We start from the raw sequence: 51,430 nt of genomic DNA, 5'->3' as shown, positions 1-51,430 counted from the left end.
ATCTCAATACTGACGTGTGTGTCAATAATGACATCTGACGTGTGTTTTTTCCATTGTCTTAGAATTTAAACAATGTTTGAAGAATTGAGCTTCCTTAAAAGTGCACAAAAAGAACCCCCAATCTCTTTCAGGTGGTTTCTTGAGTTCTCTTTACCCCAGCTAATGTTTCTCCTTATATTTCGTACAAAGCGAAATTGAAAGGCTTGAAGGCGCACATCACAACTCATGAACATTGTTACACTCTTAATCTGGTTCCATATAAGTTCCAGTTAAAAAGGGTGATCCATATATTTTATGTGGATCCGAACGAAAGAATAACTGGAACAAGGCATATAGGTGGATCTTATCTGGAACCGTCAGCTTGTTTTCTTTATGTTCGTGGTTTTTATCTGGAACAGAAGAAATGGGGTCATGCGATGTCGGCGGTTCCGGTTACTGTTCCACTTATGTCCCAGTAAACGGTTGGGGAGAGTGCGTTTGTATATTTTTTGCTCGTGTCTTGTTCCACATAACTCGTGCACGGCAGTGAAGTATAGACTCTTTCATGCATCAACTGGAACAATAAACCGCATATATATTAGGTACTTCTTGACCCAAGATTCACGTGCTCGTTTAATATACACGCGCACACCGCACATAAAATATAATGAACTTCGCCGACATCTATGAAACTGCCTTGCAGCAGTTAACTTTCATAATACGGCTAAGCTGTAGTTTTAGTGATGTCCTTTGACAGAAAACGAAATCCCACTTTTTTGTCAACGCCATACAAAGCATTAAAAATGTCGAGAGGAGGATATCTTAGGCAAAAGAAGAAATTGCAGGAACCCATTTCCAGGTGTTCTGCGGCACCGAAACCGCTTTCGTGAACATCGTATTTTTCTAATTTGAGGTGTCAAGTACAAAATCACCAGTGACTTCAATTTGAGAGGGACTAAACGTCTTCCCTTTCTCCATATGCCGTTCGGGAAAAGCCATAGCTGCTATAGCGCTGAAGAATTCGTGGTGCTTTTGAGAACATCTTCATTAGAAATACTTGTTAAGGCCATTACATTTTATGCATTTGCTTTACAAAGCTTCGCAGAAACGGCAGTTTTTGTTCAACACTCAGTCATCATCTCGCTGTGCTGTAGTACGCGCTCAATGGTACTTAGTCCACGTTACTTATGTTGTGATGGGGTACATACACAATGGTAACCGACTGCGTCACATTTTACACCACACACATAATGCTATGCATGCAGTTATATGCTTAGAAATTCGTTTTTGTATTTTGTCTCGTCCCGGATAGTAATTTTCACAAGCAAAAACGAAAGACTCTTTGCAGGAGGAGAATGACACAAAACTCGGAGAACTAAATCTACCCCGCGGCATCTGCCTAACATTCTATATATTTATACTGAAATGGCATTCTTATTTCAAATTATGCATTGCAGTATCGCGAAAATTCGCAGTGTTACCCTAATTTTGTTACTTGCCGTAGTAATTCAAGTTCACCGAATGACCTGCCTTCTCCTGCTGGTCCCCCCGTTGCTCTTTTCCTGCACTATTGGTGTTCATGAAGAAAAACTGCTGGAAAACGGGCAGATGTATTATTACTCGCTAATTAGCGAGTAATCACACTGGATTCACTGTGCGGAAGTAGTTTTCTATAACATGGGTATCAAAGAGCGTCGCAGTATATATTGTTGGTATTGGAAAGACTTGTTGTCAAGAGAACGCAGTCAATAAAGAAGCGTCGTTTTGTTTTCACTGCAAAGAACGAAATAAAGCTATCATCAAAGTGTATGCACACATACCGGACGCGCTCACGGCCCGCGGAGAGAAACAACTTTATCCCAACTAACGTGTTATTTTGGCCAACATCTGAGCTCTTTGTTCCAGCCTCAGTGCCGCGTAGACGTCCGCTTAGAGGCCTACTCCCATTTTCCGAAGCAAATATAAGCGATCAAGGGTGCCGAGCTTGTGATCTCTTCCGAGGACTGGTCACTGGCCACGGCGTGCATCGCCAAAGGCACGGAGGAAGAAAAAGTTGGCCGAAACGATTACGAAACGACCGCCACTTCAGTGTGGCATGCCGTGCGCATGCGTTGACAGCATGGAGGAAAGCCTCCATGGAGGAAAGAATACAAGGCAGCGCCGCTTGCGTTGATGCATGGTATAGTGGGACGGCAACGGGTACAACGACGATGAGGGAAAAACGGGACTGCGTGAACAATTTTAACGACAGCAGCGCCCCTACGTCTCAACGTTTACGGAAGCTAGTTTTTTGTTCGTCCGCATGCAGCGCCACCAGTGGCCTTCTCTAGCCGTTTTCTCGATTGCTCGCGTTATGCGCCTGATGTACTAAATGAACTGTCGGTCAGACTGGCGGGAACGGTTGCCAGTTTGGTTGTGGCGTGAAACTGCGGATTTCTTCATGTCCTCGGGCTGTATTTACTGTTCGACGAAGTGAAGTTTTGCCGGGAGGCGCAAAAAAGGTGAGTGCTGCTTATTTATGTTCTGGTAACGGTTGTTGTTCTTTGACTTGTTCATCACTGCGTCCGATAAACGTGCCGCTCCGCTGCCTGTTCGATGCGAGAAACGTTTGCTGCCGTTGTTCACTATAGCTTGTGTGTTTGTGGGTCGGAGTCGGCTTGACATTTCTGACTCCGTCGGTTAGCTAGTGCTATTTAGAAAGTGGCTGGTGCGCGCATTTCTCGAGTCTGCATGTCCCCTTATAGTGTGGTGTTGCTTAGTTGTATATTGACGGTTGCTGTACCTGTCAGCGGTACTGAATCTTCTCGTGTTAGTCGCACGCTATTGTCTCACGCGCACACACTACACAACATGTTTGTCGGAGCGGTCTGTCTTTAGACTTCTCGGTATTTTCAAACTTCCGTGTTAATTGCGTTGTGTTGGTCTTCTGAGAGCCATACATTTACTGTGCTAATCACGCTATTCCGCCTAATGTTGATGTGCGTTCAAGGCGTTGGCGGCAGCACTGCTTTTTATCTGTGCTGTGTGTGTAGTTGTTCCTTGTTTCTTCCAATGCCTTCGATGAATTCAGATGGTCTATTTACACTAGTCAACGTTACTTGGCTCCCTGACGTGTCGTGAAATGCAAGGGAAAGTGATTGTCTGAGCAGTAGCGTAGTAACAAAACGTTCCTTTTGTGGAGGGGAAGGCAGGTGGAAACACGCAGAAAGTGGGGTGCCGTTTCTATGCTGTCAATGTCAGTGGTAACCTGAGACCTGAGAATAATTACCCATAAAACTCACGTGTGGACTATTAGAAGTTTTAACGTCACAAAGTAAGTTTAAAAATAATCCATTCCTGCCATTTTATGCTATCAATGTCAGTGGAAGCTCGAGAGTTGGAATAATTTTCAAAACGCTCGGCTGCAAAGTTGTTGCATCATGATGTGCACCAAACATTAATCCATTTCTGTTCTCCTTTGAACGTAGAAAATATACTGCAAAAGCACATTGCTAAATTCTGTATTCATACTCTATGACCTGTTCAGAAAGAGTATATGGCTGACTGTTGACACATTTGGCCCTCCACTGGTAGGTTGTGACAAATGTTTTTGTTCCTCTGCAAAAAAAAAAAATGAAAACAAATTATTTCCTTTCTTTACATGCTCCGGCGAAGTCATGGTTGTGGCATTCACTGGCTGAAGGCATCTTTGGCATGCTGAAGGGTCGTCGGGGAGAGTGTGGCGGAATATGAATGCCCTGTGGAGCTCATAAGCCACAAAAGAGTACTTTTTGAGTCGTCCATATTGTGCAGATATTCACCAGTTCGCATAGACCAAGGACAGGTGAGCTTAAAGTATGTTCAAATATTTTCATATCTCAAATTGTTTAGCAAGAAAAGATTATCAGGGCTTCCGCTGTAAAAAAGACATTCTACTTTCGTGGAACGAATCAGACATTGTTCAATATTTTCTCGTGCTCCCTGGGTAAAGCAAGGCATAAATTTATTCTCTGATATTTTTGTACTGTTTATTTTCTAGGCAATAGGGCGAAGATATACCTAAAACAGCTGTACAAGGAATGCATATGGCCATTTTAATTGTATTTGGACCCCTTCTTGGAAGTGTATCATCAGAAGGCAACACATTAAAGCTCTTGCACGGGATGAAATCATTGCATTCTACAAGTAAGTACGCACTGCCATTTTTGGGTCTTTCATGGCGCGTTTTTAGGTAGTTTCTTTGTAACTAATAGTTTGAAACTTCTTTTCAGTGAGAGCTTGGCCTGTGGCTCAAGGTGACAGTAGGAGCTTTTCGGAACACGTCAGCGAAACGTTCCTGGAAGTGCACATTGAGACGGCCCTGGCAGAAACACCCGGGTCTTAATGTTGGTTGGGTAAGCTGGCATTTTGTTTTTGCGAGACTCAATTTCTGGGTCTGTTCGTCCTAATAGAATCTCACTGTTAAGAAGTTATCGTGAACGCCAATATTGGCCATTGTGTTCACATTCCGCCTACTACGGATGCTCCAACAGTGGCCAAAAAAAAACACTATTTTGTATTTTAGTTTTGTAAATATTTCGCTTTTACACCTTGAGAGTTGTTGCTGTGATTTGCCAGCACCACGGACACGCCCAACGTGGTTGCTGCTACAATAGGGTGGCAACTGACGATTTAAATTTCCCGCTTTTAAAGGGGCACTGACACAAAAATTTTGCATCTTGTTTTTTTTTGTTGCGATAAGTAGCTAGTGACCTACTTATAACCTGTACAAACCTCATTTGCTTCAGCTTGCGACGGTTGTTTAATTAGAGGCATTTTCAATGCGGCCAGTCGCAGTTTCGGTTTCAGCGATTTCCGCGAAACTATGGATTTTGTGGATTTTGTGTGAACAAAGCTGACCACGTGACCGTCGGAGGGATATCACAGAGCAGAGCCGCCGTAGCACTGTCGAATCCGCATCGACGGCAGTTTCTGCGAATGCCCCCACGTAGTGATCTCGTGAGGCGCTTAATTAAAATGCGAACGTGGATGTGACGAAGGCGCTGCGAGTGCAAATGCTACCGCGGCTAAAGAACGACACGCCACGCTCGAGACGGTGGGTGGCAAGACGCGCGCTGGGAGCAGCCGGCCGGTCTGCCTACAGGTCCGCCTACAGATGTGTTCGGCTTAGCACTGCGGCGGATATTCGAGTGCCGCTCTTTTAAGCGGTGCAGATGACAATTTTTAATGCAACCCGCCATCGCATCATTACTCATGTAAGCCACCATGGTCGGGACTTGGGGACAATTTCGTGCAGCGGTAACAAGCTATCACTCCAGCTACCTGCGCCGGCCTGGGCCACTTCGCGGCCGTGGCCGCCGCCTGCACAGCGACCGTGCGGCTAGCTCAGTGGGCTTTTCGTGCCTCCGGCGCGTTTTCGCATCCAATGGTAATAAACAGTAATAGAAACAGAGTGCCTGGAATCACTGTAGAACTTTGGCCGCGGCCAGCTGCCCGATGAGCTGACGAAATCACGGCGCCTCCGCCGCCAACGATCGGGTCGTTCGTTCTCGAGAGCAGAAGCTCCGCCCTCCGGCCCTCCGATTGGAGCGGCGAGCCCGGCGAGCCGGCGAAAAAAGCCGGCAGTGCGGAAGCGGCAACCACAAACTCGTGATGTGTTGGATGTTGTTTATTTACACAATATCCTCGGGATGTCGATTGCGCGTGGTCCTCTGCTGGCTGCTCGGTTGCGTTTCGCACACTTTAAAATTGATTTTAAATATGTTCTAGGCTGTATTCGCCGCTGATATTTTGCAGATGATGTATATGTGTTCCCACCAATCTATCTCCGAAGTTATCTCGCCTTCAAAATTTTGTGTCAGTGCCCCTTTAATACGCCCGTAGCACCAATAATAATACTCCCAAATACAGGCGTAGCATGAGTAATGCTTGCATTGGATTTTGACAGGGGGTTAAAGGGTAATTTTTTTAAGGGAATTGTTTAGAGCACAGAAAGTGACGTCTGCAAGAAAATGTGCTATAGTTGCGATTTATAAGAAAATTGTGCAACAGCCTAGTTCAGCATTAGTCAACTCAACTTCTGCCTGATACCACTACGAACCATGGAGGTAATACATATCCAGAGGGAAATATTTTAGGTGGAAGTAATTCCACAAAAACATTTCTGCCACAGTGGGATATTTATGATTTCCTATGACTGGCCATTTATTTCTTTGTGGTAGAAACATCGTTTAGCTGTAAGTTATAATAAGCCAGCCTCACTACAGCATTCTAGGAAGCACATTATACAGTATAGAGAACATTTTTTGTAGAGAGAAGGTGTGTAAAATATAATGCCGAAAGGTGATTACAGTAATTAATATTTGATTATAAACGAAACCTCTCAAGGATAAAAAAACCTTATATTCAGGATACCGAGGCAGCAAAGTTGGATACTTTCCAGAATCAGGGCAATTTCATTCATTGTCTGTGGTGATATTGTTTGGCGCACTTTCACCTTTAACAGCACTCCCAGAAAAAACTCAAGAATTCAGTGATTTTAAATCAATTACTGTGTTATGAAAGGGCCTAAGCAACTCGCTCATTTAAAGCAACCATGTAACAAAATTTTCTTGTTTCCTTGAAGGTACATGACGTGAGCAGTAAGTCTTTTCGAGGCCCGGTTATTCTGAGAGAAGGGACTGGCGGCATCAATATTGCCCGCAAGAAACACATCACGGATTCGCCGCCTGCATTGTCACTTCAAGATGTGGTCATCCTCTTCGCCGCATATGCCATCTTTTTCATCGTGTCATCATGTTCATATGGTTGTGTGCCTTTGGAGAGTTCTTGGGACTTTTGCAGTGAGTTCTTGGAAAGCATGAGAAGTTTGACAGTGGCCTGCTGTCATTTAAGTTGGAGTCTCTGTTGAAATACTTGAAGTGTTCAGCTCTACTTGGGATTTTAAGTTATTGGTAGAGGTTAAAGTATCTCTTGAAAGGCATGAAGGAGGTCAGATAGAAGGCATGAAGGGGGTGAGGTCAGATGAAGAGGTTTAAGTTACTGGCACATGCAAGTTTCATGTCAAATGAACACTGAAGTCGTACCTTATTTTTTATTATTGGCACAATGCGCAGGCTGCCTTTGAATCTATAGTGGGTGATAATGTATTTCATGGCACCTCATTGTAACGTCCTTATTATGCAAGTGTAGCTCATCAGATTTTTTTCCATGGCAGTGCTGCTGCTGATGCAAAAGTGACAGTGATTATTTACGCAGATGGCTTCCGCCTTCATTGATAAATTTTAGTACCGGATGTGAGCTTACACCCATGACCTAGAAGAATTGAAAATGTGCGTATTTGGCTTGAACAAGTTTTCTTCTTTTTGAACAAACCTGCATTTCTTGCTTGGCAGAAGCAGGGCTTTGGTCACAATTACACTGATAGCAAGACGGGGGGGGTTATGGTTTATAGCACGCAGCTGTGAATTTCACCTAAGGTAAAATGTTGAGGCTGGAAAAAATGATTTCAAGTCTGCTTTGTAAAACTGGTCACCTGTATGATTCAACGCTGGCTTGTTTGCTTCTTAAGGATGTCTGACTTGTTCCCGCTTGAATTGATGACGTATATAATTAGTCTGCTTGTTACATTTTAATATGTGTAGCATGCTTCCAGCTACCTGGTTTGCAAAATTATATAAGATTCACGCTGGCTTTTGTGAGACTTCTTGGGATGAATTTTTTTAAACAACTACACATTGTTTGGGCAAGTAACGTGCCTTAAGTCAAAGGCCTTTTCAGGACGCTCATAAAGTCTATTTTGCCAACAAATAGCTTGATGTTACACTTACGTCTGGTGTCAAGAAACTACTATCTTTAATAATCATGTTTTAATGGTGGCATACTGCCACATATGACCTCTCGTGTCAAAATGTTTTATCGTTAATCTTGGCTCGAACGTTGTTTTCCTAAGTTCTTGCACTGCAGTGTTGTAGGTTTGTGATAATAAAACCGTGTATGGCTTGTTTTTAGGCCTTTCCCTACAATTTAATAGCAAACTGCATTTTCCCAAACAGTTATGCGTAAACATAGTATGGCAAGCGCAATGAGTCATTCCGCCTTTAAATTACCTTGGTTTATCTCATAAGACAGCATATTTGATGCTCACTGTTGTATAATGTCTGTGTCAGTGCCGCGGTAGACGCACACGTCTGTTTATTTGTGAAGCAGTTGCCCCTAATACCGTCTTTATTAACCATGCTTTTGAGTAAAGGTGAATATGTGAAAATGCCACTTGGAGCCTAGTGTTATCGTTATGGTATTTATTCCTTGTACGTTGGTCATTTTCTGTGCAATTCAAAATAGACAGCTATTCAAATCTGAAATGTATCATACTAACACCCAATAAAGTTGTATAATATGTTGAAAAGCAGTGTATGAGTCATAATAGTTGGTTGCGTGCGTATTTTAATGCAAGTATATTGTTTCTTTTACATGCAGCTGAAACTCACAACAGGATTCTGCGGGTGAAGCCAAAGACTGTGTGCCGCTCTAGGAGCCTCAGACCAACTTTTATATAGAACTGTGCTCCGATAGGCAACTGTTGGGAACTGTCAGGGACCACACTGCTGCGGGGGTTTCTGCTTTCCAATTTTTGGTATCACTGCGGGTCATATATCAAGGCTGTGTTAAAATGGTGCTTGCGGTTTCCTGCTCATACCAATGCATCCGCCAGCCTGGCATATGACCTCGGTGTATACCGACAGGAAAGCAGAAATATTGGAAAAGTGGAGTCCCATAGACAGCTTCCCAATGTCTATAGGAACACCGTTTTATATAAACAGCTGGCCTGAAGGTACCTGGAACGGCGCACCGGATAAATTCCATAATCATTTTACATGGATCAATGTTCCAGTAACTTGAACTACCCTTTTATTTGGAACAGTGATCCGCATACGTTTATTTGGAACACCGATCCACATAATTTAGTTGCAAACATATGTGGTGCACTGTTCCACTTAATTTTCAGGATATGTGGAACACAGTTCCAAATATATAACTGGAACTTTTTTGCAAAAAAGTTCCAGTTACTAAGTGGATCTTACATAGAACCAGATTAAGAGTGTACCTATGCAACAAAAACATACAATCGTTCTTTTTAGTAGTAATAATACCTGCTGGGTTTATTGAAACAAACAGTTAGGTTTACTGAAAATTACAAAAAAATGTATGTATAGCCTTCCACTAATCACAAGAAGGAAAACCACTGAAACACTATTGGTGAATACTCATAGGTTGTATTCAATGGTGTGGCGCGCATTCCGCAACCATGTGTGCGCGACGCCATGCCGGTGCCGGCAGGTCTCCGTTGCTAAGGCGATGTTGCATGCACGCGCGAGCGCAGCGCAGGCGGCCACGACTCCTCGACGTCTTCACGGTTCCCGCTGCGCAGCTTGCTTTTAACAGTGATGCTGTTTAGGCTGGTGGTTAGACAGGCGAACGTGTGCTGGAAAATCTCTCCTTGCGATGTCGTAATCACGCGCCAGCTTTGCCTGGCGGCTCTCGGGCAGGACTCGTGTCTCCACAGGTCGGAAACGCGATACAGCTGGTACAAGCACGGCTTTTGAAACGCGTCGCGGGGTGTCTCGCGCTAGCCCTTGATGTGATGAGTGGGGCCGTTTTGACGGTGCATACAAAAGAAGTAATGCCATAACGACCGAAGCCAAAGGGCCCAGAAGCGATAACTTTAATCAACTTATTTAGCGTCGCACACGCCCGACCACACAAGATAAACGGTGGCCACAAAACTTGTTCAAAAATTTTGAGCAAACTCTCGTCCCGCTCCGCCCTCCGCTACTCTTGCAGCTTAAACGCAACGCCCGTGTTAACGCGCACATGGGGTTTACTTTAATGACCGAGTGTTTTTTGCTCTTTAGGGGCTAACGACGACACAACGCAGGAAACTTGGCCGAGTCTCCAAGAATAACCAAGCATAAACCTAGCCGAACCAAGAAAAAGATAGGTGCGCCTCCAGCTTCGCTGCTTGCCCATTCTCAGTTGCAAATAGTGCGGAGCTGCTCCAAGTTTTAGATGCGACGCTGAGAGCATCTCTTGTCGGCGGCCCTGTCCTTCCTGCGTGCGCCCGTCGTCGTCGTCGTCGGCGTCGTCGTCCGCACTCTCCTCCGCTCACCCCTCTCCTCTCCGATAGCGAACACTCTCTCGCGAGGGGCATTGGATTGGATTCGATTGGCTTGGCTTGGCTTGGCTGGGATCGGATTGGATTTGGATTGGATTGGATTAAAGTGGATTGTGTTGGATTGTGTTTCGTCACAGCCGCGGCAGACGCACTGGCGCCGGCGCGTGCCCAGGTGAGAGCGAAAACTCTCTCAACATCTGCGGGTGTGCGGCCCAGCGCGCTCTCACTCCGCCGGTGGGCGGCGCTGCGCGCGGTGCTGCGCATGTGCAGTACTCTCTCTGCGGTCTCCTCTCATTCGGTCGACGGTTGCTCTCCGCTTGCGCTTGAACCCCCTCAGCGTCGCATCAGACCAGGGTTCCCGCGAGGGGAGGTGGGCGTAATTTTTTAACACTAGAGGTGTTTAAGCTTTTAGTTGCGCCGTGGAGCGTTACCAGAGAACTCAGCCCAACCGAGCGCACGTGAGCGTGCGCCTCGTGGGGAGCGCCAGGCGTCGCTCTACCTTCCAGAACAATCTGCCCAGCGTTCGTGGTGTGAGCTCCCGCAGGCTGTTCTTCTCGCCAGTTCACGTGCTTTCGCACCAGAAGTGGGAAGCACAGACGCTGAGTACGCGCTACAGTCACCGAGTTCGTGAAGCCGCATGACGCGGGTTCTAGCGCGTGCTAACGCGGTTCACATCGGAAGAGATGCAAAAGCCTGCAGTGTAAAAAAATTTCTCCGGTTTACGGAACGACCCGGATATAATAAATTGCCAAACACATTCAGTAATTTCGAAAACGGACAGTTTCAAAATTGCGGAAAATCCATAACTCGACTCCTTGACCTCTATTACGGCTTTTCTGATGGGGGCGAAAAGCGAAAACGCCCGTGTGTACCGAACTGACCAGCCTGAACCAATGCGCGCAAACACTTCAAGAAATACCACGTTCCTACTTCCTGCCGCCATCCAGGGCTTCCTCTCTGTCCCTGCGGGCATGCGCAAGCCTCTGTCCCAAGACAGAGGAATCCCGAGAGCTGTGTCACCGGTATGCGCACCTATCGGAAAGCACCTAGTTTTCCCCTCAGGGTTTGCCGTTCACATCGTTGTGTTCGAGTTCAGTAGCTTGTCTATGTCCACAATATTTCTTTGTCCCCTCTTTGTGTACCTTGTCAGTGTTGCTTCGGGCTTTTCTGTTGATGTGCATCATTTTCCCTGTAGTTTTTTTCTTCCATACTCACATTTATTTATTTATTGCGTTGTCAGGCTTCCTCCACCCCCCTACTGGCGGGCTAGCAGGCGCACCAGGGTAAACGAGCCATCTTTCTATATAGCAGTGCACACCACTGGGTGGGCACACTCTTCGTGCAAATAAAACTGACAATGAGTATCCGAAGCAGACGATGCACCCAATGCGCTGGACCTAATCTGGCAACAACATTCCCATAGTGCGCGCATGCCGCCTGGTGATGCCGGTACTTTCCTAGTTCATGACTTTATTAACGAGCAGATTGAAATGCCGCTGTAATATTGCGAATACGATTCACAGCGATCGTACGATCGGAACAGCGTGGTATAGGTCATGAAGTACTTAATTCTGCAAGCAGACTTGTAACAACAGTACAAGATTTTTAAAAGCGTCGGTCAAATGGCCAAGAGGCGGTCACCAAACGTTACCTTGGAAAGAAGCTGGAGTTCTTATAAATTTAAATTTAGGTGCTTTCGTGCGCACTTATGCTTCCCTCTGTAAAGATAGAGTAAAGCAGTTGATTTTTGCTTATTTTACCTCTGCTCAGGGGCAAACGGCCGAAGCAACGAACCAAAGCTAACGAAGCAGAAGAAATAAAATACAGTGCACCATGCCATCTTTACAGCTCACCTATGTCTTAGCAGCAACCGTGCAATATCGGCAGCTACAACAGTGACAAAACAGAAAATCCGATATTTAGACTGTTTCTCGCCTTGGTGCACGATGGCATTTGCATTTTCGGTGCTGCTCGGAAGTTGTGGGGTAGGATACTGCAGATAAGCGGTCTTGGCGGAAGTAAAACACATTTCTGGCAGAACGAAAGACACGCTGCAAAACTTTCTTTCTAGCGCATTCTCACCAAATGTCACTTTGTTTATCGTAGGATACAGTTCATAGGGCAGCGAGCACTAATTTTCGTCAGAAACAAACTTCATACAGGTAGATATGAGCCTTTCTTGCGTACACATTTTATTCAGCAGCAACGAAGGAACCCAATTAGTATGGAAATTAAGAAGAGTGACATTCAAATCGATTATCTTCTCACATTTAAGGCAAGAGAGGCTGTTTGGAACAGCCGCCACAAAACAAGAAGGAGCTTAATAGCTATGAAAACTTGAAACTTAGATTATCTGTACAGAAACGTGTTAAGCTTACAGGTTATTTTCTGTTGTTCATACACGCATCTAAGGTACAAAACGAAAAATAGGCAGCAAATGTAAAAAGCCAGACAAAAGTATAGCAGAGCAGTTGTTCGGCTCATTTTGAAGCCGGCAGGTCTGTTTTTGTCCGTGGTTGCTTCCAGGATCCTGCAACGCTTGAAATCCTACAAAATGAAGAATGAACAAATAGGGTGTAATTAGCATTTTCTTGTAGCCCGCTATCAGCTCTCAACAAAATGCGTTACTGTTACGCCAATGTTGATCCACAGCCAACTGCAGGCATTCGGCATATTCAAAGTGACTTTGTTCAGGACAACTACGGCGCCTTTGCAGTCCCCCTTGTGTCAGTGTTCCTGCCTTCACGCAACAGAAGCGGCATACATTTTAAGGTGAAATTCCTAACTATGTGTGAGAAACAGGCGCATTGTGAGGAAAAGGCTGAAGTTGAGGTCTTAACAGGTGCGAGTTTGGGAACACGCGCCAGGGATTGTGTGCAAAGAATGGAAAACAGCAGTATGGAAGGAGGATTGGAGTATAGCTCTGAAACAGGGTGAATGAACACGCCCGAAGAAAGATAAAGAGCACACCAAAGAAAAGTAGATAGCTGATGCACCTGCAATTCTAGCCTCCCTTGAAGATGAAGGTACCGACCAGAACAAAAAGTGGATGTTCCTGGCGATGGCAAAAAAGTGCAATGACCTTCAGAGGGCTACTGCTGCCCAAGGGGCAGGTCAAGTGGGAACGAGAACGGCCAAAGAGTTTACAGAATTCAACAGCAGTTTAACAGATGCAACTAACTTCCTGCAATCACATTACTAAAACTTCCAAGCATCCTTGGACATTTTGTTAGATTCCATGTTGCCAATCTTGCAAGCACCAGATTTTAGGCTGCATATTATATATATATATATATACATTTAAGCTAAACTCAAACAAAGTGTATTTTTAGTCCCTAATCCAATAGAGGATGTTGAAAGAAGCAACAGTCGCACTTTTTTCGGTAGAGGTGCAAGGCGTGCTGTTTGGCTGACAATAAACTACCATAGCTTAACCGAACTCAGCAAAATGGTCCATTTAGTAAACGCAATAAATAACAAAAATTACCCACTGGACTAGCTGACTGACGTGACTACGTTATGATGCATTGCGTAGGAGCCCACTACGCTCTGTTTTAACAGCACTTTTAAACCACTGAAAATAGTGTGGTATTTAAACCTCACTGTTCCAAGCCCCTTTGACCACTGCAGTCTTTTGCGCCACTAACGATGCTTACTAAGAACAGTGTGATGACGAACTTTGGCGTGTTTGCAGACACCAGATTACTGCATAAATGTTTCGCAAGTTGTCTCTACCAGTGATCACCCATTGCCACTACAATGGCACAGTGCCTAATAATTGTTGCTGATTTTAAGTGCGTAAGTGCGATCCCGGCCGTTTAAGCTTTTCTGATTGATGCGAAAAGCAGAAACATCCGTTTCTCGAGAGTTTGGAATAATTTTGACCACCTGAGGTCTTTAAAACGTGCCAAACCCCTGCACTACTGCGGACCGCAAAATACAGGTGTAGCGTCAGCACGTGAAACGCCATAATCAAAATCATCGTCTGCTGCTCGTACCAAGCTTCGCTCTGGTACTTTGATCTGAGCAAGATTTTGGCTTTTCTGTATAATTTCCAAGATAACTCCTCGTCTGAACCAAAGACAAAAAACCCTAAGGGGAAAAAATTCATGATCAAATAAAAAATAAAGTGCAGTAAAACTACAAAAGAGAATAAAGAGGTTCAGAAAGGTAAAAGTCGACAAATGAATAAAGAAGGGAAAAAAAGCATGTTTTAAGGGGCACATTGCATCGTATTGAATCTAGTTAAAACTATACACGGGGAGCATAGGTATGCTTGCATCTGTGCACCTATCTTGTTTGGCTTGAAAATTTTTCAACGAGCGAACCTCTTTAGCAAGTCGTAATTTTCTGTCTTCGCAGTTAAAAACATCAAGAATATGTCGAGCGTGCGCACGTGAGCGCTGGCCTCGGGGCAACCACCCGGCAGTTTAGGAAACCAAGAAAATGACTAGCGCTCGTGTGTGCGTGCCTCGGGACGACCGCCCAGCGTCCACTACGAGAAATTGCGGCGACCGCCAGGCAGATAACAAAATGAAGAAAATGCCGAACGTTCGTGTGTGCTTGCATCGCGCACGTTTGCAAAACAAGAATGCCAATTCGGGAGATTGGCCAAGATTGGCCGAAAAACTTCAGCGTTCGCCGTAATTGTGGGAACACTTCCTCGAAACAAGAGAGGTCATAGCGTACGCCACTCCGAGGTTACGTCCAATGATTATTACTCCTAAAAATGTGGCAAGCTCACACTTATAGCAAGAATGATGGAGTAAAGGTTGTTGCGGCTACGAAGAAGCAAATCGGCTGTAATCATGGACTTGAACCGTTGTGATTGCATAGCTTCGCTACCTTCGAGTCTTACGTGGTTGGTCGGAGCTTCCTTCATTTTTGAACTGAAAGGCACCATGTCATGTGGTGGTGCAGCTCGTTAATTCTAACATTTTACCGTGCACGTAACGTCACCAGGCAACGTCCCAATCCGAGATCGCACACTACGTGACCTTTGAAGAAAAGATGCTAGCAGCGCACCTGGTTCAGGAGTATAATACGGTAATCAGTTAGAAACACATCTCTTATTTCCACTCATCTTTAGAAACTATGTAGTTTGTTGAACTTTCTACAGTACAGTAACAGTCTCCATAGTCCAATTAGTGGCGTGGCACAAGCCTCAACAGACGGATAATGTGCAGGCCTTTGGAACTACTTGTTGGTGCAGCACAAAACAAGCCCGTCCCAACAAGTAATTTCAAACGTAACCACTTTGATCCCACTACCCTAATTGAAACTGACATAGGGCACTGAAATATTGCCAGTCTAGAGCCATCATATACAACTTCACGGCGCTGGCAACCACGCTTGCGTGAAAGTCAAAAGAAGTTAAAAAAGGCCACCAGTCATTATGGACAAGCAGAACTTTCAGAGCATAAAAGTATTCCCTTCCACAGAAATGTACTGCATTGGTTAGATCAGCTGCTGCGTCTATGAACGAATGTGTAAACGCTTGTTGCTGAAGGGTTCACTTGAACAGCCCAGTGATTATGGGTGTCTTCATTTCTGCATTTGGAGCCATTGTCTGCCAATATTTCCGCTAAAAACTTGACAAGCACTTGGGAAGTAAAAAACACTTAGGCACTTGTGGCACTCCTTGTTCCCTATTCCAAATGAATTAGCTACTTTTAATTACAGCTTTCACCGGATGCATCTGGCTGTGCCCAGCAGTTCTGGTATTACGACATATTTGCTTGACTGTGTTTCTCTGAGACCCGAAAATCGTACTGCCTAATATCTGACGGGTAACTGCTTACTGCCCACCGTTGTGTTTGGCCGTTGGTAATTTTTACAAGGGCCCAAAGTTTTATATTTTCGCAAACTACAATCTGTAAATGAAAACGATGACCAGATAGACCTTTGTATCACAGTCAATACTAAAACAGACTCTAAATACACCAGTGCCACTGTGTCACGTTACAGTGCTTCTGCCTTTTCGTATATTAATACATTTTCCAAATATACTTTCAGTGTTAAACCTTTATGTAAACAATCCGAATATTTCCTTTTTCTTAGTTAGCAAGACTGCTTTTTGATACTGTAGGCTTGTAGGTTTTCAGATAATAGGTGTCACAATGTACGTCATTATAAATTGACAGCTGACGAATAAAATAAAAAACAGCAGACACTAATCCTGTTGTAAAACACAAAATAATATTTTGACAGGTTCGAATACATATACGTACGTACATTTGCAATTGAAGAATTCATCACCAGGCAAATTCACTTCCAATCTTGATAGCTGCCATCAAAAAAGAGTGATTCAAAATGATAATGGTTAAAAACTGAAAAACGGCTAGTAATCATTGATCTGCAAAGATGGAATAATAAAAACTTGGCGCGAGTGTGCAGGGTCTCGGCTCATTTGCCATTCCGTGGTGTCCTTGATGCAACTTATAGTAAACATGAAAACAAAGTTCATTCGAAATATATTAGCGGAGTTTGTTGTGCGGCACACGTTACTCCTCAACATGGGCAGCTGAAATGGTTGCAGTAGGCGAGATTATAAGCACAAGATGCGTCGTGAAAATTTGGCTTTAACAGGAGCCATCAGAAACAGCTCATTTATGTTAACTAAAAACCTTAGAAATACCAACTAAAATATTTTAAAATATCAGAAGGACCATGCCAATTTTAGCAAAACCACGGACAAATTCGTCTTGTGACAAAGAAAATACCTGATGTTTACCGAAGGCAGGAAGTATAAATGCAGTAACAGATTGTGCCCTCATTCTCTTATACTCATAGTCCCAGCACTTTTTTCAGTGCCTTCTTAAACATGGCAACTACTTACACCCTGATCCCCTTGTATTGAATAAAGGGCCCCTGCTATCCGTTCCATATCGTATTACATTCTGGGAATTTTGAAGTACGCGAGATCAGTGCTTGTGTTAAATTTTTCTATTCAGCCACGTCCGTTCACCAGCAGCATTTTGTTTATGACACATTGATAGGTGCAGCTCCGTGTAAACACGTCCGCAAATTTGGGAAGCTTCACGAAGCTTCGCGTCATGGCGGACGCGTTTGCACGGAGCTGCGCGAAGTTCGAAAATTTTGCCCGAGAATTTGCAATGTAAGTTCTAATCTTTCGCACTCCTCTTTTAAAACTTTCTAGAGCACCTCAATACTAAATTTGAATCTCATAGCACAAATAATTGTACAGATATCAACGTCTCTTTTTTGGCGTGGAGGTGGCCTCGTTATGTTAGGTGTCAAGGCAAGTAAAACACACCTAGCTAACATCCGTGACAGGGTGGCACCTTAAACACCATACTCGCGTTCTCGCGGAGCTGTTCCGGTAGTTTGGAAAGTTAAAGCAGCTTGCTAGGAGCATTTTTGATAACTTTACAGCCAAAAGCAAATATGTCAACAAACGACAGTTGCCATAGCCCCACCTGGCGATGCCGCCGGTGCACATCACACAATAAGCTAGTAATTCACCCGCTGGTGCCCTTAAATAGTTGGAATAGATTAAAACGGGCTTCCGCTACATCGGACAGGCACTTAGAAACAAGAATAGTCAGAATAATAACGCCAAATCGAAACACGATATAAACAAACTGCGGTAACCGCAAGCCTAACCGGCACTGCCGACGGAGTTAGGTTTCAAATAAAAAAACAAAATATTAGCTAGGCACGGGAAAAGATTGTTTGAAAAGCTAAAGACCTTCCACAGCATCGGGCACTAAATTGCGAAGATGAAAAACTCTAAATAAATTCTGCGCTATGTCGCAACCGCCGTGCCCACACCGAGCTAGTAGTACGGAGGCGATCTGGGGTGACCCAACCCCCATTGCTAAAATTTCAATAACTAGAACACCCCTAGGCGCACAAATAAGTACAAGAACTTGCTGTCACCGCCAAGGCCAGGGGTACCTAGAAATGTAATCGGCTCATATGTAAAAATAGAGAAATACAGTTTTTCGAATCCGTGTTGCGGTCCCGACAGTTCCACACTTTTGAGAGCACAGGGTCACTGAACTTTCGCGGAGCCCTGCCACAAAGCTACCATTCTTTCAATAAACTGTTTCTCGGCCTAGAATAGTGTCCAAAAGGCGAGGAAGGTGTTATGAATGGGCCGAGGACCACACAGGCAGACAATAGACGAACACTGTTTAACACGTCGAAGTCTATATTCAACAGGATGGAGGACAAGCACCGGATGTGAGCGTAGTAGAGGTCGGGACGTAACAGACAGGATGGGTTTGGGTCACACGTACAGATACACAAAATACCGTCGCAGTTCAAAAGGTCCGGGAGCAATGCCCAATAGGCCAGTCAGCTCACTCTCAGTCGCGACGCGTTCCTAGCCACTTCAACAGCAGGAACGGCAGCGCCCAACAGCCGGAATGGCGCGTCAGCAGTCGGCGCACCAGCACCTCAATGACGGCGCCCAGACGAGCTCTCGAGCCTTGGCGGAGGGTAGCGGGGTCCCGTCTAAGGTGGCCCAGGCGTCCCACGGGGTAGTTCCCACAGACCGCGCCCTGTTCCGCCGCTTGGCTTCCAGCCGTTGCCGTTCCAGCCTCCGCGATCACTTCCGCGCCGCTCGTCTACCTTGTCATCGTCGCTGTCGTTCTGCTGGCTCACTTTCGCGGCCAATCACTCTAGTGGCCATTGATCACATCACCCCCACCTTAAGAAAGTTGTTAGGTGAGCCAACAACTATTCTACTAGTCACGGCGCGGGTCACGGCCACAGCACCCTCACGCAGAGCATGCAGTCAGAAATAGTCAGTTACACGATGGCTTGTCAGTGCTGTTTCACGCGCATGGAGTAAGCAAGCGGACGAAAGGTTTGTTATCAAACTATCAAAGTCAGTAGCTTGCATTAGACCATGTCGTTGAGCGTGTATGCAGCGGTTACTTGTGGGTCGTTCTCCGGCTACAGATGTGGCATTTGCGCACAAGTCGCTTAACATCATTTTGCAGATCCGGCCAGTAGAATTCCTCTAAAATTCGCTGAGCAGTCTTGCGAATGCCCGCATGTTGAGGTGGGACGTTCTCATGTGCGGCTCGGATGATGAACTCCCGGAACATTTTCGGCACTACCATCTGCTTCAACGTCTTCCCAGTCGCAAATTGGCACACTCTATATAAGAGGGCCTCACATTCTAGGAAAGTGTAGCGGTGACCTCGTGCGGAACAAGACTCCCTCCCAACTTTTCGGTAGCAAGACCTCAAAGTATGGTCTTTCCGCTGCTCTTGGGGTAGTCTAGCTCGGTTGAAAGGAGCGCATGAGGAGGACGGTGGCACGTGAAAGCGTGTGGTTGGCAGTGGTTCAGTTTTCACGGCTCTCCTTGGAGGCTCGTAGATGGCACATGCGATGACTGTCTCCTGATACACTTTGACAATTGTCGGAACTGTGACCTGGCCTTTTATACTTAGAGCAACTTTCATGCTCTGTGATCACAGTGCGACAGTCTCGCGCGCAGTGTCCAGGATGATCGCATACAAAGAACTTTGGTATTGCCTTTCCAGGTGTGTTGGCTGCACCCTTTGTAATGTCTGGCGCATCAGTTGGAGCGTTCCCCAAGTTCGCAGGGCTTTGCGCCTCCAGGAAACGGTCCGTGACGTCGGCCAGGACACTCAGGGTGGCACACTCGCGTTCCTTTAGGAAGACCATGAGCTTGGGGTGGCAGCAAGAGTAGAACTGCTCAGAAATCACCAGATCGCGAAGTCCTTCATACGTTTTGGGAATGTTGGCCATTTCCACCCAGTGGTCGAAGTAGCTGGACAGCCTCGCCGAAAACTGCCTTCCTGTATCGCCGTCTTCGGCCCGAGCTTTCCGAAACTTCTCCTGGTACCCTTGTGCCGTGAATCTGAACCGCTGGAGTAACGCTCTCTTCACCTTGGTGTAGTCAAAAGACTCCTCTGCAGTCATGCGCCCAATCACGGTCAGCGCTCCCCCGGACAAGCACATACTGAGACCGACGGCCCATTTGTCCTGCGGCCACCCCTGTCCTGTCGCCACGCGCTCGAAGCGCTGCAAGTACGCGTGCAGGTCGTCGCGTCTTTCATCAAACAGGGGTAGCAGCTTCTGGGGATTCACGACGGCCACATTTGGGTTGGTTTCGTTCCCGGCAGTAACAGCGTTGGTGGTTTGCGACCCTTCTTGGAGACGAATCTTCAACTCCAGGATTCGCATTTCCCTCTCGGCAGCTTCCTTGGCTATCTCGGCAGCTTCCTTGGCTATCTCGGCAGCTTCCTTGGCTATCTCGGCAGCTTCTCGCCGTCCCTCTCTTTCTCGTTCTGCAGCTTCACGGAGTGCCTCTCTTTCAGCTGCCCTCTCTGCACGCTGCTCTGCCCGCTGGGCGTCTATCCACTGGCGAAGTTCCGGTCCTGAGAGACCCAGCTGCGTCCCGATCGCCACCAGCTTCTCGACATCCATGATAGTCTTCAGTGACGTGTTCTCACAGCATTCAAATTTCTGCAGATGTTAAAGGTGGGATCCTGGCAGGCTCGCCACTTTTGTTATGAATGGGCCGAGGACCACGCAGGCAGCCAATAGACGAACACTGTTTAACACGTCGAAGTCTATATTCAACAGGATGGAAGACAAGCACCGGATGTGAGCGTAGTAGAGGTCGGGACGTAACAGACAGGATGGGTTTGGGTCACACGTACACACAGTCCACAGTTCAAAGATACACAAAATAACGTCGCAGTTCAAAAGGTCCGGGAGCAATGCCCAATAGGCCAGTCAGCTCACTCTCAGTCGCGACGCGTTCTTAGCCACTTCAACAGCAGGAACGGCAGCGCCCAACAGCCGGAATGGCGCGTCAGCAGTCGGCGCACCAGCACCTCAATGACGGCGCCCAGACGAGCTCTCGAGCCTTGGCGGAGGGTAGCGGGGTCCCGTCTAAGGTGGCCCAGGCGTCCCACGGGGTAGTTCCCACAGACCGCGCCCTGTTCCGCCGCTTGGCTTCCAGCCGTTGCCGTTCCAGCCTCCGCGATCACTTCCGCGCCGCTCGTCTACCTCGTCATCGTCGCTGTCGTTCTGCTGGCTCACTTTCGCGGCCAATCACTCTAGTGGCCATTCATCACAGAAGGATGCTTCAGCGGCCTTTTTGGCGAGCTGAGCTTTACACTAGCAATTTATCGCAGCTACACCCTTAAGCACAGCATTGGCTCCCATTTGATTCGGGCAGACGTCAGTAGATATCTCATCAGTAACCCAGCGGCTGAGCTTCTTTTAGCAATGCAAGTAAAAAGGCAAAACCGAGAAACGCTGGCTCAATACCACTGCAGGCGTGCGCGGCAACGTCGTGTGCGGGAGAACTTCAATTGCTTTCTCTCCCTTTTTCGTCTGGCTCTGTGTCGTATCCATGCAGGTATGGAATGCTGCCTGCTCCGGAAGTAAAAAACATGACACATGCCTAAGCGGCTATACTAGAAAGGTTCAACCATGCTAGGAAAGCTTTTAAGTACTCAAACTGCACTCCCTTACCACAGAAGCATCTGGCCACCCTGGTCTAGGAGTAGGCCGCTACGTCCCGTGACTAACCAACTGCAAATAGGAGGAAGCTAGAAAGCCAGTGACGGAAAGCTTGATATCCGCAAAGACAGTATGTACGCAACAAGAGACGTGCAGAGTAACATAACGCCCAACTTGGGCGAGAAAATAATGGTAGCATAACGATTCTACACCAGGCTGCATACCAGTGACAGCGGGAAACTACTAAGAGTACAAGCTCAACTTGCGATGTCCTACTAGTAACTAAAGAGGAAGCGGGAGAGGCCCTCAAAGGCATGAAAATTGGAAAATCTGCAGGCGCACGACGGAATGCCCATATGCTGTAAAGGAGGGAGGAGATATTGTACTGTAGAAGCTTGCTGTGCTATTTTCGAGATGTTTGAAAACTCAAAAGTTGCCCATACCCTGGAAAAACGCCAACACTATTCCCATTCATAACAAAGACGATCACAAGGACCTCAAGAATTGCAGACCCATCGACCTACTTTCGGTTGTGTAGAAACGTTTTATCAAGATTACCATTTATTGATGTTGGGGTGTAACGCGCCCACGCTACATAGGCGATAAGGTGCGCTGTAGTGGAGGGTTCCGGAATATTTTTAATGGCCTGCGGATCTTTAACGTGTGTCGATATCGCAAACACGCGGGCGTGTTTGCTTTTCGCCTTCGTCAAAAAAGTGGCCACCTCAGCCGGGAATCGAACCCCCGTCCTTAGGCTCACCGCACAACGCCATAGCCACCGATTCACAGGGGGGGTTACCAAAATTATCGTTAGCCGCATAGGTCACCGTCTGGATTCCTAACAACCCAGAGGGCACGCTGCGTTTGGGAAAGGGTACTCAAACAAGGATCACATCAATGTTACTAAACAAGTGATTAAAAATCCGCAGAATACACTAAACCCGTTTGCATGTCATTTATAGACTATGAGAAAGCGTTCGCTTCCGTGCTCGCTGCAGCCGTGCTAGAAGCACTAAAAGACCAGACAATAGAGGACACCTGCTTAAGACTTCTAGAAGACATAACGAATGAACGGGCAAGATACCCTCCACAAGCAAAGCGATTAATTCCCGATCGGAAATTCCCGATGGTGCAAAGATACCATCGTGGCAAAACTATTTACAGCATGTCTTGAGGGGGTGTTTATAAAGCCTGATTGGGAAAACGTAGGATCAAGAATCAACAGGAAATAATTGATTATTCTTGGGTTTTCGGACGGCACAGTATTCCTGAATGAGGCTGCAGAACACCTAACTGTGGTTGATAAACTACAATCAGAAAGCATGACCTTAGGGCTGAAAATAAATATGAATTAATCTGAAGTAACGAAGAATAATCATGCCAAAAACGTCTTCAGCTTAGGAAACGAAACGCCAGAATAATTAGAAGAACACAACTACCTCGGTCAGGTAGCTATTGTTGACCACAACCACGAAACGGAAATCCGGGCCAGAATAGGTATGGGTTGGGGAGCTCTCGGCAAGCAGTCCCAAATAACAAAAATCAGGCTTCCCCAGTTACTAAAAAAAAAACAGTGAATACTGCTGGTTATGTGATGTACAGCTGAAACTTGGCGCCTTACTAGACAACTACAAAGCAAACTTATGTCGGTTCAACCATAGAGTTTCTCAATATCACCTAGAGCGGAAAGTGTCGCTGCGATCGCACGCCGCCATGGGAATTGTGGGTAGTGTGGGAATCGGATTGGCAGCAAGTGGCTACTACAAAGGGCTATGCATTAGGCTTCTCGGCTCTGAAGTGCCCGTTAGTTCTGTTTTCGGTGTGCTTTTCCGTTTTCGGGATGCCAATTTCTGGAATTCAACGTCTGTCACTGATATGTCTAAATAACAGCGTGATTAGCACTTACCGCATGTGCTCGCGTTAGCGGCGAGTTTCTTAAGACTAAGGGGTGACCACATACAGTGACGGCGACAAGCGACGCCGAAAAACGTAACTCAAAAGGTACAACAGCAGAGTGTTACTGGCTCACAGCGACAAGCGAAAAAAAATTCATACACTGCGGCCAATGTCTTCTGTCGTCGTCGCTCGTCGCTACAGTTCACTGTATCGCCGCTGCCGCTCGCTTGTGGGCTGCTTCTGGCCGGCAAAAAGCGAGCGAGGGTCCCAGCGGCCTGTTATACCGCTTCATAGCGCTTGCCGCCGCCACCCACACTACAGTCACTGAATAATTTACGCTAACCTACACTCTCCGTTTTCTTCACACATTCAGTTACTATTTTCGCATCCATCCTCGACGACGCAGCGTTTACTTACCCCTTGAAGCATACACTGCCTTGGTGAGGCGCAATGAGGCAACATACATAGCTACTCGACAAACCAGTATTTATTTACCATCTAAAGCGTTAATGCAATTTCATAATGGTGCTTGAAGACTTACTTGCTCCGCCTCTAGGTTTACTTATATCTGCTTGGACAAAACAAAGAAATACGACGCAATTACATCATTCCTGCATCTCTATGTTGCATCTGCTTCGCCTGCCGAAACGCGTAGCATACGATAATATTACTGTATTGAGAGGAAGCAAGAACACAGTTTCGGACAATCAACACAATTTTTTTGTCTAAATATTACAAAAAAAATCAAAGAAAACCTCAACCAGTTTGGACTATGTAATAATTTAAAAATAAATCCGGGACGGCCCGCTGTATCTGGCGGCGTGAGCCAAAGGCAGCGCTTCTGCTTTTTTTTCCTTGTAACCCCCAAATTTGTTTTGAAACATAAGCCCTCGAACACTGTCTTATACAAAATAAAATTTCTTAACAGCGGCAATTTTGGCAGCAATTTTTTAAACAAAAACTCAGTTTGTGTAGCCACAAAGTCGTTACCGGTCATGCCACGCCGAACGTCCGGCGGAACTACACACTATGGCGGGACTCATGGAGGCGTAGAGCGCCTTTGCCGAATCACGTTGACGCTAGCGCCAGATTCCACTCTAGGTGAGTTAGTGAGAAACTCTATGGCCTCAACGGGCAATGCAACAAATATTCTGGGAGGAACACTCAGGAACAAAAAACGAGCTACCCTGGATTAGAGAACTAACTAGGGTAGAAGATATAATAGTTCAGATAAAGAAAAAGGAATGAACTTGGCCTGGCCATGTAGGGAGACGGAGGAACAGCCGGTGGACAATTAGGGTAACAGAGTGGATGCCACGAGATGGGTCTAGAGGAAGGGGAAGGCCAATAATCCGGTGGATTGATAAAATAAGAAAATTAGGAGGTAAACTGTGGACTCGACCATCGCAGGACGGGAGCATTTGGAGATGAATAGGAGAGACCGTCGTCCTGCAGGAGACTGAGAAGACTGATGATGATGATGGTGATATATTGGTTAGCCTATTTAGCACGGGAATTCTTCAGTTATAAGCAATACTCATCAGCCATGTCAGATAGGGTGCGCTATCCTTCACATGCAAAATAAAAAAGACAAAACTAAGCATTATAAGCAAAGCACAAAGGCTGCCCTCGAAGGTGTGGACGAAAAAAACTTCAACTGTGATTCCATAAAATACCAGAAGGAGAACAAGATGCACGTCATCCTCCTCTAGTCAAATGATTAAGGTAACGGGCACATGCAGTCACCCTACCAATAAGATACGCAGTGCCATCCGGCAAGAACAAGGCAAGGTTTATTTTTAAATATTGCAGAGTAAGCCAGATATCGGGCATGCACGCAGTTCATGAGGCTCACCACCACGCAACCGTCACAATCTCGGAGAATGGCAAAAATCCGACCAGACACGCAATGCGTACCCATGTCTAAAATGCAGCCGTCGCTGTGTGCAACACACTTGTAATATGACAAGAAATGACCACCCTCACTATGTGTACAACAAATCCGGAAGCCCCAGAGAAAGTTGTATCGGCTTTGGCTTCCACGACAAATAAGACCATCCAATGCTAACGTACTGCCAAACATGATGCTGCAGTCACAAACGAGGGCGTCCTTCTGAAGTGCCTGAGTTTCTCAAAATAAATCCTGAGCTACCCGAAATATAAACTCCCTAAGAACTCGAACCTACTACCCTTGCCAGTAATTTTGCACCTAACATCGCACTTATTCATCAGGCCAGTACCAAGCAAAAGCAATCAGTACCTGTAGTCCCAAGACCAAACCGCAGGTCAGTTACGGAGACATCGTGGACACTGCCACCACAGAACAATATTCTTGGCCACAGATCCCTAGCTACCCAGAAAAGCTGGCGCCCTTCGAGGGTTGACTTACTCCTGACTCAATCGCAACATACATGTAAGGTGCTTCTCCCTATACACTGTCCCCTTTTGCACCTATCCCTTCCCAAGCACTTTCCCCATTACGTGTGGGGGCCAACAAACCCCAGACCCTTGGGCAGTCCCTCCATCCCTAAAAATAGGTGACGTAGCTGCAATGCCAGATGCTTGCGCCCAGTGCAGCTTGGTGATGAATGCCAAAAAGGGCAAGTTAAGGCCAGGTCACCCAAGACTACGGCGCTTCCATAGGGTAGGAGTTCTAAAGCAGCGCCATAGCTAGCTCAGATAATATTAAAAATATCTTCATTTTCCTCGTTGCAATTACAGAGATGACTAAACAGTTTATTCCGCCACCAAGATAAAGCGCTCCCATTGCGCAACTACGAAAAGATAGTGAAAAGAAACCACATTTTTGAACACCGGAAGGTTTAAAACCGTGGCAGCATCATGCCTTTTTACCTGAAGAATAAAATGGACGACACCATTTTAGGTCAAAGCATTGGAATAACACAAATACTAAGGGTTTAAAAGTACTTCTTGTAGTCAAACTTTTCAACATTGATTTTACATGCGCGTGCACAATAATTGTTAACACCGCTTTTTACGAGGCCAGTGTGGGAGCGAGCATTATGCAAGGTAATACAAATCGGTGCCTTAGAAGAAATGATTGCTTTATAATACGCACGCCTGAAGGCAAAGAAACTATAAACACGGGGAAGAGAGAATTACCATTGTGTGTATGCATAGATACAGTGTCTTTCCACTTTTAAAATGCATTACACTAGTCGGAAAGGGAGACCACCGAAGTACTGGGGCACAATGGAAATATTTACAGCACCTACAAGACTGGGTGCCATTTACGGATACGGTGTTGCAGAGATGTTCTACGTTGAATATATAGCATTCTCTGTTAGGTCTTTTTTGCCGTTTCGAAACTCTCGTTATAGAGCCTTTCCGCTCTCCAGAAACTACTGACACAATTGTTCTGCTGCCGTTTTCCCTGATATTCATAATTTTTTATTTTTGCAGACGATTTCCCCAGATATCCGTTTTCGCGAATATTCGTGCGCAGCCCCTCTGATTTCTTCAAGTTTCGTTTTCGTAGAAACTAGCCTACCTGGACCGCTGATATGACCGGACAACGCGCGCTGCCTGGTGTCTAAGTAACACGCTGCGTCACCAGCAAGAAGGCGCAAGCAGGACAAAAAAGTTCCAGCTAAGGCTGGGCAGAATGAAAATCTGGCGTAAAAAGTTACGCAAGCCTAGACAGAATTCATATGGGTGAAGACTATGCTACGAGTCTTGACCTGCGCCCCCACAAAGTGTCCAGAAAAAATTCCTCACGATGATATGCGGACGCCTCTTTAGTTCGATACATGGGGTCTCAACAATTTGAAACTGCTTCCATGGACGCGCCCCAATTTTAGCAGTAATAGCCAGGTCTTACCCACGCAGTACCATGAGTTGTACGCCGCCATTTGACAGGTTGTGCATGCGGCCTGACAACAAGAGTTTATTTTTCAACCTTAAGCCAGTGTGGAGCAGGTGCCTAATTCGAAAGGGGCTCCACTCGAAGCATTTTCACGCATCGAAAACTTCATTTCATTTATAGAATACAATACGTGGCCCACTCCTGCTTTTATGTTTTGCAGATTTGTACCCAATAACCCAAAATTACACAAAATTCTTGGTGATCCCACAATCGGAGTAAATCTCTTTGTAAAACGTTTTCAACAATGGGAAATTGGTAAACGTTTCCAAATGCACATTGGTACCATTTTACTTATCCGCAGGCCTTTTGACGCATGCATTCCCCCAGGCGCAATGTTAACATACATAAAGTCTAAAAGTATTTAGATAATCATTTACTAATCACCTTCTCGGAACAGACCACACGAACTCAATAAATATCAGTGCCAGTAGAGCCCTTGGGTACTTGCAGTGTAAATGTGCCATGTAAGTTGCCTTATTAGAATATTTAAATCTACTTCCTTATAAAACATCAGTTCACCCACAAAAGGGGGACGAACCAATGCATAAATCTGGGCTAGTTGGTTGGATCTGCGAAACATGTGGAAATAGCGCGGTAGAGAGGGGTCAACAAAGACCGGAGTACACAGTACTAGCGCTGGTGTTTCCACTCCAGCGCTAGCTAGCCCTGTGTAGTCTCGTCTTTGTTGTTCCGTCTCTACAGCGCTATGTTACCACACTTCGCAGAAGTGCAAAGCCGTCATGTGGGAACAGCATAAGACGTCTATCAAGAACTGTGCAGTTATAGATTCCCTTACTCTTGTTATAATCATTCACTAGAACCACAAACTAAAATCCCACTAGAATCACACTAGAATCACTGGAATCACAGCACATAGTCCTCGCCACATCCGCTCTTCGGAAGCTTTTAAGGATGGCCTTATCTAACAAGTCTTAAAACTGAGTTTCACCTAACTTTTGCGCCCCACCAAAATGTTATCTATAAGTAGCTCCAATAACCAACCACCAGTAGCATACTTTCGCCCAAATACCAACACACTGGCAGCGACATTTTGATTCCCAGTGCAAACAAAAGACGAAATGACCTGCCCAATCACGTGGAACAGACGAGAAACCGTGACCCCTTCAAATACTCTCACTATGTCCGGAAGAACCTTGATGTGTTAGTGTCTTTTCTTGCATTCTTCATTTTTGTGTTTCAATAAAGTAGCCTTTCTGCTACTTTATTGCAAGCCAATATTTTGGTAGTTTCTAGTACAGATTTTATTGCTTTTCGTCTTTAACTTCCCATTTTTTAATCACTACTTTTATAATATATCCTCTAACCAGCTGGTTCAACCTTTATTTGGTCTCGAAGAAAAGTAGTTTAATATCCATAGTAGTTCTTTCATCCTTGGCTATCTGTTGTCAGAAATACCTGCTGTACCTGTTTTTAAGATAACTTGAAGCATGCCGCTCCCCCGCCAACTACTAAGAAGACCACGTGTAACTGACGTCATGCAATGCCTCTACTACGGAGGCTTTTAGATATGAAAATAAATACAAGTTATGCAAAACAGTTTCAGTTCCAACTTTTTTGAGAAATATCTGCACACGCACAGGCAGATATCTGCAGTTAGCTCAGCTTGTAAATTTCATGTCCCTATTCTTCACAGCACAAAAAACCTGCAAGAACGAGTAATATTTTGATATGTATTTGCGAGTCATGTAAATCTGCTGCAACATAATGTATTGGCAGCCCCTTGCTTTACAATGACAACGCATCTTTTGAGAAGTGTAGCTTAAATGTTTGACTTACCACTGAACTTCTTACATCGCGCCGTCTGCCTTCCACCGTCTCGCCTTCTCCAAATAAAGTCTTGAAAAGGTGAGAAATCACACCACGTTTAGAAAAGCCATCTCTAATTAATCAGAGATGGTGGGGGGAAACATACAAAAGTTTTAACACGACGCACAAATAATAAAATATTGTGAACGTAATAGACCGAAGACCTGAACGGGTCAGCCACCCATTGGTGCTCCCCTCGTTACTCGAATGGGCTTGTGCATTGTAGCGCGCAGTCTTCCGTTTTTTTCCCGTGTTTGCTTTGGTGCTTTTAATGTCTAGGTGTTGCTAGCGGGTATAATACATGAAACGAAGTCTAGCAGACGTATTGTGTCGCCTGCATTAAGAGCCACGGAAACTCATCTGACATTTACAAGGTTGAGTGTCCACGCGTGATTCGTATGAGCAGTTCTGCCTGTTGCTAAAATGTACGCCTGACCTAACTAACCACGAGTACATATGAAAGTATTAGCACAGGTAATAATTTATACTAAGTGCAATCACAACGGTTTTTATACCGGTCTTAACGGCGGGATACCTGTGTACATTTGGGCTAAAGAGGCACTTAGTACAAATTAGAATACACCTCTGAGGCACAGGCCTCCACCCTGGCGGACCACCTGACATTCATCGATCAATTTGGAAGCCCCACCATCGCTCCCTCCTTGCGTTTCTTCGCGAAACGGGAGTTAATATAGCTGTGACATAGTATTTATACGAATGGCAATACTATCGCAATAAAAAAAAGAATTCCCTGTGGCCATCAAACCATCGTAGGAGTTGACAATTACTTTTGTAATATTTTAGTTTGCAAATTTTCTCCCAATAGAATGAAGTAACAAAACTACGAAGCCGTAATATCATTACAGGCCTCCACGTGCTATTAAACAACAAAATAACGCCCCTCTTAATGACAACGATGCTTGAAACTATCAGTTTTCCTGTCAGGCGCTCGTTTACTGTCGTTGGGTTTCAGGGGCTCACAGGGTTTTGGTGACTGGGTGGTCACTATAAGCGAGACCAAGAATGCTTCGCGTTCGCGTTACCTTCCAACTGGTTCGACCGTGTCGGAATGGTGCCATTGCATACACGTCCGATTCATAACGCGAGAGACCCAGGTTCGGTTCTTACCAGAGGAAGCATTTTATTCTTGAGACGCTTGACGTGCATTGGCTTATCACCACCGTTTTGAGAAACCGACTGCGTACACTGGCGTTCCCGCAGTGGGGTTTTGTCACAGGACGGTCACCATGAACAAGACTAGCGCTTGTTAAAAAATTTCGAAATGGATATCCGAGTTGAAGCATTTAATGTCACCCAGAAAACGCAGGGTTTGCGAAATGTAGAAGCAGCACAAGCATTTTTACAAATGAATAGAACATTCTCCAAATATCAGCAGATTTTTTGTTCGAGCGCGTTGGTTGAACCGAAATCTGAGACAGCTAGCCGTTTCAGTGCACAGCCAGGGATGCAATAGCTGTTTATTCAAGTGTAGGAAGTAGAAACATGCAAAAAGTAACCGGGAAATTTTGATGTGAGACTTAAGGCAGCTCTTCAGCACCCTCCTGTGTGTGTCCTCATTCAGCCATGCAGTAATTCTTTTTTCAAAGACTACGAGCCAACCGGCAGCAAACAAATCTTATTACACGCATAAATCATTTCTTTTCCACATGAAGGCATACCTTCTTTCTGCGACGTTATATTTTAGCATAAAAACACATCCCTGTGTCTGCTAGGAATGTATAGCCATAAAATTAGCAACGTTTCAACATGAAGTAATGACGTTAAGTAGCATCCGCCCTTAAGCACAGCTTCTTTGAGGTAAATTAGGAGACGCTGTGCGACATTTTCCTGTCACTCGTTGATGGCGGCGTGCATTTATCAGCTCCGAATACCAGCGCTGCAGCGTGGTTGAATCTGCCGTCCACGCATGCTTTACCGGACAATTAAGTGCAAGATGGTGCTCAATCCGCGAAACTGCACGCAGACGCGATGTTTGCTTTGTGTATTTTAATACCTGCATGAAGGGAGAAAGCTGGATTCCGAGCATGACATTGAGCATTATCTGTAGTTTGTAATTACGCATAATGCGCGTAAATCGCACACGTGGTGTGCTTTGTAAATGTATTCACTCTCAAGATTCACTGATCTGTAAAAGTCATTGCTGTTATTTAGGCTTTGAATTACGCACCACAGAGCGACGGATAAAGCCATGCATAAGTACGCGACACCGACTGCCACTGGCATTCCACTGAGGATAGTTTCGCCATGGGCGGCGCTGTTTGCTGACGCAACGGTGGTGCCATACAACAACTTCCCGGTTCCTATACTGCTCGCCTCTATTCCCACAGTTGGAAGAAATATTTCGTGCACTTGGGGTTCCTTACGTGCAAGAAAACTCGTGTACCATTCATAAATGCAACTCCGTAGCTCACGTCCCTCCACTGTGATATCACAGCAGGCCAAAGGGAATTAGGGAGGGAATTCCTCACTACTACGTGGTGATGTAGTCTGGGAGCAATGTGAGAAATAACCAAAATATCCACTGCTTGCAGTGCATAAAACTCGTTGCCTTGCTGCCAGTCCAGAATTTCTCCGTGGAAGAGTCAACTAGTGTTATTTCAAGGTTGAGTGAACGAGCAAGACAGACTGGATTACCGCTACTAGTAGTACACTTTGCCTTTTAAATCTTATATCGGCAGTGGCTTCACAGACCACACCAGCAACATCGCGAAAATAGTTCTGGTGGGAGGAAATATCTGTGCTATTGAGAGATCGTACCATATTTCATTTCATTTCATTTATTGAAGCCTTAAGGGCCCGGAGGCATTACATATCGTGATTAACATAAAAGCTTTTTGAGTTTGCCTGAAGATCTGCAAATAGGGCACTTGCACAGCACGGCTGTATTTAGAGGGTAGTTGCAATTGTGCAGCACAGCATCATTTAGGCTGATTTTTAAATTTTGCTGACGACTTTAAATGACAAAGTGCTGCAAAGAAGCTTATTACAAGGTGGTGAATTGTGAATCTGTCGATAAAACCTTCAGGCAATTGGTAGTTTTGCCTGAAGCATGACGGGGGAAGGGGGTTTAATGAACGACACTTTTTCTTACCACAAACTGGCACACATTTCAATTTCTTTGTGGTATAATGCCTGCACCACTTATAGGCGGTTACAACTCTTCATTGAAGGTACATTTTAGATCGTCACTTAAAAAATCGTGGTCCAAATGATCTTTCTTGTCATTGGTTTCTACAGCAGCATTGCGATGCTGACAGATTACAAGAAAATTGCATCAAACTACACCCGCAATATTGGCTTTGACTGCATCGGTGAGTTAATTCCGCGGTGTTCGTACATTTTCTAGCGAAATTAAGACCGTGGATTTTTGCCGATATCCACGTGCAGGTTAAATACCTCTTTAAAAATCAGTTCCAATGTCTTTTTAGCTAGGTCGCAGACACAAGCCAATGACACGTTCACACCAATTTAACTTCAGTATGTGCTTGTTGTGATTCACCAGTACTTGGCGCACAGCAGCGTTTATTGCACGTCAATTTTGCATTGCGCATTTATATCGATATTTTTTGCGTTGCTCATTTTGCGCCGCACTTTTATTGCATATTCATAGCACATTTACTGAGATGGCTAAGCTAACCAGGCAGGTTTGCTTCACACAAATGAGACACGTGAACGGTAGCTACGCAAAAGCGCTATGGAACACGATACAGCCCTGTCCTGTTCTAAGAAACTTCGGACCTATGTGCTTGATGATAATGATGATGTTAATTGGCGCAAAGGCTTCGAGGCCAAAACCAAACCAAAAAATGTCCGTTGTGTCGCACGTCAGTTATATGCTGTATGTTTTCGTTAAAAGATGGCTATTTAAAATTGGTCTATAGGGCCCTGGATGCATCCAAAAAAACTGAATAAACTTAGTCGAAAGCGGAGAAAAAGATTCCGGTTTAAAATCAGTGTGCCTCGCGGAGAGTTTCTGCCTAGCAAAAAACATGAGGCCCCTGAGTGTCACTGAATAGAACCTCAGCACAGTTCTTATTACTCTTGTACAAGCTGTGCTTATCTGTGAGAAGGAATTTTCTTAAAATTCAACCTACGCCAAGTAGTCAAAAACTTTTTGCATTTGAATATTCCTTCATCCGAGACAAAATGCGGCGGGTGTAGTAGTATGCGTTGTGTATATATTGGCCAAATGTCTCTGTCTGTGTTTCGAGTGACTTGCATTCAACTAGTATATTGAGTAGAGAGATCTCCTCCACATTTATCACATGTTGGTCGTGGTGTTCCATTCCAAAGGTATCGTGTGCGTCATATGTGTGCCCTATCCTTAAACCACAAAGAGCAACATATCCAAACCTGTGTAGTTTTTCTGTTATGTGTGTGCCTATTTGTGATTTATTTGCATGAAGTTTTTTTGGATTTGTGTGTTTCAGTGGTTCTGCCAGCATTGCCGGGGTTTTCTTTTAAAGGTCCATATCAGGACACAGCAAGGCACAGACATAATGTCCACATTTCTACGAAAAGCAGCAGCAGCCTGCCTATCAGCAGCCTTATTCCCGGTTATTCCACAATGACGAGGAACCCAGCAGACTGATTTTGAGCTCGATTAATTATGCTTACATGATAGCGTTTATGAGCAAGTTCAACACTGCTTTCTTATGTCTCTTCGCTAACGACAAGGCTATCAATACACAGAGAATACATGTGTATGACCAGACAATATATTTTGTTTTGTGTTATGTGTTCTGCAGCCACCGCCATACGTTGGGCATCACCAATGAAAATGCCGCTGTTAGGGTTTCGGATTTTAAAGGAGGAGAGGTTCGGTTCGAATATGGCACATGACATCGTAGAGTTTGTTTTGGACGCATCTTTGTAGAACACTGCACATTGACATTTATTCTGAAGACCTAAAAAGTGCTGGTGAATCAATGGACTAGGTGCTGTTTTTGTTCATGCTTGCAAAAGACAAGTGACGTACTACGAGCGATTGCTTCCAAGGGCCATAACATCAACTAAACAGGTTTTTTTGGCGTCTTCGAAAGAAACGTCCAAGTTGTGCTCTAAAGTGTTTATGGTTATTGCATAGGGCTGTGGAAGTGAAGGCAGTTTTACAGACCACGTTACAGTGGTTGTGTAATGTAGTAAGGTGTTTGACCGGTTCTTTACGACTGAGGTGGTTTTTACAGCATATTGCAGGGCTGTGTAGCCACACTGACTTCCAATGACCACATGTCAGATTCCACATACATGCTTCTTATCTGGCTCGTACGGAAAGCACCTATAACCAATTGCAGACCGAAATGGTAAACAGGATCAGGTAGTTTCAGAGCAGTTGATGGGCAGGGCTTCCACACTGGGCTACCATAATCAAGCCTCGATCTGACGGGGCTGTTGAAAAGTTTCAGAAAGCCCGTTCTGTCTCTTCAATATGACGACGTGCCAGAATCTTCACAAATAAAATGCATCAAATCACTAAATATTTGTCGTCTTATGTGAGAACTAAACAATAATTTTTCATCAAGCAGCACACCCAAAAATTGGTGCTCTTTTTTTACGCGGACGGGCTTTCCTTCAAGAGTCACACATAGGCCTGCGCGCATGCCTCATAGCTTAGTAAAAACCAGGTAGCAGTTTTGTTACTACAGATAAATTTAAAACCATTCCCATTTGCACAACCTGAGAACCTGTTCACTCCAAGTTAAATTTGTCTGTCACAAATTGTCATATTGCCATATTTAAAACTAATCTGAACATCATCCACACATACAGTAAAAGAGAGAGCGACGTAACATGTACTTTAAAGAATCCAGTTTGACAATGAAACGTGAACTCAAGACACCTCCCTGAGACACGCCATTTTCTTGGGTGAACGCGCGTGGTAACACGTGGGCAATTCTCACTCGGAATCTCCTGTGGGTTAGATAGTCTTTCATGACATTTACCATATTGCCCAAGATCCAGCATGAGGAAAGTTCGAGTAGAATGCCGCAACCCCAAGTGGTGTTGTTCTTTTCTAGATCAAGAAAAATGATCCCAGAGTGTTCTTTATGCACGAAGGCATCACGTGGGTTATCCTCGAAGGTTACAAGGGCATCAGTAGTGCATTTGCTAGAGCCCGCCTGACACGTCTGAAATCCCGTTAGGCTCTAAAAAAGGTGCTTGAGCCACTTGTCAATAACTTGTAAGACACTACCGTTCACCAGCACTTAGGTTATTTCCAAGCTGCAGCTACTGGTCGAAGGCCAAACTGTGCTCTGATGCAAGAATTTAGGTCCCATGCTCAATTAACAACAAACGTTTTGGTAACATGACTAGGAAACTGCGAGACACACGCTGCATGCAAGAGAGAAGTCAATGAATAGCGTGGCTTCACCAACGGGTGCGCTGCATGATAGCAGGAAAGTTTCTCCTCATTAGTTCGTGTACAGCAAATCGCAGCTTACTAGAAGGTGGTAGCTAACCAGAGCCAAATGTTTTCACAAACCCATTCGGGTGGGAGATACCAGTTTTTGATTTCCAGTTCCTCACATGCAAACATGCAAGTTACAAGTTATGGCAAGAATACGCTCGTACTTCTATATTTCTATCGCAAAGCTGGCCTATTAGCAACAACAAATTTTTATGAACGTCAATTTTTTGTATTTGGCGTGTCATTATAACACCACAGTAGAAAGGGTTTTGTCGGAATGGCCATGGCAAGCACTGCAGCACCAATGTATAATGGTGAGGATAGCCTCAGCACCCCATTCAGACCACCCTGGTTCAGTTGCCCGTGCTAGCTGTGGGATTTAAAGCAAAAACCCAGAGGCAAATACTGGCGTATTTCCTTCTTTACTGCCCCCTTTTTTGTAGCAGTGTGACATGCACAATTGATAATATACACAGATACAGAGAAATTACAATGAATGCTATTTATATTTCAGCTAATAGCAAAGCATCAGGGCCTTGCTTTGATCTACCTGAATTTGAGCAGGAAAACCTAGAGTGAGAGCCAACTGCGAAGATGTTAAAAAACATGTGTAAATTTACTTATACGGTACGTTTATTTGCCACATCTAGAAGAAGAAGTAAAAAGTAACCTAATATAGGCTGGGAGCCAACAGCACTTTTAATTTCATACTCACATCCTCCAAAGCCCTAATGCGTCTGTCAAACTCGGTCTGATTACTCAGGGCACTGTTTGTCTTGTTTTCCAATTGGGTCTGCAAAATCAAAAACGACGTCAGGTGCCGTCAACCAAAAGGTTTGTAGGAAAACACGCTCACCGAAAACTCCATGCTCTTTTTGTACTTCTCCTTTTGCTCTTCCAAGCATTCTCGAAGCATCTGAAACCCCGGGCACAATTTTTTGAGAAGCCGAAAGTAGGTCGGGAAGTACTTAGATAACGAACGAAATCGTGCCACAAGCGCGGCAGTGTCAAAGTGCTAAGCTTTCGCTATAACGGTGAATACAATAAATAACGTACGACTACCGGAATGTAGTGCGTACAATTTTTTCGGGAACTAGATCAACTGCGGCAAACGTATGCTAGAAAAACAGCTGCCGCTGAATGAGCAATTCCGAACAATGCGTCGCGATTCGCCCTGCCAAAAAGCCTCATGAGCCAAACGACATGCCGTTTTCCTGCATCGTGTGTGACAAACAATGGCGCTCAGGTAGCAGGAACGAGCATCTTCTGGCACAAAAGCACGTCAAAGTACGTTATAAGCAACGTACCCCAGCAACCGCTGTAAGACTCAGTTGCTGCATCATTCCTTACAGTGATGCTATTTTCTGTTTTCCTACTGCTCCCTTCCAAGGGATGTACTACCATTGTAGCAGACATACTGGAACACAGGTCATTGGCACAAGAACTTGACCATAGGACATGATAAGTACCGGATATAACCTAAATGACAGCAAGCCCTTCTTTGCGAGAGCACATTGTACTTAAAAACACTAGAAGGTCATAGTGCGGGTTGGTTTTCTTAAGTTGCAGCCTTTAACATTTTCTTTGAATGCTGCACAACAGCATTTGGAGTAATTGCATATGATACTATCCTCCAGCATGGCAGCGCCTACCGGTTAGGCAGGCGGATATTTACAAGGCCTGTAACACATTGCGTTAGCAGATTCCCGAAACAATGCATATTGGCCCCCAAATAACAGTGTCATAAAATTCGGTTTGAGAAACATGAGCAAGGACAGAGTCCTGAACAATTTCACAACACCAATATGTGGCTGTGTCAAATTACTCATATATTAAACTATTTGCTGTACATCCTTGTGATTGTTCTTTAAAACTGCAACACTTGAGCTACGGGCAACACTATCGTAAACGGGTATGTTAAGTTGGAGAACCGTGGGTCAACACATTGGCGCTGCCATTTTTTGCTCAAGCATAAAAACAGCCACGGCAGCCCGCTTCATACCCGTATTCTTGAGATCAAAGACAACAACGCTTAGCCACTGGGCCACCGCAGCTTGCGCTATATAGACTGCAGCATCGAACGGGAACGTCTCATAGCATTGTATTGCACTCCATTCAGAAACCCATTAAAATAAATCCAACTGTCTCCACTATACAAAATTTCTGAGCCTTTTCTGCCAGAAACAGGCACCCAGTGTGAGTTGCTGCCAGCATATGTAAAAATGCCCAACCAAATTCACAACAATGTCTGTAGTGAAGCAAGCAATTTGTAAAGACAATTCTGTAGTAGAGACGCACAGCACAGGTTTTAGAGCAAAGAATTCCTGCAGTAAGCAAGCACAACAGAGGTATCTAAGCAAGGGTCATCTGTAATGTCTGCTTCAGAGACACCATCGCAGTGATCAAACCTCTCCTGTTTTTTCGGTCATACTTGATGGTCCTCGCAAGCGCTGATCTACGATGAAGACTGCAAATGTGTGCATGCGTAACACTCGCGTTTTACTGAAACCCTATAAGCAGCTAATTCTAATGAAATGGGCATGAAAACCGACTGATGTCTTGCCTTGGCCTAGCCAATTAATTCCTTTTTCAATTCTAAGCTTAATCAATTCAGCCACCAGCAGCAAGGACAGAGCAGAGGTAATGAACATGTGCTCTCGTGGCGCAGAAAGCAATTATACAGTGTGAATATTAGGTAACAATTTGGACTTACTGTCAAAAATTAGTATACATCGGTCTCGAGCAGACCAAATTTCTATTTGCAGAACCCTAAAATGTCAGAATCCTGCACCAACTCTGGCAGAGAATCACTGCAGCAAAGCTACCGACAATCAGTATAGGCATAATTTCGCCGCAATGTTTCGTTCATCTGACGCCACAGCATTGGTACGCAATGTAATGTTTGATCTCCTTTAAATGAGTTTGCCCCAAGTAGGCATGTTATACCCATCCCCGTAACAACCATGACAATCTTAGTGGCTGCGCCGCTCTTAAAGTATGCCTAAGGTCGCAGGGGTGACTGACTACCAAATACAAGGAGTATTTGCGCTTTCCTTCAGGAACGATACCACGCAATAAAAAAACGATCCAGCAACAGAGAAAGTGCGCCTCGCCCCGAGTCAATCAATTTTACTCGAGTATTTGGTCCAAACGCATTAACAGCTTAATACACTCCGATTTTGACATCTGAGAATTTTCTAGTTCCGTCAGCACAGTTTTCACAGACGTTTTACGCCTGGGATAACGTTTTTTGTAGAAGACCAAAGCCCTATCTTTGAACTGAATATACCAATACTGTAAAACCATGTTAGAACACACTTAAAGGGCGAGTCAAGGTTTCTTTCCTACAGCCACAGCGTTCTCGTAAATGTTTCTCAGACGTTCTACCAGTAAAGCAAAAAAGAGTTACGATTAATTTTGTATTTTGCTTTGCCGGTGACATCTGTTTTATTAAACCGGATTTAGCGAAGCAGCTAAGCATTATTCTTCCCAGTTGGCTTTTATTAATATCCTCGGAGCCTTAAGGTGATACTACAGCCGGCACCCGGGTGACCCTGGGCTCTATCGTACCCAGATTCGGCCGCACACCTGCGAGTGCTGACTGAGTAGCGTTTGACCCAGGCAAACCGCATTAATAACAGGCCTCCTGCAAGTTCTCTGAGGTTTAACCACCTTCAAAGTGAGCTTGTGGTGCAAAGTGTCTCTAACGGGCCAGTCTGCTTGTTCCGACAGCTGGAAATTTAGTTAAACGGGTGAAAACGCTGGGCACATTGGTGCACAAGGCAACAAATGGCCCCGTAGTGGGGGTGCTCTGGCCTACCGATTATTAATGCTGATCCACATCTCTGATAGTCAGAGAATGTGCTATTTTTCTTAAGGGGTATTGAATTTACTGCCCTACACCTATGTCCTGCCCCGTTTTTTTCACATTGCTCTTAATGACTTCAGTAACCCCTATTGTTTCGATAATTGCCTTCTGCTAGGATATCATGCGGCACTTCTGTTGTTTTGTGTTTAACGAGCTGGCTGATTTTATTTTTTGTACTTTCTCGGTGTTATTCTCTCTTCCGATCACTTATCGCCGCCCATTTTATTAGGCTTTCTGAAGTTGCTTTCTCGCCACCGCTTTATTTCTCATTGTAATCTGACTAAAACCACCAACGCAAAATGGCACCTAATGCAACACAGCACACGTGATAGTGATTTTAAATACGTCTGCCACTTTTCAATAGGCACTTTTGAACTTACTTTGTTTTGTTCTTTAAGACGATCAATTTCTTGAACAAGTATTGCATTATGTTGAAGGCTGCCCAACTCGTGAAGGGCCATATCCTTACGTCTGGTCTGCAAAGAAATAATACCTGCAGTTACTTCCAAGACAACTTACCCAAACTCTCGTCTTGAGCCTTGGCACGCTTGGACAGGCATAAAAACCAGATGAACACTAAAGCTTAAAACGTTTTCACACAAAAAGACAACCAGTAAGAAATATGGTGTATTTTGTGAACACTGAGTAGGTATTATAAGAATAACCAAAAGCAAGTACGTTTTTTCAGACTCACAGTTAGTACAGTAAAAGCTCCAGGTATTGTTTGTTGCTTGAAAATTTGTTGACAGGTCAAAGAAATCAGACGTCGTGCATGCTGATAACAAAAGTTTCCTTGCGCAGGAAAGCATTCGTAGTAAAGGCAAAAAAGTTGGCCGAAAAAGCTAATTTTTATTATTGCTAAGGAAAAGCTCTTTATTGCTGGCCTCTATCGCATTTGCATATGGTCCCAGAAAGAGTTCTCGAGCGATTCAATAGATCAGAAATTCTTGGTCACCCCCCCCCCCCCCCCTAAATTGTATCTTGTTGCGAAGTAGGTGCAGCTTTGTTGCTTCGTCCGTTGTAGGCACTTCTCGAAGCTCCTTGTCACCCGCATATTCAGCTGCATCGTCGCCAACCATGTAGGTTTCGGACACCATTTCGCTAAAAGGTACTTCGGCCTCGTACAGGGCATTCTCCGCGCAGATTTGCCTTTCACAACTGTACTCGGTGCAGGAGTGTGGGCTAAACGTTGGAATAGACAATTTACCAGCTGTCTCAGTGGACTTTGCCTTGTGTCCTTTCTGCAACATTTCCAGATATCCGTGATCCTCCGAAAAAACATTTCGAGATAAAGGGGGCAAATACATTACGCCTATGGGAGGCAAATGGACGGCGAGGGAAAGTGTAGACTTGACCGATGTGGCAATATCTTAGTTCGAGTTACCGAGGAATTAGTGTATTTCAGTGGATGACGACTCCCCATATTCAGATATTCAGAACAGTTATTTCGTCGATATTCAGAACAGTTGTTTCGTACTGGTATCTGCTGGTTTCCTTCGCTCCTTGAGGAAGAAGTGGGCCTACAGTAATTACAATGTGTTGCAAATCCAAACATACCGAATTTACTAGAGATACAAAACAAAACAACGAAACAAAATACAACAGCGAAGGCTGTGCAATACGCTGCTCTGGCAGCTTATTCCGCTTCGGCAGCGGGTGCCACGCCGCCGATGCCAGTGCACCGGCGCATGCGTTGCGGGTCGTCCTTGTACCGCGGTCGCTGGTATGGGCCTGCGATCACGTGGCGTGCGCATCAAATGTGTAGTAGCGCCTAGTTTGCGATAGCAATTCCAGAGGTGGCTTTTTTATGTTCTGCCCGCACAGCGTGGCGCGACGTTCATTCATCTAGCGTCCGCCCGCTAATTTAAACTCCGGTGATTTAAACGGTTTTGTGATCCACTTCGAGTTCGAATTAACCAGCTTTTACTGCAGCAGGCACGGATTCGGGTCTTTTTTACATCATATGCTTCACAACAACGTGGCTGGATGATTTCTGTACATCTGCCCAACATTTCCCACCCGAATACAGTATTCCGCACTGACTGAGATGATGCATCAACTACTCAAAATAGAGGAGGTGGTATGGTACTCGCGTTTGATTGTTAACTAAACATATGCTAGAGGAAATTTTCAGCTCTATGAACAAAAGACTAAATTATCAGCAAAAATGGCACTAGCTGTTTAGCGTGTATTTTTATTTTTTCCCTCTGCGTAGTTCTATGGCAATTAGAGAAGTTCACGGCCTGGAGCATGTTGTAGACTTTACAAAGTATAATAACAGTTTTGGAGATTTAAACCTGCTTTACGTGTTCACAATGTTGCTGCTGTCCCATGCTGAAAGGAACACTGTCACCAATTCTTGATGTATTAATTCACAGATTGCTTCCTTTACAAAAGTGAATACTCTGGCTGATGCATGAATGAATGGCCTGCGACACATCGAATGTACTTTCCTTTGATCTCATTTATCGCACCAATTGAACCGCATGAGGAGCGGCGTGGGTTGCTAAATGGATTGTCTCCAATGTATGGCAGAAACGCATGATGTTACTTCACACGCATGGTCCTGTGAGCTGCGACGAAGTGCTCATGGTGCTCACGAACTGGTGCACATAACAGAGCTGCAGGTTGAACCACTCGCACAAACGGCACTTTGGCCAAAAACAAAGTTTAACGAGCGGGAACAGAGCTGATAATTTCACAATGCCACCTAGACTCGCAATAGAAGTCGCCATATAAACTTTTATTAAAAGTGATTATCAAATATTCGCCGCAATAATAGACAATCCGCGCTCGTAGTCATCGAAACCAAAACTGATGATTTTTAGGCCATTAAATGCCAATAATTGCGCACTCAAGTATTTAGGATCTGTTTTGGGATTAACAGACCACGAGACATCGATAAAGAGAGAAAACAAAAGTGTGGTGTCAGTACCCCTTTAAAGAGCCTTGCACGTTGACTCTCCCCCTGTTTCATGTTGTGTAAGAAAAAATGACACGCTTGTTGAGCTGCAGCCGCGTAAACAGCCCCAAGCTGAACATACATTTCTTGAGCACAAATTGGCGGCTAGACTAAATAAGACAAAGCAACCAGAAATATCTAAGTGACACTACCTGACTCTGAGTGTAATCACTTGTGTTTACTTTAATGAAATGTTCAAAACATTTTCGCCTCAAGCTGTGACAAACAGGCAAAATAATTGAAAATTCTCTATGTACCAGAATTGTCCACAAAGAACCAACATAACCCAAAAAAGTAAACTAGCAACTTGGTGTGATCCCACGAGGCAAAAATAGTATATTTAAAACTAGCTCACCACAAAGCCACATCCAAGTGACTTAAACGAACAGTCGACAGGTATCTGGCAACACTGAGGGTAATGCACATCTTCAAGCTGAAAGCAAAACAAAGAATTGTCACTTCAACCAAAAAAGTTCAAAATACAGTTATGCCACATCCCTCAAACTAGATAACGTCCTAAAATGTTACACGAAATGTAAAAAAAAGCACTATGTTAAGCTTGCTGTAGTATTAGGCACAACAGCCTCATCACATCCTGGAAGTACTACTTGTATTCACAAGAAGAGTAAATGAGTCCAAATGTAGAGAGTGCATCTCCCGGTGTTTTGATTCGAATTTTTTTCATTCCAGAAATAATGAAGTGCATGCGGACTGCTCCTCTTATACATACCAGCACGAACAGCACCATCATCAGAAAATACCTAGATTTTGAATGTCCGAAGCCGCTTTGCTTTGCAGAAAACCTTTCAAAGTGCAATACTAGCGTAAAACGACAGTGGCATTTTTGAGTAGAACAAGCGCGACAGATGCGGGCATGGAGAGAAGAAACACTTTTGTTAAGTTAAGCGTGCAAACTGCTACATTACGTGCGCAAGAGGCGCGGTTTATACCACTACCTTTAGAAGTGGCCGAACATGCACTAGGCAAACAGGGCACTGTATTTAAATGGGCTATTTTGAAGTATCATTTAAACACCCCATTTCACATATTTCATCATACTACGGTACTTAGGAATAGCTATAAGCCGAACTTTCAGGCCACTGAGAAGTTATTCGAATGCAAATAAGACATTGCACATGCATTGAAGGAAGTCTTCTACATTGCGGACTGAGCAGGCACGCGATAGCGAGACAACTGCCTCTACCCACCAAAAAGCGATGGCTTACATGCAAAATTCTTGATTATCTGTCTGCAGCTACCAGGCTTGCCCTTTCCTCGTCTGCCTTCCTGCTAATCCAAACACAGTAACATTTATTGCCCTTTTTTGTCTTTCTTGTTCATTTGCCTTCCCTTCCCGAATATTATGCTTCAGTAGTTGGACGAGCACCGTCCCTTCACTTTCTCACTCCATCTCCATCATCCTGGTTTCACTAAAAAACTTTTTAAACCACCGTCGTTTTCCTCTTTATCTGCACACAGCTCGCGTATTGTGTCAGTACGCTTGTTAACGCTGCCGGAAAAAACTGGCAGATTTTGGCAGTATTCCTACACAGCCAAAATACAATACATTCGGTGGCCAATTCCCTTGTTTCTTTTCCGGAGATCTATTTCATTGGTCTTTCAGACAACTAACCGCTTTCCAAGAACATTTATCAAGTATAAGGTTTGAAATTTTCAAATGCATGCATAGTTTGTATTGTGCTCCTCGATTTGTAGTGAATCGAATATTGCAATATTGAGCCCTTTTTTTTCACATTTACAACCCCTTGACCCAGTGAATAAAAATTGCGCAAGGACAGTGGGCTTACCTCAGCAATCGTTTTAAACTCTTTGTGACAATGCTGGCATGAGCCCGGCCGCTGGCGGCACTCAGCCTCGTGTTTCTGCAAACCACAAAGGTTAGGCACCATTTCGAATGTTAGAGCACGTATGTCAAAACAAATAACCAGTTCTTCGTGATGGCAGTTGATGCAAGGGAGGATGCATAGAAAGACCTGCATTTTACAGTTGAGAAATTTTATGCACACTTTTACAGTGAACTTTGACGTATCAAATTGAATAAAACAAACACTTTAAAAAAATTTCGGTTACCGCTGCACCCTCACTGTGAAGATTTTATACCTCATGTTAAACTGAAAATTGGAGGCGAAAATGTCAGGATGAATTTTGCCAGTGAGACTGACGATTGATATTTCTCACGTGTATACTATCTAGGCAAACGAAAGTCAGCTTTAGATTTCGTAATAAACTATTAACTCTAACCTTCAACTTCAGCTGTGCTAAATAAATGGTGGCAAAAATTATCGCTTAAATTTGTCATTACCATGCAGTTTCAACATACGACCTAAATCATTTTAGCCAACACAAATTTTGGTAATAAATTACAGCAGACTCCTGTGAAGGCAAACTCGGTTAAAGGGACCCTGCAACACTCTTTGAGCAGCGCAAGTAAAGCTGCGCGACGTTTAGATTACACTGCCAGGAATACCTGGGCCAAATATTACACGTGCACGTGAAGCGGTGAGCGCGCAAATCGATGTGAAAGACGCGGAAAAACCAACCGCTCTCTCTTCAGTTGTCCTCATTATGCAACCCCTGGCGTGGCCTAAGGGACGTCACATAGGCCATGTCTGCCCTATCGGCTGTCACTGGTCAACTTCGCGGCTAGATTCTCCCATTTCCGTCGTCGCCACCGCTGTGTCCGAACCTCTTGTTTGCCTGAACCTGTAGGCACAGTTTTGCCGTTTTTTTTGTATTTTGAGTCCGCGCGGAGTTTGAGTGATGAGCTCAATACTTCCCTTTCAACGGGACCACTCGACTACAAACGTTTATTGCTTCAAAAACGCCCTACCAGCCCGAGCGCGCACTTGCGAGCAGGCACCAGACTTTTTTGTGGCACCAGACCGGAAATAGCCCCCTCCGCGTTGCGGAGAAAAGAAGAAAACTACCCGGCATCTGATATATTGAAGGCCGCCGAAGAGAACGCCGCGAGCCGCCGCCCCCCCCCCCCCCCCCTCCCTCTCCGGGAGAGAGCGCGCAGCTGCCGTCGCGTTGTCCGCGGTCGAGTCGAGAGGGAACGATTATGCGCGATTTCTCATCGCGCGTAGTTTCGTTAATTGTGAACGGATTTTCATAATTCTTGCGGGAGGAGATTTCTGGGACAATAGACTTTATCCCAAAATACATTCCTAGTAGTCGATGGCAAGTGTTGTAGGGTTCCTTTATTAGGCGCTCTGAGATATTCTGAAAAAATGCGATCGTTTGTTTGGTTTACACACTAACTGGGAAAAAATCCGCTTAACACGAAGCGGCTCACACGCAGCCTTCTGCTAGGACGCACTTTCGCAGTGGCCGCCACCGCAGATGCTTGGCGGGGAATCCACGCGGACGAAGAGAAAAGAAAAAAATTATCGCAGCTTGTCTTCTAGGTGCAAGGCTGGAGAAACAGCATAGCTGGCGGCCTTACCTAGGAGGAAGCTCTTCGAGCTCCTTGCTCTTGCGGCCTCGAACGCGGCCCTCACGGGAGTACGAAAGAATGTACACGACTCCCCGACTCTTTTCGGACATGTGCAAACGGAGGAGAAATCACGTGGCTTCCTCGGCCGACATATCGACCGCCTTTAGCATGTTTAAATCGAGCGCCTTGAGTGCTTCTGGGTAACCCATGTCCCCCGCACTCAAATATCTCGCCACGGCCTTATGTAGGTTAGACATTCCGCGGTGGGCTTTGTTCACGTAATCGACGACGTACGTTGAACAGGCATCCTGATCGGGAATTACCTCAATGTCCATGTTGGAGTCGAGCATAAGGCAATCAAGGCTTTGAATGGGTTGACCCGCTTCTCATAGGGGCCCCGTTTCTACAAGATGCAGGGACTACTGACTCCGCGTCTAAGAATCTCCACGTAGTGACTCTCGTTCCGCATGCCAAAGCTGCCGCAGAACTGTTCGTTATCATTGAACGTCATATGTTTGAGGGAGTCGTGCATCTTTTCGTAGAGGTCCATTAGTTTTTGAATGTGTTAGCGCTCATCTAGGTCGCCTCCGTAGTCTATACGTCGCTGGTGAGCATTGCGAACGGAGTCGCATTGAGAGACGATCTTAAGCGCCTGACCCAAGTATATCTGCGGTAACAACCGTTATCGTAAAGCGGAGAAATCAGGTCCAAACCTACTACCATGACCAAGTGGTGGTGAAACATCTTACGCGGCAGCGGTATGGAAGACCCAAATCACGGCAGATCAAGGGATGATTAATTGGGGCCCCATATTTGCTCGAGCACTCGCGGTATTCGCTAATCGGTTCGTCGTTGTCTTCTAAGTTGGTACATTTTACTGGCGCAAAAGATGGACCACACGAGTAAGAAAAACACAGGACTATCTGCTACCTAGCCCTACTTCCCACCTTAATTCTAAGTCGGGTCAACAAGGCGCTGTGGGCGAGTTCCGGCTTAGTACTTGTAGCATTTTGTGCTCTACACTATCTGGTATTTTTACGGCGCTCCTCACGAGACGCACGTGCGCTCGGCATTTTCTCGGTATTTTTTTTTCTGAATATTACACCACAGCCAAGAGCTTAAACAGCTCTGCTGTTCAAAAAAAAAAAAAAAAAAAGGAAAATGTGGCAACGACGCGCAGTGAACCGGCGCGTCCCCACGCCGAGGAATAGGACCTAGAAGCAAGAAACAAAAAAAGCCGGATAAAGCAGTCACCTCCGCAACCCTCCACCGGCAGTGCCCGCGGGAAACCAAAGAAAAAAGATTCGGTTTAAAGAAGGAAACACCGACACGTATTGTTGCTTGTAACGTGCACATTGGGCTCGCAAAGACATGAGCAAGGAGAGGATAAAAATTCAAAATTGCCTGTGCCCTAACTCAGTTATGCCTGGGCGTGCGTAGCGAGAGGTACAGGCGCCATCATAAGTAATGGAGCATGGGAGCGGTGGCCGAACCCTATCGGAGCGCCGTGTCGCTGCACCGGCGGTAAATAAAAGGACAAAAACACGCATGCGCGCCTGCCGATGGCGACAGCCCATCTATACCTCTCAAACCAGCTTTTTAACTTGGCTTCGAGCATTCTTCGCAGCCTACTGGTCTCGGCGACGGCGCTGATAGCAGGGGCGCATCCGGAGCGTCCGGGCGTCCGAGCGTCCGGAGCGTCCGGGCGCGCGGCCAGCAAATGCGAGCTGCCGGATAAGCGGTGCGCTATCACAGGAATTTACAGTGAGTTCGTCTTTAAAATATTTTTAAGTGTGTACGCTATCACCGCCCGCGCCAAGACCTGTATGCTATGAACAATTCTTGAAGCCAGGTCTAAAAAGTGGTTTCAGAGGTATAGTTGGGCTATCGCCGTCGGGAGGCACGCATGCGTGTTCTCGTCCTTTCGTTTACCGCTGGTGCAGTTACACAGAGCTCCGTTGCGGTTCGGCCACAGCTCCCGTGCTCCAATTACTTATGACGGCACCTGTACGGATAATGTTGATGTTTAGCTTGCTTCTCTGTACGGTTACTTCGTTCCGACGACGAAGCCTGTTGATGACTCTGCCCCCCCCCCACCCCCCAGGACGCCCCTTGTATATATACGACTTCTATTTTGTTATTTTTGATTTATATTTTTATTTTTTTATGTTTTGATATTTTTATTTTTTTACTTCTTGGCGCGGCGAGCGGCGCTGCCAGCTGCGGCGGCTAGGGAATTGCTAGGTTCCCTAGCCGCCGCAGGTTCCCTAGAAACCACTGCGAGTTAGGGAACTGAGGTGCGGCCTCCGGTCACAGCGAAACGGCCAGAATACGGCCATTGTATCTCTCGCTAAAAAAGAACGCAACGTACGGAACTGTCCTATTTGTGAACAGAAACTCCTTACCAATGCCGTCTCTCATTAGGAGCCCGCCAGCATGTGCCAGCGTGACCTACCGTGCCACCGGTAAATTGTTTCTTTTGTTATTTTTTCCTCATTGTTAGTCTAGTAACTCAACCTTCTTGAAGTATTTGATATTTGGGTACATCTGGCAATGTTTGCAACCTTTTTCTAGGGGCACTTCTGTTAAGATGAGGCTGGTAAGGCGAACAAGATTTGATTTTTCATTCGAGTATGTCGTAACGGGAGCCGGCTGTATATTCAAATAATCCTACGGATTATTTAGGTACACTTTTTCATGTGCCATGGTTTTTGTATTCAAGCACAAGCCAAACTATTGAGCACAGTAACTAAAACAATTTTCGAGATAGGACGATTGTCCAAGCTGAAATGTTGCAGGAAAGTTCAATTCTATGGTCTGCTCTCACATTATTACCGGTGATGGAATACTCCTGGTTATCTCCTGTTAAATAACGCTACAATCTATTTTAACTAGGTCACCATTTTTTCAACAATACAGCCTCTTGAGGCTGTAAATATGCAATCCGTTACAAAGACACGCCCTCAGTAAATCTGGCACCCCAAAAGGCATAATAAAATCCGGCATACCAAAAGTTTGAATCATGTTTGAAAAAATGTTAGTTCTCTAACCTTATGAGAAGATTAAGTGGGGCACAGTGACTTACTGTCATACCTGCCAGCATTTATTTTGGGTTCCGGGCACCTTACACCACGTCCCTGAAGCTCAAAATTGTTTTTGAAAGGTTACTTGTCACCACAAAAATCACTTCAGCGTATGGGTGTTTAGGTAATGTTCTATCACCTGGGCCAGCGAGTATTTATAGAATTTTCCTTGTCGCTAGAGTGCCAGAGATTTTTCTTTTTAGTGGGACTTTATACAGTAAAATTAGGATGTGCTAAAGAGATGAGAAAATTGTTCCAGGTCGCAAGTATGGTTTAGAAGTGATATAAACCGGACCCGAAGCCTATCTCGTGCGAAAATGTACTCGACTTTTAAATGAGCGAACAGTACCCTTCTGACTTCAGAGTCGCCTGTAATGTGCCTTTCAGAATAAATGAGCCTCACGTGTTTCTCCCAAGCCTCGACGTCTTCGTTACAGAAAACGCACTCCCGCACCCGCTTTTCGCACTCATCTCTCATGTGATCGGCCAATGCCTTGCGGTCTTGCAGGTATCCACAAAGCGGGCACTCCAATCTCCTTCTAAGGCCGCATTCCTTGTAATGTATCTGCGTAAGAAAATAACGAAATATAGAGGATCAGAAGTCCATACACTGATACAATAATATGAACTAAATTACTGCATCTATGTGTTCCTTAAAACAATACATTTATTCCCAAATGTAATCGTTTCGGTAGTTCTACAAAGGTATGCAAAACTATAAAAATTATAAACGTACTCACGGGCTTCACGTACACAAAATTTCAATTCCATTATTTAAGAAAAAGTCAATACCTATCATCAGCAAATAGTTCAGTATGTTACAAATACTGCCAAAGAGTAATGTTTTTTTTTTCAACTTGAAATATTTACACTTCTGCAAATGACGACTTTTTCATACAAAAGCGAATATAAATTGTCTCTGCCAGACCCAGCCAGCTGCTCGTAATGCATTTAGCCTGTTTCAAAATGGCGCCACGGATGTTCTTCACATCATGCTGGCCGTGCCACAACCCCAGGGCCACCCAATTTCTCCGAAATTTCTTTAAGTGCGCACTTTGGGAGCAACAGCTCTTAGATTAGAGTGGCTTCTGCATCGACATCCTCAGAGCCAGACGGTCAGAGTGACCACCCAGACATAGCATTAAATTTCATAACGAATAAGGGTGAATATCAGTAAATGATCCGGTGCAGTTTCAGAGCAAGTTTCGAGCTCGCTTGGAGCAAACACGTTCTCATGGCACAGCGGAAGCAACTAACCACCATTCCAATGGCAGTTCCAGAGTGCCGCCTCAGCCAGGGTCATTTTGTGGAACACAAAAAGTTGCTCCCCTAAATAAATGGAGTTGGCCGGAACTTGCGGGGTGCCTTCTCATCTCTCCTGACATCGCCGTCTGCTTCCGCAGTACTCCCATTTTCGAAAAGTCTTGAAAAGGAGAACCCGGTCCCTAGAGAGATATTTCAGCACCTCACTATTAACACCATTCCTAAAAAATCACGCCATATCCACGGAATGAATGATGATAAGTGGGGCGAAGCTCGAGAGGGGGAGATCATCGGTAACCGTAACTCTCCCGTGAAAGTTCGCCCATTACATAATTAAGAAAGACGTAAGACTGTGTGCGTACAATGTACAAATCAACTTTTATTTTCGGAGTCAATGCTCCCAGGCCCAGACCTGGTGAAAGACCCCGCGCCATCGAGGACTACCCCGCACCACCACAATTTGTCACGTAGGATGGGACACAACGGTAAAGAAAGAACTTTTATTTAGGGCGAACTTGTGCCCGAACAAGATGAGAGGAAACGAGCAAAGGTCCTTGCGTCTCGTTCGATTTCCGAGAACGACTGCCTGCGTTCGTGGCGTGATCTCTTGCGTGATCTCCCCCTCGCAGTGCACGTGCGCTCGCGCCTCCGTTGGCGAACACAGACAAGCTCGCGCTCCCGGTGCCGAGTTTGCGCTGCCGGTTGCAGCCGGTTCTTGCGCGTGCAACGCGGCCCACTTTGCGACATCTCCGAAAGCATGCGGCGGTCACGTACCACGAGACACAAGGGATGGACAGACCCATGACTTAAGGAGCTTCGCCCCTAAAATATGCACTTTATTCATCGCAAGGAAATGAGGAACGCTAGAGCCAAAGCACTCGAAAAACTGTTTAAACATTGTGAGGAAGTAGTCTACGTGGATGCAGCCGAATACAAAGTGCAGGATGCCTTTGCAGTTGCAGCCGTCGATAACAAACTCAAGCACATCACCGCAGCCACTGTTTATGGCAGGCGGCCGGAAGAAGCGGAAGAGGCTGCAATTTCTGTTGCAATTATTAGTACCAAAGCGAACTTTATCTTCAGCGATTCCAAAACGGCTGTGCGTAATTTTGCGAAAAACAAAATTGACGTAGCGGCATCTCAAATTC

The 51,430-nt window shown here is 45.2% G+C and overlaps 1 protein-coding gene across 5 annotated transcripts; it reads right to left on the bottom strand.

Moving 5' to 3' along the window:
* Positions 1-12,289: 12,289 nt before the first annotated feature.
* Positions 12,290-49,579, bottom strand: LOC144139446 (uncharacterized). 5 transcript variants are annotated; one of them, XM_077671781.1, is made up of 9 exons: positions 49,423-49,579; positions 44,288-44,362; positions 42,835-42,912; positions 39,898-39,993; positions 36,506-36,565; positions 36,365-36,442; positions 29,190-29,249; positions 16,367-16,418; positions 12,540-12,679 (listed from the first exon to the last, which is right to left on the bottom strand). In XM_077671781.1, coding segments are annotated over exons 1-9 (576 nt in total). In that variant the 5' UTR covers positions 49,498-49,579; the 3' UTR covers positions 12,540-12,677. The 5 variants fall into 5 exon arrangements, with proteins under 5 accessions (XP_077527906.1, XP_077527905.1, XP_077527907.1 ...); XM_077671782.1 differs by lacking the exon at positions 29,190-29,249; XM_077671784.1 differs by lacking the exon at positions 36,506-36,565.
* Between the last annotated feature and the right edge of the window lie 1,851 nt (positions 49,580-51,430).

The sequence above is a fragment of the Haemaphysalis longicornis genome, unplaced genomic scaffold (genome assembly GCF_048455015.1).
Source record: "Haemaphysalis longicornis isolate Haplotype H1 unplaced genomic scaffold, Haemaphysalis longicornis Haplotype H1 scaffold_5, whole genome shotgun sequence".
NCBI classification, from domain to species: Eukaryota; Metazoa; Arthropoda; class Arachnida; order Ixodida; family Ixodidae; genus Haemaphysalis; species Haemaphysalis longicornis.
Note: the sequence above shows the minus strand (reverse complement) of the source record. Positions and strands in the feature narration are given on the sequence as shown.

Coding starts and splice junctions, on each gene's coding strand:
- LOC144139446 (XM_077671779.1), bottom strand. CDS start 49,497: ATGAGAGATGAGTGCGAAAAGCGGGTGCGGGAGTGCGTTTTCTGTAAC. Junction 36,566..39,897: donor GTCTTAAAGAACAAAACAAA/GTAAGTTCAAAA, acceptor CCGGGGTTTCAG/ATGCTTCGAGAATGCTTGGA. Junction 12,680..36,364: donor GCATTAGGGCTTTGGAGGAT/GTGAGTATGAAA, acceptor TTCATTTTGTAG/GATTTCAAGCGTTGCAGGAT.